This window comes from Rana temporaria, chromosome 4 (assembly GCF_905171775.1).
Source record: "Rana temporaria chromosome 4, aRanTem1.1, whole genome shotgun sequence".
NCBI classification, from domain to species: Eukaryota; Metazoa; Chordata; class Amphibia; order Anura; family Ranidae; genus Rana; species Rana temporaria.
Genome location: NC_053492.1, coordinates 104350747 through 104422835, shown reverse-complemented (window position 1 = coordinate 104422835; position 72089 = coordinate 104350747).

Sequence of the window (72089 nt, the reverse complement as noted above, 5' to 3'; positions counted from 1 at the left end):
TAGCAAAATACGCAAATTCCCGAACGTACGCGCGGTCGACGCAGTGAAGTTACGACGTTTACGTTAGATTTGCGATGCGTAAAGTTGCCCCTGCTATATGAGGGGCGACCAATGTTAAGTATGGCCGTCGTTCCCGCGTCGAAATTTAAAAATTTACGTTGTTTGCGTAAGTCGTCCGTGAATGGGGCTCGACGCCATTTACGTTCACGTCGAAACCAATGACGTCCTTGCGACGTCATTTAGCGCAATGCACGTCGGGAAATTTTTAGGGACGGCGCATGCGCATTGCGTTCGGCGCTTAATTTAAATGCTATACGCCCCCTACCCGCCTAATTTGAATTAGGCGGGCTTGCGCCGGGTGATTTACGCTACGCCGCCGCAACTTTACAGGCAAGTGCTTTGTGAATAAAGCACTTGCCTGTAAAACTTGCGGCGGCGTAACGTAAATGACATACGTTACGCCGCCGCAGTTTTACGCCCATCTACGGGAATCTGGGCCAAAGTTTGGAAAACATTAACTCATATTGTCCAGATTACTTACATCAATCTGATCTCTCCTACATGTGTATGTAAGGGCATATGTCAATGGGCTTTGGGCTTGTGTTGATGGCATCAGTTTTACGTGCATTTATTATGCTTCTGAGATTATTAAGAATTCATTGGCAGGTACATTTGACCCGTAGTTATCCTCCTCAAAACCTGTATTTTTCCTGCTTCAAGCAAGTTTTGCATTTCTGTAGACCTGTATGAGCATGCAATACCCACCAATATCTGAGGCAAACAAAGGCCTATCAACACAAGTCCTAAGAAATACTAAAAAGATAACATTAGGGGTAGTTAGAAATGAGTTAAGATTAGAAATAAAAATCACCCCCTTAACCAATTTGAAGGATACTTTGGGGTTCATGTTCCACTGGCTAACAATCTGCTTTTTGCACACCACAGATCCATGTTTTTATTTCAAGACATTGAATTTCAATGCTACTCAAAGGTGATCTCCAAACACTTATGCTGCCCTGTACACACGATCGGTTCATCCGATGAAAACGGTCTGATGGATTTTTTCATCAGATATCCGATGAAGCTGACTTTCATCAGTCTTGCCTACACACCATCAGTTAAAAAAAACGATTGTGTCAGAACGCGGTGACGTAAAACACAACGACGTGCTGAGAAAAATTAAGTTCAATGCTTCCGAGCATGCGTCGACTTGATTCTGAGCATGCGTTGATTTTTAACCACAGACAGATCGTTTTTCTTCTATCGTTTTTTTAACCATCAGATAATTGTAAAACAGGTTCTAAGTTTTTTCACCGATGGGAAAAAAAACGATGGGGCCCACACACGATCGGTTCGTCTGAAGAAAACGGTCCATCAGACCGTTTTCATTAGACAAACCGATCGTGTGTACGTACGCGGCATTAGAAAAAAAATAAAAAATCTGAACTGGGGATTGTTTTCTCTACTTTAAAAAACTTGTTATTGTTCATCTTTCAGAAAAATCTGCTTCCAGCTGAAAAAATTAAACTGGCTTGCTGCATCACTAAGTTTAGCTAGTAATGCAAGAATTATTTTCAATAAGATGGTTTAAAATTTAAATCACTGGGTCAATAAGCCAAGCCTCATTTACTCAAATCATCAAAAGCTCTTGGAAACCCATTTATTCCATTGTAGGCAGGTCATACCTTTCTCTTGACTCCCTGCTTTGACAGCTCTTAACATGCATATGGGTACGGCAGCCTGCATTAGTCAAGCAGATTAATGTGCTGTTATTGCACTAGTGTTGGCATATAATTGGGCAAGCAGACCTCTGACATACAAATCGGGTCTTTTTGTAATTGAGGGAGAATGATATCTAGAAACAAATACATTTTTAGAGCATGCTAATGCAAACACCATAATAAAGGTAAACCAAATAAGATCAACATTTTTAGATGTCATGTGTGATGTTTATAGATTGAAATGTGAATCACCACCCCCAATGGAGCCGCTGGGTAATTTTGGGTTCTCTGGGGGTAATCCACAAAGAAGAGGCGCAACGTAACTTTTCGGATTTAAGTTATACCGCCGCAAAATTTCCACGTTAGGTGCCGATCCACAAAGCACTTACCTGGAAATTTGCGGCGCTGTAACTTAAATCCGGCCGGCGCAAGGAGTTCCTATTCAAATGGGACTCGCCCCATTTAAATTAGGCGCGCTCCCGCGCCGGACGTACTGCGCATGCTCCGTCGGGTAACTTACCCGACGTGCATTGCGCTAACTGACGTCGCTTCGACGTCATTTGCTTAGACGTTAACGTAAATGGCGTCCAGCGCCATTCACGGACGTCTTACGCAAACGACGTAGAATTTAAAATTCGACGCGGGAACGACGGCCATACTTAACATGGCTTAAGACAACTAGGGCTCAGCCCTAGTTTTACGCGGCGGAACTCGACGTAAACAACGTCGATTTAGGGCGACGGGCCCGTCGGAGCGTTCGTGGATCGCCGTAACTGGTCATTTGCATATTCTAGGCCGGCCGCAATGGCCTCGCCACCTAGCGGCCGGCCTAAAATTGCATCCTTAAGATCCGACAGTGTAATTCAATTACACATGTCGGATCTTCGTCCTAACTATGGGAAACTGATTCTGTGGATCAGTTCCATAGTTAGGACCAGGGATACGACGGAGTAACAGCAGTTACTCCGTCGTATCTCTTTTGAGGATTTGGCCCTCTGTTCCTAAACTCCAAGAACAACCTCAGCCCCTCTGACACACTTGGTTGAATAAAAATTTACTGCACCACGTATAGAGACTCAAATATAAATACCTTTTACCTGGCTGTGATTTGCTACCAGAAATATAGACACCCCCCTGTTTAGTGATAAATGCACTTCATCTATTAATATGGGTTTAGAATGATTGGCAGTATAAAATAAATGAGCACACAGCGGGTAAACTTGAGCACAGTCTGTAGACAGAGCAGTGCCTACGTCAAAGTACCTAAGATCAGATTCTATAACACTAACTGAAATCAATACTTGAATTAGCAAATCAGTAATAACCAGTGTAAATAAACATTAAATGCGGTATGAGTGATACTGATACTACACTAGTTAGAGAATAGAGTGCACTCTAAGGGATTGGCTGGGGTATTGAGCAGCATCTCCAATGGTACCTCTTTAACCACTTCCATACTGGGCACTTACGCCCCTTCCTGCCCAAGCCAATTTTCAGCTTTCAGCACTGTCGCACTTTGAATGACAATTGCGCGGTCGTGCTACACTGTACCCAAACAATTTTTTTATCATTTTGTTCCCACAAATAGAGCTTTCTTTTGGTGGTATTTGATCACCTCTGCGGTTTTTATTTTTTGCGCTATAAACAAAAGAAGAGTGACAATTTTAAAAAAAAACACTATTTTTTACTTTTTTATTTAATAAATATCACATTTTTTTTTAAAAAAAAACGTTTTTTTTTCCTCAGTTTAGGCCGATATGTATTCTTCTACATATTTTTGGTAAAAAAAATCGCAATGATCATATATTGATTGGTTTGCGCAAAAGTTATAGCGTTTACAAAATAGCTGATAGATTTATGGCATTTTTATTTTATTAATTTTTTTACTAGTATTGGCGGCGATTTGCGATTTTTTTTACTGTCACCGTGACATTGCGGCGAACACATCGGACACTTTTGACACGTTTTTGGCGCCATTCACATTTATACAGCGATTAATGCGATAAATATGCACTAATTACTGTATAAATGTGACTGGCATTCAAGGGGTTAACACTAGGGGGTGAGGGAGGGGTTAATATGTATACCTAAATTGTGTTCTAACTGTGGGGAAAGGGGGGTGACTGGGGGAGGTGACCGATGCTGTGTCCCTATGTACAAGGGACACAGATCGGTCTCCTCTCTCCCCTGACAGGACGTGGAGCTCTGTGTTTACACACAGAGCTCCACGTCTTGTCCCTGTAGCCGCCGATCCCGAGTGCCTGGCGGACATCGCGACCGCCAGGCACGCGCATCGGCATCTCGGGGACGCGCCGGGCGCGCGCGCGCTGCCGCCGGCGCGCTCGCGCGCCCCCCAGTGGCCGCAAGAATACAGGATGTCAAATGACGTCCTGTTGAATTTTCAGAGTAACCGTGGAGCCGTCATTTGACGATGGCCCGGTACTCTAGTGGTTAAATCCGCTAAGGGGCAAAAGGTCTGGTCCTAGCTCTGGATAGCAACTGTTAATAGGCAGCCTTTAGTTCTGACTCTTCAGACAGCTAGAGGTTGGGGCCCAGTAACCGTTGGCATGCTTTGAGGCAGTCAACAAGGCCTGCAGGCAGTACTATAGCTATAAGGGAGCTGGTTACTTAGTTACTAATGACTCAGTATCTATTGGTGGTAGCAAGATGCAGCAACACAGCAGTAGTGGTCCCTCTTGTTAGGTGCCTCCTTGCTCTGGGTTGCCTGTAGCAATTCTGGTATGCAATGCAGCAGGGTTTGTATCCTGGCAGTCGGTTCTCTGCATTTAGGACACTGCTCTACACTGTCTGGCTTCCCCTCAGTAGTGAGTTTCTAATGGCAAAGTCGCAGTCTCTCTCTCCAGTATGCGAAAATAATATAAATAAATAAATGCATAAATGAATAAATGAATAAAGTGCTAGTGCAAAAAATAGCAAAAAAAAGGGATGATGCCCAAACAGTCATGGGAAAAACCTTTCGGGGTAATTACAACAATCTGCTATTTGGGACCAAACGCTTAAAAAACTTTGTTAGTCCATTAGAATTGCATACTAATCAATTGTTAGGCAGTCCAAAATGAGAGGGGAAATCAACAGCAGAACCCCAAAACATATGAATGTCCAAATAGATGGGCAAAAAACAGTTGCAGAGTAATAAAATGATCCAAATATTGAACAGCCTCTGGTCTCTGGTCAGAAGAAACATATATTCCCACCGAGAGGTAAGTAAGGGTGTGCTCTTACCAGATCCACGATCATAAAAAGCGTGTCGATCCACTCAGGTCATGGAGAAAACTCGGTCACAGCTGACAGGCAGAATATCCTCTCCAATGTGTTTAACGGCAGATCCAAAGATCCTAACAGGATCTGTATGCGTGTGTCTCCACAATGGGAAATCAGCTGTTGATGATCACTTGCTGGAACTCAGGCTGAACACCGACTCCTCCTTCTGCTGAAGAAATTCCAACAGGATCCTTGTGTGTTACACACAAGGATCCTGTTGGAATTTCTTCAGCAGAAGGAGGAGTCGGTGTTCAGCCTGAGTTCCAGCAAGTGATCATCAACAGCTGATTTCCCATTGTGGAGACACACGCATACAGATCCTGTTAGGATCTTTGGATCTGCCGTTAAACACATTGGAGAGGATATTCTGCCTGTCAGCTGTGACCGAGTTTTCTCCATGACCTGAGTGGATCGACACGCTTTTTATGATCGTGGATCTGGTAAGAGCACACCCTTACTTACCTCTCGGTGGGAATATATGTTTCTTCTGACCAGAGACCAGAGGCTGTTCAATATTTGGATCATTTTATTACTCTGCAACTGTTTTTTGCCCATCTATTTGGACATTCATATGTTTTGGGGTTCTGCTGTTGATTTCCCCTCTCATTTTGGACTGCCTAACAATTGATTAGTATGCAATTCTAATGGACTAACAAAGTTTTTTAAGCGTTTGGTCCCAAATAGCAGATTGTTGTAATTACCCCGAAAGGTTTTTCCCATGACTGTTTGGGCATCATCCCTTTTTTTTTGCTATTTTTTGCACTAGCACTTTATTCATTTATTCATTTATGCATTTATTTATTTATATTATTTTCGCATTAAGTTGCGACTCCTAGCGCAACTCATCTTTTTTCTTTTTACTTTTTGCGTGTATATCACATGTTTAGCGTTGCTGCTGGAATTACTCACTATTTATTTATTCACTTATCCATTTGAAATTCATTTATATTCATTCTCCTAGCGCGAGGAAAACCCCCCCTCTTTCCTTTTCTCTCTCCAGTATGGAACCCTACAGCATGTCCCTTTTGCCCGGGCAAATCTTGCTCTGTCCTCCTCTGTGGTGCTAGGAATCCTGGGTATTGTAGTTCTGCAGCCCATAACCCCATAGACTTGTATTATGCATTGCCCCTTTAAGGACTACATATCCCATGTTCCTTAGTGGCTGCTCCAAACCTGATTGGCTTGAATCCTGCTGCCAGAAGAGAGGGGGGAACAGAAGTCAGCGGGATAGACCAGACTGTCATAGTCCACAGCTGCAGCTCTCATATCTGCTCTGTTTCCACAGAGCCAATCTACATAGTGTACCAGTGAAGGAGGTAGGCGGGGGTGGAGGGACCACACACAGCAGTCCAGTTCACTCTCTCCTGGCCACAGTGGCTCTATCCTAGGCAGGGGCAGTGAGGAGAGGAGCCATCTCTAGTATAGTCAACATGGCGCTCCTCACACACAGCTCCACACTGACGGGGGGGGGGCATGCAGGAAATCCGCAAGCCGTGGTCATCCAGTTACACATCTATAGGACAAGAATGATACACAATTAGGTATGACTTCAGATACTTCAGTAAAATGTGATTGTTTTGTTTCAAATGGGGCTTCATGCATTGATATACCTCTTTAGACCCATATTGTCTGGACAGTATAGTTACCTGCGGACACCACCCACAGACAGCTTAAAGCCTAAGTACAGCCACCCCCATCAAATCATTCTCTGCAGCTATTACCTTTTGCACCACCCCCCCCCCCTCCCTTTAGGATGCAAGCTATATGAGCAGGGCCCGCCTGTACCTTCTGTATTGAACTTTACTGTAATCGTGCTGTCCCCCTTCTACAAAAAACTGTTGGCGCTATATAAATTGTGTATAATAATAATAATAAGTACAGTACACAAAAAATAAAAAGTCAGCACAGGAGACATAACTTACAGTCAGTATGATGTTTCTCTTGTGCTACTCCCTTTTCTGTTAGGTGCAATCTATATTAATTAAGACCCCTTATGGTTGGATTTTCGGCGGCAACCATATAATTGCTTGTATATTTAAAATTCTTTACTTTTTTTTTCTTCACAATAAAAATTACATCAACAAAAAACATAAACAAGTTTTTTTCACACATAAGTTTCCACCTTGGATACCCACTTGCTGAATGGACCCCACAGTTATTTGCTACCTGTCGATCGTGGGTAGGTGACAGGTAGACCGGGAACAGGTCTGCGCCGCTGACCCCTGCCTCCTACTGCTAGCTGCTGGTCCTCTCCGGTCCTCTCTCCACCTTCAGAGTCCTCCGCGGCACCTTTGGTCCTCCTTTCTCCCTCCCCTCCAGCCTCCTCCGCCGCTGTCATCAGTGAACAGCGGAGAGCGAGAGTCAGCACAGGTCAGGAAAGAGGGCGGGGGGAGGAGCTGGTCAAATTAATTTTTCTAGTTAACCTGCAGATGATTGGTTGCTAGGTCCTGAGGAACGAATCACCAGCTTGTTAATATGAAAAGTCACTTGGCCAGCTCCTGCTCCCTCCCCCTGTACAGAACTGTGCTGCCTCTCGGTCTCATGTGTTGTGTGTTCACAGGTGGGATGCTATGGGAGGAAAGGAGGGAGGACACTATTTTGTGTGTATGTGTGTGGGGGGTGATGTGAAGGGGGCAGTGGACACTGCTATGGGCAGGGCCACCCCAATAGCAGTGTCCTCTACCACCCTTCACATCACCCCACTCCTGATCCCTGCATTTCAAGCATAACACACTCCTGATCCCTGCATTCCGAGTGTAACGCACTCCTAATCCCTGCATTCTGAGCATAATACACTCCTGATCCCTGTGTTCTGAGCGTAATGCATTCCTGATTCCTGCATTCTGAGCGTAACACACTCCTTAACCCTGCATTCTGAGCGTAACACTCTACCAAACCCTGCATCCTCTTATAATACTTTTTTTTTTAATGTCCACTGCCTTTTACGATCTACATTTGGGGTTAACAATATATCATCACCCACAGTAGATCACAAATGCAGTGTGTTTTGAACACGGTGCAGGAAGCACACATGGAACATGCCTTTCTGGCACCACATTCTGACAGCAATGTTCTATGTTAAGAGAGTTTACCCTGAAGATCATATCCCTCTGTGCATGCTCTCCCTCTGTGCATCCTCTGGCAAAATTATTCATCTAAGATGGGGTAGCTAAATAAATGTACTTCATAAACACTATTCATAATGTTATCATTGAACAGGGATTCACAAATCATTGTGACCATTGTGACAACTAGTGAAATCCAATTTTTTTCTCATTGGACATGATTAGAGTTAGTGCACACATCGAGATCAGGTCAAACACTGCATGCTTTCAAGTGTTTTCTGAGAAAAGAGGCTTGCATTTGCAATATATTGTTACTATTTCAGATTTTTGAATTTACGGGTTTTCTCACTTTTAAATTTCAAGTTTACGAATTTTTGAATATTCGACTTTACGAATATCTGGAAACATTTGTTAAACAGGTTTTTGTTAATTCAGATATTTCCAAATTAACAAATTTGTCAAAATTCATTAAAAAAAATATTCGGAAAAAAAAAGGTATTGCATGTCTACTTGCTGCCATTTTGCAATTTGTTCACTGACTGGTCTGCTAGGCAACCATACACACACAGACTTCTGTGTCAGATCAGCTGGTTTACACACATACCTAATATGCATGCAATCCACACAAACACACTGCAATTATATGCAAATGAACAAGGAGCTTATAGAGCAGGGATAAGCAATTAGCGGACCTCCAGATGTTGCCAAACTACAAGTCCCATGAGGCATAGCGAGACTCTGACAGCATCAAGCATGACTCCCAGAGGCAGAGGCATGATGGGACTTGTAGTTTGGCAACAGCTGGAGGTCCGCTAATTGCTTATCCCTGTTATAGAGCATACAGGCGCTATACCACAATGCAAAGGTTGTTCATTTTAAACTGTAATAACCTGAGTTGGAAAGTGCATAAAATATGTAAAAAGAAGAAGGTTACAAAAATCTCCAAAAAACAAAAGATAAATGAGCTATTCACTATAAAATAAAATGGGAGAATATACAGAAATAAATGGTTACTGGTTTAGCAGTATGGTTTATTATGCTGTTGGGAGCACACCGAGGTTCCAGCAATCTGTTTTGTTCAGAACAGGTTTTGTACGAATTACAAAATAAATTTTTCAACTTCCTCAATATCTTCAGCTATGAATGAGGGCTTTAACCCTATCCAGTCTCAAGGGATATCATCTCCTGATGTGGTCATTGGTTGTAGGGACCTGTCAGTTCTGATACTGAAATCCATGCATCCATGGGATATGTAGTCCATACAAATTTAAAGCTCACAGCATGAAAGGAGCTTTTTTAAGCAAACTTATATTGGATTGTAAAATATGACTATTGTTTATATTCTTTTACAGTAAGATGAAAGTGTATACTGTGACCATTGAACTCCTTTCGGTGAAAGTTAAACTCAGCTTTGACAGTTGTCACCAGAACAGATTGCTGTATTGGAAAATTTCCCCTTTGACCATGTTTTCGTGACTATTGAAACATTTTCATTTCCCCTTCCTTCTTTAGCTGTGGCAATAGTCACTGAGACTGAAAGTAGGAGAGGATCTCCCTAATGTGCACTCAGGCAGAAATAAAAACACAACAGAAGTTCTATACTTCAAGATTAGAAGATGTTGTTCCACTTCAATGCATGGGAAAAAAGACAAAAATACTGAATAATATCATTTTATATTTTTTGAACCATGTAAAGTTATTTGTCAAACAAATATAACAAAGCAGATCAAATGGTATATTTAACAGACCAAAAGGAAGCAAATAAGATAAGCTAATTATTGGGGTTTACAAACACTTTGGCCCAGATTCACAAAGGAGATACGACAGCGTCGTATCTCTGAGTTGTGCCGTCGTATCTATGCGCCTGATTCTTATGCCGCGTACACACCATCACTTTATGTGATGAAAAAAAACGACACTTTCTGTGAAGTAAAAAATGACGTTTTTGAAACTTCAATTTTCAAAGACGAAGTTGCCTACACACCATCGTTTTTCTCACAATGTTCTTGCAAAGCGAGGTTACGTTCCACCACGTTTTACCATTGAAGTTTGCTTCATAAGTAGCTTCTGGGCATGCGTGGATGAAAAAACGTCTTAGAAAACGATGTTTTTTGCTACACACGGTCAATTTCTGTGAAGTAAAAAGTGCACTTTTGAAAAACGACACATAAAATTGAAGCATGCTTCAATTTTTTTTGGTCGTTTTTTACAAGACATAAAACGACGTTTTCCCCCACACACAGTCAATTAAAGTGACGTTTTTAAAAACGTCATTTTTTTTCATCACATAAAGTGATGGTGTGTACGCGGCATTAGAATCAGTTACGCATAGATTTCTATTTCTGATGTACAGGGGGAATTGTGATGTAAAGGGGGGCTTTGATGTGTTATAGACCAAACATGATATTCGGACCTCTGTCAGAATTTTATTTTACTGCCTGGACCACAATGAATTTTAATTCAAGACTCCTGGTGTAAATCATGTTTACAGCCATTTCCTTTTATGTAGAAGTACAAAACATACGTATAAGTATCCATTAGCGGCACAGGAATGAATGAATATTGGATGAGTCACTCAGTAAACAAAGCTGTTTTTGATAGCAACAGAAAACATTCTAAAATGTTCTCAGATATAAAATGTTGAACTATAAGGTCACGTTTGTAGAAATCCAAGGAAAAAAATATGGAGACAATATCCCCAGTCAAATGTTGTCTTTTATTGTTGCATTAGAAAAATGGTAAGTGGAAAGTGATTGGTTGCTATGGACACACCTCCGCTTCTGTTTCCTTTTTCAAGAGCACTTAGCCTCTTTCCTGCCATGGGTTGACTTTTCCATGGTCAAAATAAACCTGTAGTGGTAGAAATATGTGGGTTGCCATTCTTGATCTTGTCTTCTTCTAAAAATGCTAGTTGCCTGGATGTCTAAATCAGTGTTTCTCAACTCCAGTCCTCAAGGCGCCCCAACAGGTCATGTTTTCAGGATTTCCCTCAGATGAAATGGCTGTGGTAATTACTAAGGCAGTGAAACTGATTAAATCACCTGTGCAAAATAATGGAAAGCCTGAAAACATGACCTGTTGGGGCGCCTTGAGGACTGGAGTTGAGAAACACTGGTCTAAATGACCCAATGGTATCAATATTTTCACTGACCATAAACAAGTATACAGATTGAGAGTTCTGAGGGCACATACTGCAAGCTGGTTTTGTGTCAGTAATGTATTGAAGCTAGAGGATCAGCATTACAATCAGGAAGCTGGCATTTTCAGAAGGATAATACAAATAGATGTTTGTTTTCTCACTACTAGGGAAATCATACAGGGTGTCACAAGGACAGGGAGAGCTGGGAAATCTTCTTAATGGGGACACACAGAGAAAAAATAAACTTTCATTTAGAAGAGTGGATTAGCCCTGAGCCAAGATTCTCCCTCATTCAGACTTTGATCAGAGTAGGACTTGAAGTTGGCGGCAGTTGCTGAGTGAGAACTATAAAGATGCTTGCTTCCTGCTCAGACCAATGCTCCCAGCACCTAGCCGAGGGGAGTCTGACAATATTGACTTCATTAGCAGATTTTGGACGTCATGCAACCAAATGCAGAGATCTGCAACTGAAATTAATGAGGAAAAACTCCCCTCTGCCAGGTGTTGTGATCGCAAGTCTGAACATGAAACAGCTAGCTGTATGGTGCTTAGCATCTGTCACTGACTACATGTCCTGCTTTGATCAAGGTTTGAATGGGGAAGCATGAATAATCTTTCTCCAACACGCTTTGTAATTCCAAATAGGTCAAAGGATATACTGTATACCATATCTGACCACAATTCATTTTTGCTGACCTTCTTCACTACACCATGCAGCCATGTTGCCACCTGTCCCCTCTTCCACAGTCCAGTCTTACAGCCAGTCTTGTTATTATTATAAAAAATATAGTAATATCCGCGCTCACAACTTATATATTAAGACCATAACGAAAAAGTTGTCTCAGATAGACAAAAAACCTAAAACAGCAGCCAGCATAAACATTGTTCATCACAATATGAGTAATAGTAGAAAGTTCATATGCAGTGCTTAAATGGATGTTTGAAACCCAAAAGCACAAGTGGAAAAGAAGGAGTCCCCTGCACCGACTTCAGCGTGTGAGCCCACACACCACACCAATGCTCTTAACAGAAAGTTGATTAAAGTGGATGTAAACCTGATTCATGAAATTTGATCTGGGCACATATATCTGCAGTATTTTGTTATGTCTTTTTAATGAGCTAAGTCTTATAGCTCTCTTCTGAACGGTTCCTCTGTTATAAGCCTAAGAACTCCTGACATATTTTTTTACTTTTTGGACAAAAGCAGCCTGAATCTTTTGTCAGAGGAGGTTGCTAAAATAGAGTAGCAGAGAGAAGCTCTTATTACAAAACAGCTCTGAGAGTCTCTGCCTATGAGGAGAAGGGGTGTGTGCCTTTCCTCCAATCAGCAATGTTAACTATCTTGGCTGTATGCCCAGACATCACACTCTGTGTTAACCAGGAAGAGACAATCTCCTAACATGATCTCAACTTTCTAAACAGTATATAAATGTGAACACAGCAGATATACATATAAAATCTATGTAGGGAGATTTGGGTAATCTCCGTGTATCATCTGAGGCTGTTCACTTTACTGGGTGTATGGGGGGTTTACATCCACTTTAAGTCAGGCCTCACAGGGAGCTCAATCCTTCTCCAGTAATCCACCAGAATGATCTGACTACACAGCAAGGCATCAAGGTATCCCTCCAATGCAGAGCAGATTTCACAGCCACAGGATATACATCAGGATTCCTCCTCCTCTTTCCAGGATTTCACAGATCATAAAAAAACGTGAGATCTTGTAAATTTTTTGAGATATACTTTAAAAACGGTAAATGCAGGGATGGCTTTTCCTCCACAATGCCCTCCTCCTACTGTGCTGACCCACAAGGGCCTCTTCCCAACAACCCTGGGCTGTGATTGTTGGGGCCTGCGGGTGGGGGCTTATAGGTATCTGGAAGCCCCCTTTAACAAGGGGCCCCCCAGATCCCACCCCCCCCATGTAAATGGGTATCGAGTACATCGTACCCGTACCTATTCACCAAAAAAGTGTCAAAAAGTAAGGCCCAAAGGAAACAGTTTTTGACAAATCCTTTATTAAAGAAGTAAAAAGAAAAATTAGTGTCCCTCGATGTAAATCCATCGTCAATCATGACAACCGACGTGCCCGAAAAATAGAAAAAATGGAAGACGCTCCGCCTCCATAGGAGGCTACCCGCCGTATGCTCTCTCTTTACTTTGACAGCTTGTATATAGACAAGGGGTGGGGTCACCTGTTTACGTCACTGGGTGGCCCCGCCCCTCACCTATTTAAAAACTGTAAAATCGAAGAGAGACCATACGGCAGGTAGCCTCCCGTGGAGGCAGAGTGTTCTCCATTTTTTCTATTTTTGGGTCCGGCGGGCGGCGTGATTGATGGTGGATTTACATCGAGGGACACTATTTTTTATTTTTTAATAAAAGATTTGTCAAAAACTGTTTCCTGTGTCACAAAGGCCGCGTACACACGGTCGGACAAAACCGATGAGAATGGACCGAGGTTCAGTTTCATCGGTCCAAACCGACCGTCTGTATAGCCCATCGGTCTGTTTTCCTTCGGTCCAAAATTTTAAAACATGCTTTAAAATCGAACCGATGGACCGCTGCCCGATCGGTCCAAACCGATGGATAGTACAGAAAGCATCGGTTCAAAACCCGCGCATTCTCAGAATCAAGTCGACGCATGCTTGGAAGCATTGAACTTTGTTTTATTCAGCACGTCGTGTGTTTGATGTCACCGCGTTCTGACTCGATCGGTTTTTGGAACGATGGTGTGTACGCACATCAGACCATCAGGCCACTTCAGCGGTGAACCGATGGAAATGGCCCGTCGGACCATTCTCATCGGTTTGGAACGACCGTGTGTACGCGGCCATACACTTTGACCCTTTTTTTGGTTAAAGGGTAGGGAAATTATGCACCCGAAACCCATTCACATGGGAGGGGGGGGTTGTGGGGGCCCCCTTTGGGTTTAAGGCTGCTTTAATGTGCATTTGAAAACATATTTGCCCTCACAAAAGGAATAATGATCTTTATTTGAAGCCATGTGACTGTAATTGGGCGCATCTGAAAATGTCACTTCTAAAAAATATATAAAGATTCTTATCCTGGTGTGTTAGCTTTGTGAATTGAGCCCAACATGTTTTGGTTTGCATTATCATTCTTGGCATCTCATTGAGAGGGGGAAAACTTTTGAAAAAAATGTAAGTATCATAATATTTACCTACATAATAAATAATCTGTTAGTTTGCAATGATTGTCTCCCTTTGCCTTAAATTATTGTGCAAATACCCCGAGGCCGGTAAGCAAATACAGCATGCTCTTCATTTAAAACTCATCCTCAAACCTCTAGCTGCTCTTTATTATACACCAAAGTAGGAACAAAGTGGGTGGTGAAAAGAATCAATAGAGACCATTTTCATAGACAAAGTTCACATACAGGCAGCAGAACAGATAAAATAGGAGAATAAAAGCAAGCAGCAAAAGTAAATAGACTGTTATTTACAGGGGAGATGCAGTTACTGCTTTTGGGGAGAAGTAAGGGAACTAATCACAGGAATCAGCACAGCAGAAATGAACCTTCATCCGCAAGAAGTGACAGATAAAATGAGTTCTTCCCTCTTCAAAGAATACAAAATGATACAAACACTTTTATGTGCTTTAAAGCAACAAAAAGTTTAATAGTCTGATCACCACGTCTATGCAGCTGCTGATAGAAATCTGTGACAGTTAATGCTTTAACTCCTTCTACAATAGGAGATTGTTGTAAACTGTAGGTATTGGAGAAAGACATATTGAAACCACAACATAGAATGTGCAATGTAATCTAGGATTGGTTATATGGAGAGAGAGAGCATGCCAAGATTCCTCACACGGTATAATAAATACTAAACATATTGGGGTAGATTCAGATAGATTAGCGGATCTTTAGATCCGCGTAATCTATCTGATTTACGATCCACCGGCGCAAGTTTGAGAGGCTAGTGCTGTATTCAGAAAGCACTTACCTCGAAACTTGCGCCGGCGGATCGTAAATCCCCCGGCGGAATTCAAATTCCGCAGCTAGGGGGAGTGTAATATTTAAATCAGGCGCGTCCCCGCGCCGATTTAACTGCGAATGCGCCGCCGGCTAAATTTCCCAGCGTGCATTGCTCCAAATGACGTCGCCAGGACGTCATTGGTTTCGACGGGAACGTAAATTACGTCCATCCGTATTCGCGACCAACTTATGCAAACAACGTAAAACATTCAAAACTCTGCGCGGGAACGACGACCATACTTAACATAGGATACGCCGCATATAGCAGGGGTAACTATCCGCTGGAAAAAGCCGAACGCTTCACAGTCCTCACCAGTCAGCTGACCTCTAGTCTCTGCCCCCAGCCATGCTGTGAACTGAATGGGCGCCTGCAAAGAGGCTGAGTGGGCGACCGCGGGCTCCAGGAACAGCCCAGCTGGGCAGCCACGGGTTCCAGGGACAGCCCTGCTGGGTGGCCGCAAAAAGGCTGGGAGAGTGGTGCAGGCTTCAGGAATAGCCCAGGATTCGGTGACCCCTGGCAAATTATCATTTGACCCCCAAGGGGGTCACGACCCCCAGGTTGAGAACCACTGTGCTAGAGCATCTAACACTCCCTTCCCCCCAGATTAACAATGCTGTCTCTGTTACTCCATTCACAATAGAGACAGGTGACAGGAAGTGTTTTTCTGGCCAGATCAAGTGAAAATAACAAGTGAAAAACCATTAAAGATGGTTTAACTGTAATACATGTTTTGGGCTTTAATACCACTTTACTTAAGGCCCATCTCTGGGAAAATGTAAAGTGATCCCTTGCAGTGGGGCTACCCCCGGCACTGTAGGGGTTATTAGCAATTTTTTTCAATTGGGAAAGGTTTTATTACCTGATCCTCCGCTCCCTGGAAGATGGCACTTCCCCACACTCTGGTGGTTGACAGTCCGTCAGCGACATTGTATCCAATTCAGGACAATGGACCCTATCTAAATGATGTCAGGACCAGGGGCGGACTGACAACTCATAGGGCCCCCGGGCAATAGAAGATTATGGGGTCCCTGGGCTTACAGATGGTCACCACGTCAGGAGGCAGTGCAGAGGTGGGGCAGCTAAAATCTCGGGATTTTCACATCAAAAGCATGTCGGTTTCAGACATATCAGGGACAGGTGTAAAAAAATACAGATTTTTACATACTGTCCCTGGTTTTACTGAGCCTGGCAACCCTGATGGGGCCCCCTAGTGGCATGGGGCCCTCGGGCAGTGCCCGAGTGCCTCAATGGTCAGCCCGCCCCTGGTCAGGACCCTAGACTGTCGGAACATAGATGATAAGAAGTCACAGGGGCCTTCTTCTGCCCTGCCTGACAGGGCTAAATTGTGTAAAATGGCCATGAAGACCTCAAAACTGGATGGACAGAAATACAAATCCTTTGGCAGGTCTAACTGTATTTTATATGTGTATATATATCTGTTTGTCTGAAGTTGAACTGGTTATCAAAGAAGCAATGACCTATTGGAGTTCTCAGATTGCATTGATGATGATTAATAAACTGTCTCTTGGTCTTTGCTATATAGAAACAATTGCACCCACAAGTGAGCATATAAATTACTCCCTCAGACAGTTTTCAAAATGATGGTGTTCAAAATCTCTTCCTCCATTTAAAATATAACATGGGGAACAAGAATCACATTTGTCCCTTCTAGATGATCCACTGTGATGGCTAGAAATGAGTGTACCTTTAATAGGTTTAAGTCTACAAAATACCAGTTTTGGTTTACTTGATATATGATCCTTGACGCTAACATTCACCATCAATAAATGGCAATGACAGGAGAGAATAGACTGTAATATTGGTTGCTGACAGTTGTGTTCTGTGATAAATGGGACCAAATTCAAGGGTTGCGGCTGATTACAACCGATCTTCTGAATTACAGCATCTTGGGAAATAAATTTGGCTTGACGGTAAGCTCTGTTTAATACTTTTTTTCACTATGTCCCTCTGTAAGAGGCAATAACACAGTCTGGCAGTTTCCATTTCAAAGTTAGAATCATCATAACAATTCTTTATTATGAGAAACTACTGAGTAACCAGTGTCTACTGGACATGCAAAAAGTATAAATGTAATAGTATATAAAAAGCTATCAGTTACAGTATTTACATTACATAAATATTAAATGTAAGCCATAAGTTGTGGTCAATATGGTTAAAGCTTACAAGTAAATAGCTCAAATAACTGAATACCAATCATTTGCATGGGATAGCAGATGGGAATTAACCCTTAACACTTTAAATAAATAAATAAATAAAATACAGCAGACCACTGTTGGATGTTAAAGGCCGCGGTTGTTTAATATTGGTTTCAAAATAATGTGATAAATATTATTAACAAAATATAAATAAATAAGCATTAAATAAAGCATTAAAGCTAACCTAGCCACTACGGCTCAGGCTGCCAACACAATTACCCAGCTAGCACACTTGTACCAAACTTAACAAAAAGATATTTTTAACATAAATATATAATCAAATAAATATGAGCATAGCTAGTCCCCCTTTGCTGTTAAACACTTTAAAAACAAAAAAAAACAAAGGTGACACTACCACATAAGAAAACAACCGCGACAACATATATTCTGAAAAGAGGGGGGGGGGGGAGAACACCACAGCTCCAATGTCTTCTGAGGCGAATGAGCCTGGGCTGAATGGAACCTGCTTTAAATAGCCCAAAACGGGCTGAAAACCCACTGGTTCTAACTGGTTTGAACTGACCCTTCCCGGGCTTTCTGTCCAGAAGCCCAGGAAGGGTCACCCAAAGTACAAAGAGCCCGCCAAAAATCCCCCAGGAAAGGTCACCTGGGGGACAAATGAGCTTTCCCGGGCTTTATATTCAGGCCCAGGAAAGGTCACCCAAAGGCCAAATGCTCTAATTTCCTCACAGGGAGCCAAGAAAAAACCCCAGGGGAGACCTAACACTGTCCCCCGTCGCTCTCCCATGAGGAAAAGGGGGGCTAGAACTGCCCCTTTTCCTGTCATTTATTTATAGAAATAGATCAATCTGGATAAAGCTCATATTTTCATTCAGGTATAAGTTGGCATATCATGGAGGACAAGGGAGTGCTTATTGCAGTACTTAGCTTCTGAATTTAGGAGGGTCCTATGAATACAGATCTGGCTCTTTGGAAATAAAGTAACAATGCATGCAATGTAATTACTTGCACAGCTTACAACATCCGAACAGCCCACGGATGAAGCCTTCAAGCTCGATGACATCCATCAAAATGATGTCCTAATTCAGGCTGTGGGTGTCACATGCGCTGACCTACAAAACATGGTAGAATTTCCATTCTCTGCTCAATCTGGGTGGACCTGTGACAAGCCTCAGAACATGACCCACACCCTCATAAACTAAAAAAAAAAACATCGGACCAATGTTTTGAGCATCGAGTATGTGTATACAATGCAGAACTCCACCCTCTGTGTCAATCACAATAGAAATGTATTTCCTTCATTAATGTCACTTCTGACATGTTACTCTTACATTTAAGCGAAGAAGCTGAAAAGGACAAGAACTTTGGATGCAAAACTTGGACTCATTTTTTTTTTTTTCAGTTTAAAATACATTTATTGAAGAGCAGTACAGTACACGTTATTGCCGCCAGCACATTCTGGGACCAGTATTAAATACGTACAATGCATGTCAAAGTATTCATGTCAGATAAACAACCATCTTTAGAGGGGGAAAAAAAAAAAAACCCAGGTCACCCACCCACTTCGTATGCTAACAATTACATAAAAGCAGGTATCCCCTATAAGTGCACTTAATTCTATTGCCAGTCCCGACACCCCCTATGGGCACAAACTGTGTCGGGGACAGGCTAATTTGATAAATTCAGGAGATACATTCTTAAATACAGAACTCATCTCGCGGCTCCAGAATAACAGAAACCTCCAGAGTCGGTCGAGAGCTCTAGAGTGAGGAGATTAATACTAGGATCTAGTAGTTCTTTCCTCATCGGAGAATCCTAACGATACCTACCGAGGCATACAGAAGCTCCTGTGGTCCTAGAGCTGTATGAGCATCAAGTTCTAGCTAAAGCAGACCGAGGTACAGTGACTGCTATCAAACGTTGTATTAGTGAGAACAACAGAAATAAATAATATATAAAAAAAAAAAAAAAAAAAAGAAAAGATAGCCTAAAGATATAGGAGCAGAAAAAGAGAAAAGGAGAAGAAAGAAGGATATTGCCAGCTACAGACTGTAAACAACTGTAGAATTTGCCTAAGGTTTCAGCGTGAGGGATATACCAATATGTCTAGCCCAGGGCTCCCAAATCGCCTCAAATAGATTAGTAGTGTTTAGAATTGAGCTAATCATTTTCTCTTGGTTCATGATACAAGATATTTTCCTCTTGGCCGCCGAGACAGATACCGTAGGTTGTTTCCATGCCCCAGCTAAAGTCGTTTTTGCACCTAAGAGCATAAAATCAATCAGTTTTTGAGTAATTTTGGGGGCTTGTGGGATGCGGACACCAAGCAACGCTATCTGAGGAGACTTCCCCACCGGGAAGCCCGTTACTTTTCTGAGGAGGTGAAAGATTTTATTCCAAAATCCTCAAATTTTTGGACACTCCCACCAAATATGTAGCATGGAGCCCTGGGCTTGACATTCCCTAAAACATAGCGGTGAGGCGGTCGGGAACATCGCCGCCACCCTACTAGGTACCAGATACCATCGCATTATAACTTTCAGATTAGCTTCTATTAGAGAAATGTTAACAAGTCCTTTGAAAGCTCTCGTTCCTACCTTGTGCCATTCCTCCAGGTCCCAGGTCTCTTGTAGATCTCTTTCCCAAGCCTCCATGTACGAGAATTTGGACGTTGGTTCCGATAAGGATGTGTATTTTATAGATATGCCTCCCCTTTGCTCCGCCTTTTGGCTACACCATTGCTCGTAGCGAGTGAAGATCGGGGGAGAGGACTTGTTTTTCCAGAGCGATGATACAAAGTGATAAATTTGGGAATATCGTATTTTCTCAGAGTCCGGTAATTTCAACCTCTCCACACAGTGTTTCAACGAGAGTGGACCAGAGACAGAGAAAAAGTCCCCGATTCTGTAAATCCCCTTGTCTATCCACCATTGAAATTCTTTGGCATCCATTCCCGGGACAAACTGGGGGTTATGAAAGATTTGTGCCAGTGGGCGAACATTTGATATTAAGGAAGGAAGATGCCTCAAATCGTCTCATAGTCTAAAGGATTGTGACAGTGCAGGTGACATTATTGCAGGCCTGGACTTCTGGGAACACCACATCAGTTCCTCTATGGAGTGATTAGGAACTGCCTGCCTCTCTATCTCAATCCAATCAGGCTTCTCAAGTTTTCAGTACACCCTGGATAATTGTGCTAGTCTAGCTGCTTGGTAGTATTTGATCAGGTGCGGGAGACCAAGTCCTCCTTTTGTCTTTGGGCCGTATAGAACATTTTGTGCTAATCTATATCCCTTACCTCCCCATATAAATTTAAGTATTTTACCCTGAAAAGACCTGAGTTGATCTCTCTTAATCGCTATCGGAAGGGATCTAAACAAGTAAAGTAATCTAGGTAATAGTGTCATTTTTACAGAGTTGATTTTGCCCACCCAGGAAATTTTATGTTGTGCCCACGTCTGGAGGTCAGCTTCTAGTTTGCGAAACATGGGGGGAAAATCAACTTGGTAAAGGTGTTCAAATTTAGGAGTTAGGTTTACACCTAGGTATCGAATAGAAGTATCTGCCCAATTAAATTCATAAAGGGATTTCAACCGATCAACAATTGTACTTTGAATTGAGACGTTTAATGCTTGGGATTTGCCCATGTTAACCCTCAAACCAGATACATTTCCAAAGGAGTTAAGTATCTTGCAAATGTTTGGAAGCGAGGTTATTGGGGAGGTGACGAAAAAAAGGAGATCGTCTGCAAGTAAAGTGCATTTGTGCACTCGTTGCCCACATTGTACCCCCTTAATATTGTGATCCGTTCTGATGGCAATGGCAAGCGTCTCAATCGCATTGCAAATCAATGGGGATAGTGGGCAACCTTGCCTAGTGCCCCTGGCAATCTCAATCGGGTCTGAATAGTAACCCTGTAGTTTGATCCTCGCATTTGGTGCATAGTATAGTGAGCGCAGTAAACCTAAAAAATTTTCCCCGAACCCCCAGTACTTCAGGACAGAAAAAAGGTATGGCCAAGAAAGAGTGTCAAAGGCCTTCTGGAGATCCAATGACAGGAGAAACCCCTCCTGGGAGACGCCCCCATCCCAGCCCGACTGAAGGATCGAGATGATATCAACCGCTCGCCTGACTTGGTCCGGACCCTGCCTACCTGGTATAAAACCAACCTGGTCTTTATGAATGTAATGATTAATAAAAGAATTTATCCTATTAGCTAAAATATTGGTGAGTATTTTTAGATCATTTGTGATCAATGAAATGGGCCTATAGTTTTCCACCTGTTCAGGATCCTTATCTGGTTTGGGGATAATGGAAATAAAGGCCTCATTCAAATGAGGATGCATAGCTTCCCCCTTCCGTTTGGAATTAAAAAAAATTGTAAGCCGGGGGGCAAGGGTATCTGCAAAAGTTTTGTAGTATGGCGCCGAGAAACCATCCGGTCCCGGCGCTGAACCCCCCTTCAAGTTTTTAATTACCTCTATGGTTTCCTCCGTTGAGATCGGAGCCTCCATAAGATCCACATGGGTCTCATGGAGGTTAGGAAGTGGCAGCTGGTCTAGGAAGGACGTAATGTCAGACCCTTCGGCACCGTTGGTCGCCTGGTACAAAGTAGAGTAGAAGGTTTGGAATGCATGAAGTATACGTTTAGGATTAAGAGTTACAGACCCATCCTGAGTTCTTATCTTTGGGAGTGTAAATGTGCGGAATCTCGGTGAGAGCTTAGTGGCTAACATCATGCTCATTTTATCTTTATGCTGGTAGAATCTTGCGCCATTCCAGCCCATAGATTTTTCGGCCTTTACCGTGAGGGCTAGATTCAATGCCACCCGGGCCGCATGCAGCTGAGAAATAGTGACCTTTGTCTGATCTTTTTTATGTTTTTTACATAAGGCCGTAAACTCATTTTCAAGTTTTTCTACCTCTGCGGCTTTGTCTTTTTTAAATTTGGAAGCAACCTGAATAAGCTTTCCTCGGATCGTAACTTTTTTGTGCAGCCCATAGCATCTCAGCCGAAATTCCATCAACATCATTCAAACTGAAGTATTCATTCAAAGCCCTATCGATTTCTGTGACTATGTATATATATATTTTTTATCTTCTTAACATCTTTAATCTTAATTAGTAGGAAATTTGGAAAAGAGGAAGGGTCATTTTAACTGGAATTTGGCTCCAATTAAATTGCTGGGTTTATTTAAACTGCTGCCCCACAGAGAAACACAGCTTGCTCTAGCCTTTTTTGTCAAAGCTTAATTTAACAAGCTCAAATTAGAAGCTGATGGTAGCTGAGACTACCATGCACAGCTGCACAAGATTTTTTACTGTCCAGTTTTAGTAAATCAACCTCTATGAAACTTAAACTGCAGATCCTATAACATTTTCCCCAAAGATCTGGAACTATTCTTAAAATTCCATGAAAAAATAAAAAACTCACCCTTGCAGTGGGCCTCCCTCTGCACTACATGGCCAAAATGCTTGTTTAGTCTAAGGTGAGAGAATTAAGGAGTAAATATATATCGTATTCCTTGTTCCAGCATTCTCTCTCTAGCTGTTCTGTAAGCTGCGACAGCCTCGGGTGAAACTTCAACCTCCTCAGCATATCATACAAGGTTAATGTCCCTGTGATGTACATGATGATGCCCACAGACCAGAGCTTGGGGCAAAGGAGGAGAGCATTGGAGCCAGGCCAGACAAGGAATCAGGAAAAAGAAATCTCGCGCCAAATGAATTACACTAAATTATATACTTGATGAATCAAGTGACTAACTGAGTGAAGCTGCTCCCAAATAAAATCAGGTGACTGACTTGCATATATTGTATAGTGAGGTGAGGGGCGCTATATCAAAATAGTGGATGCGTGTCACAATGTGCGTTTGAGTAGTACACAGTGTAACTGTGTACCCAAATCTATGTGAAAAACCAAACAGATTATAGTCTAAACTCTATAAGTACAATAGTGCCAAATGTCGTAGAAAAAAAAAAAAAAAAAAAATTTAAAAGAATGTCCAGCAAATAAATAGTTAAGTGCAAAATGGATCCAGTGTTGTATCAAGTCCAGGTGCAAAATGCAAATAATCCAATCCCAAATCGCAGGGAAAAGTGCAAATGCTAAAGTGCTTGTGAATCTTCAAAATAGCCAAAGTGCGAGAAAGAAGTGATCCGCCTTCACCTATAGGTCACCAGAATAATAATGGATGGCTCCTTACCACACGGTGTTGACCAGATTACTTAAAATATGGTCGATCAGGCTTGTTTTAAATGAGGATCAGCAGGGTCTCATTGGATTCCAATGTCAGCGATTGCAGCAAATGGTGTACCAAGAAAGGAGAAGAGATACCACCATAGTGTAAAACCATTTAATATACGAAATTTAAAATTACAATGCCAAATGGCCTCTTACTGTTGCTGGTGCCCGTTCCCGGCACTGAGGCTGTAGGTGGTGGGGATAGTAAGACAAGATAAGAGATGGCCGCGTCCTGGTCCACTAGCGTGCGTTCCACCGCTAGTTGTCCATCAACCAGTGAGACCGGAAGTGCGTGGCTATGCGTGCGCGCTCGGATACCGCCTCGACGTCACGTTTCAGTTAAACCGTCTTCAGGAAGCGTATCTGAAGACGGTATCTCTTCTTTCTTGGTACACCATTTGCTGCAATCGCTGACATTGGAATCCAATGAGACCCTGCTGATCCTCATTTAAAACAAGCCTGATCGACCATATTTTAAGTAATCTGGTCAACACCGTGTGGTAAGGAGCCATCCATTATTATTCTGGTGACCTATAGGTGAAGGCGGATCACTTCTTTCTCGCACTTTGGCTATTTTGAAGATTCACAAGCACTTTAGCATTTGCACTTTTCCCTGCGATTTGGGATTGGATTATTTGCATTTTGCACCTGGACTTGATACAACACTGGATCCATTTTGCACTTAACTATTTATTTGCTGGACATTCTTTTAAATTTTTTTTTTTTTTTTTTTTATTTATTTTCCACGACATTTGGCACTATTGTACTTATAGAGTTTAGACTATAATCTGTTTGGTTTTTCACATAGATTTGGGTACACAGTTACACTGTGTACTACTCAAACGCACATTGTGACACGCATCCACTATTTTGATATAGCGCCCCTCACCTCACTATACAATACAGACAAGGAATCAGGTAAGAGATTGATCCTGTTGTGAAACCCCCTAGACACAACAAGCAATTAACCATTGCAGTGCGAGTAGACCCCTCAGCAAGGCAAGAATTTAAATTTTTCCTGGAGTTGTTCCTTAAACCAAAATCTCTATTATCTGAGGCCTCACCTATGACCTTCTTTTTAGAGTCTCCGACAATTTCAAATATGGACCTATATGGTGCAAATCTGGTCTAAACACTGTCAATTAAAAGAGGGGGGGACCTGATGTGCAGGGCCAGATTAACATAGGAGCTATTTGAGCTGCAGCTCCAGGTCCCTTCCTCAAGATAGGCCCTGCCCAAAAAGAAAAAAAAAAGATCGACTTTGAGGATTGTAGCTCGGCAACCAGGGGTCACAGAGAATCCATATTTGTCATAATTTCAATCCATGTATGTACCGCTTAACCACTATGCATTTCCTAAACATCCTTTCACAAACATTTACATTTTTCCTTCTCAGATTCCTTCATCCTCCTCACCTGTACATACTCTCCACACTTCTCTCCTGTACATACTGCTCACTGTCATACCCTCCACACTTCTGTCCTATACATAGTGCCCACTGTCATACCCTACACACTCCTCTCCTGTACATAGTGCCCGCTGTCATACACTTCTCTCCTATACATAGTGCCCACTGTCATACTCTCCACACTCCTCTCCTATACATACTGCTCACTGTCATACCCTCCACACTCCTCTCCTATACATAGTGCCCACTGTCATACCCTCCACACTCCTCTCCTGTACATACTGTTCACTGTCATGCCCTCCAAACTTCTCTCCTATACACAGTGCCCACTGTCATACCCTCTACACTTCCCTTCTATACATAGAGCCCACTGTCATACCCTCCACACGTCTCTCCTGTACATACTGCCCACTGTCATATTCTCCCCACTCTTCTTCTGTACATACTGCTCACTGTCTTACCCTCCACACTCATCTCATGTACATACTGCTCAGTATCATACCATCCACACTCCTCTCCTGTACATACTGCTCGCTCTTATACCCTCCACATTCCTCTCCTGTACATACTGCCTATTGTCATACCCTCCACACTCCTCTCCTGTACATACTGCCCACTGTCATGCCCTCCACACTATTCTCCTGTACATACTGCTCACTGTCTTACCCTCCACACTCATTTAATGTACATACTGCTCAGTATCATACCATCTACACTCCTCTCCTGTACATACTGCTCACTGTCATACCCTCCACACTCCTCTCCTGTACATACTGCCCCCATCATACCCTCCACACTCCTTTCCTGTACATACTGCCCACTATCATACCATCCACACTCCTCTCTAGTACATACCGCCCACTGTGATACCCTCCACACTCCTCTCCTGTACATACTGCTCACTGTCATACCATGCTGCACACTCCTCTCCTGTACATACTGTAACCCAACCCTACCCTCCACACTCCTCTCCTGTACATACTGTAACCCATCCTTACCCTTCACACTCTACATACTGCCAACTATCTTTCTCTTCACACTCCTCTCCTGTACATACTGCCCACTTTCATACACTCCACACTCCTCTCTGGTACATACCACCCTCTGTCATACCCTCCACACTACTCTGCTGTGCATACTGCCCACTGTCATACCCTCCACACTCCTCTCCTGTACATAGTGCACACTGTTAGACCCTCCACATTCCTCTCCATCACCTGCACATACTTCCCAGTTGTATATCGTCCATACTCCTCTCCTACGCCTCTTACCCACAAAAACTGTTCTTTAAAATTATACTGAATATTCTTAAAAGTTACCAGCTCTAGAATGGGCACACTTTTGTTAGTTCAACTAAAGGAAATATTCTCAGTCCTCATATTTGTTCTGCTATTAGTACTTATTTATTTTTGTGATTACTACTGTGATGTATAGAGGAACATAGGGGATCTCAGCTACTCTGAATATAGCACTTGTAAAAAAAAGTGTCCATTAAAAATATATTTGAAATGTTGGCAACTATGCACTTAGGCACTGCCCAAGGGCCACCGGGTCAGTAGGGGCCCCATAGGAGGCTCCTGGGATCCTGTGATAATAAAGCGGTAGTAAACTTTGCTAACATTACTACTTTTTAGAGACCATGTGGTAGGTTATGCCACAATGTACGAATATGCACAGCATATTAGCACATTAGGGTAAATTGTCAGACTGAGCCCCCCAGTGCTGCGCTGTGATCAGTCCGGCGGGTCCCGGGCACTTCCATCTTCACCTGGTCTTCCTTCTGGGCTCTGTGCCTTTGGTCTCTTGCCTTGGCTGGGCTGCGTTGATGTCATTCCCATGCATGCTCATGCGCATCCTTTCTCTCTCATCCTCCCTCTCTCTCTTTAATTTAAGTTGTTATAACAAAAAAATGTTTGTATATTTATTTATTTATTATTTATAAAAGGCCCACCAAAATCCTCAGCACCAGGCCCATGATGTTCTTAATCTGGCCCTGTTGATGTTGGACTAATCTAAAGGTTCCCCATCAGGCTCTGCCCTACCCAAAACAAAACGTCTCACCCGCTGTGCATTAATGAGCTGCACTGAGGGTGGAGTGTCAGGTAATTGACACTCTGGCCTCAGTGCTGGCCACATTCATGTGCCCATTTCCCACAGATAAATAAATATGGCAGAAGTACCAACATTTGTATTGGGGAGTTTCAATAGAATTCTAATTTATGAATTCCACTGTCTACCCAACACCAGGGATATAGTAAATCCCTATGACAGATACATTTATAATATTCCCCAATATAGTTGATATGGTGCTTCAAAAAACTGCCAAGTTTTTTATCTGTTACAGAATATGAAATTACTGTTAAGTCCAAAAAGAGAACATATTGTCATTTTACAATCTTCAGGGTGTCTATAAAGTTATAGCATACAAATTAGGTAAATATCAGCATATACAATACTGATAAAAAAAACGTTGTGTCATATCATAAGAAATTACAAATGTACACGTGATAACCCTACATAAACAGTCATTGTATAGCCAAGGTAAGTTTGTTCATCTCACCGATCAAAGGTGAGGTTGAGATATTATAAAGAGTATGGTATAACACTCGCACTTACTGTATGCAACTAAGAGCACCACATTATTATAAAAAAAAAAAAAAAAGAATGCAGTAAAGAAGCCCAAAGTAGAGAGAGGGGAAAAAAAGAAAAGAAAAACGGAAGAAAGAGAGGAAAAGAAGAATATTAAGAGAAGCCAGGAGGGTGTCTCTCAAATCTCACTGGTCCACCGGCAGATATTGTATCCATGGTTGCCATGTTTATCAAACCTAGTTTGGTTATCTTGGAGGGTATATACAAGTTTACCATTAATCATGACCCAATTCAATTTTAAACAGAGTCTGAGCTAACTACCAGCTCAGACACCCACTAAATTTAAACATAGTGCCTGGTAATCAGGAGCAGGGCGCTACACTGCAATATAATACATGTTTGTTGTTGGGTTTAATACAGCTTTAAGGAAACATGTTTTTGTAAAAAAAAATGTAATTTTTAATTTACCACTTGCCTACCAGACACTTTCACCCCTTCTTTACCAGACCAATTTTCAGCTTTTTGTGCCCTCGACAATTGTGCGGTCACGCAACACTGCATCCATATGGACTTTTTATAATTTTTTTGAGACAGATAGAGCTTTCTGTTGGTAGTATTCAATCATCACTGGGTTTTTTATTTTATGCTAAATAAACGGAAAAAAATGAAAATTAAAAAAACAAAATGTTTTCATCTTTTCTGTTTTTACAAATAAGTATAATTTTTCTTCACTGATATGCATTGATGAGGCTGCACTGATGGACACTGATAGGCTGCACTGATGGGGATGCACTGGTGGGCACTGATGAGGCTGCACTGATGAGCACTGATGAGGTGGCACAGATAAGCTGCACTAATGGGCACTGATGGACACTGTTAGGCAGTACTGATGGGCACGAATAGGGGGCACTGATATGCTGCACTGATGGGCACTGATATGCTGCACTGATGGACACTGAATGGCATGGATGGGGCTGCACTGATAATCAGGTCACTGATGGTCAGTGCCATGATTATCAGTGTAAATGGGTGCTGTCACAGGATAGCGAATTATTGGCTTTCCTTTGCTCACACAGTGACAGTGCCGAGGAAAAGAAATGCTGATAACCGACATTTGTTTACATTGGATCAACATGGTAACTGGCCTCTGTGATTGGCCCTCTACCTCGATCTGTGATCAGCTGTGCACAGACTGCGCCCGATGCACGCCCCAGGGCACAGGGTTCTGGGAGGACGTCAGAAGACGCCCTCCGAGAACTGGACGACCATGTTGTAGTCGTCTTTCGACTTTCGGCAAGTGGTTAAATAGTAAAAAAATATTAATTCAATGGTTATTAAATATCAACAAAAGAAAGCTCCATTTGGCAATCTAATATAAGCCTACTTACTTGCATACTTACTACTAATCTTCTTTCACCTTGTGAGTTCTGCCTGTCTCTTGGCTATCTCTTTACACAGCTTCCTACATTCCTAAATGCTTTACAGCTTCTCCTCTGCTATTTACTTTCAATTTCTAAGAACCAGAGGTGTAACTAGACTCTTCAGGGCCCCGGTGTAAGAAACCATGAAGGGCCCCCCTGACCCCTGGCCAGAGCCCTTCTCTCCGAGCCCAGTGGCGGAACGCCAGAGCATGGTCGCAAGTACGATTTTTGTGACCCTGGTAGTTCTGCCACTGGTGTCAGTAGTTTATTTTCTTTCTACTATGTATTTATTTTTTTACAATATTATTGGTTTTTTTTTAGGATCTCCGTTGGGTGGCTGTGGTGAGATATGAGAGGTCTAAACAGATCTCCATCTCTGCAGCCTCAACTGCACAACATGAATAGACAGTTAAAGCTCTGTTTACTATGTTTCAGTTATGAATGGACAGAGTCAGTGATCGGTACAGATCACTGACTCTCCATTCAGAAAGGGCTTCATACTGACAGATGAAGCAGCAGCTGGCAGGAGAAGGGAGGGGGGAACCCTGCAAAGCTGTGCGGGCAAGGGGAGGGGCCAGTAGAGACCACAAGGTACCTTTCTGCCTGCAAGCAGCGATTCCTGTAATGACTCCACCTCCTGAAACTCCTCCTCTGCAGTTCAGAAGGCAGGCTCTTTGAAATGTGTGACACAGCAATGCCTACACACAGGGTATAGTGACTACGTGTCACTCAAGAAAGTAAATGTGTGGGGATCTTCAGAAAGTAAGTTTACATACTTCAAGATCATTCAAATTAATAGGAGTAAGGTAGAAATAAATGAAATACAATGGTGAAATTAAAATATATTGCATTTTGAACATGGATACATTTTAAACCCATGCTGTTCTGCCCCATACTAAATACTGTGTTAGTATGTAGCACATGAATGCTAGCTTGGCGGAAAACCACGGTCTATGGAAAATAGAATCATCTGTTTCTCATGCTGAACGTCACCACTTCTAAAGGCAGACATTACCCAGATCTGCTTTCCATCCACTGTACAAGGAATCCCATAGAAGGAAAACAAACAGACCAGAGGGGTCCTGTATTGATAACCCGGCAGCGGAAACTGCTCCAGATGTTTCGCTACATGTCAGCGGATCGTATAAAAAACATAAATATGTTTAAAAAAGGATTTTAGTTTAAAATGTTAAACAAAACTGCAAGCAGATGTTGGCATTTCTTTATAGCATGTGTATATTTGGGGAACAAAAACTGAAGTTATTTTTAAACTCTTCTTTGTGTTCTAAATTGTAATCCTTATTACGCTCTGCACACCAGCTGAAATTCCAAATATACCAGAGAGTGGAAGTGACTGCACTGGCTGCAGGAAGGAAAAAAAAGAAAGAAGTGCAAGAGTTAATGACACAAAATGTTACCCACAATTTCCCTTCCCTGAAGATCTTCCAGCCCCATGCTTCATGCAGTTGGTGATGCGTATGGGCATCTCTCAATGTTCAGATAATTTATAACAATAACAAAAATACTTGCCTGCCCTGTGCAGTGGTTTTCCACAGAGCAGCCCCAATCCTCCTCTTCTCGGGTCCCCCGGCGACACCTTGCTAAGTGCCCCCGCAGCAAGCCCCTGTTCGTGCTGGTCCATGAGACACAGAGAGCGTGGCTCAGCCCCACCCCCCGCTCCCACCCCACTGGCTTTGATTGCCAGCAGCCGCCGGAGCCAATGGCTTTTGCTGCTGCATCTCAGCCAATCAGGAAGGAGAAATGCAGGAAAGCCTCAGGTCTCGTACACATCCCTGCATTGAGATCGGGTTAGGTAGGTATTGGGGGGGGGGGGCTGAGGGGGAAGCTGCACACTGGATTTTTACCTTCATGCATATGTAACACCCTCTACCATAGGTCTAATCAGGAGTATCAGGAGTATGTCAAGTTGCAAGCTGGAGATGGGAACTGTAAGTGAAATTGAAATTGTAGCAGAGAAATTTCCGGTGTTTAGCATGATTACAGTGATAAGACCAAGGGCTATCTTCACAGAAAACAGTAACTAGTGTTCTAGGTACACAGTGACCATTGTATGAGGCTGCAGCAGGCTGTTGCAGGGATAACCGCTGAATAGGTGCTGCACTGGCCTAAAATTGTTAGAAAATTAGCATTTACGAATTAGGTCTTTGTTATGTGCATATATATATATTTAACATTTCTAAACTAAAAGAGAATTTAATTATGTAAATTATCCAGTGCTATGGCATCCGAGTTAAAGGGGCAATGTGACATGAGATTTGTTCTGTAAACAGTCTCACTCCAGCTGAGCACTGAAATTAATGGAGATTACGTTCTCCGTGTCTTAAGAGCTTGGGAAAAGAGATCAACATACAGTACAAAATGCTAGACACAGCAGGAAGGAGGCATACCGTGCTTTTCTATTAGACGAGCCATTGCATTAAAAATTCCTTGTGACACTGGCCTTATGAGTGAAGTTACATGTGTATAATACATGATATAGAAGGATCTGCGTGCTGACAGCATAACGTATTTGGAGAATTTCCGTTTAGCATTTACATTTATTAGAGGAATACAATTGTTGCAGTCATATCACTGTCAGGATCATTTCTAAGCAAGCTGCAGGTGTGTTTTATGAAGAATCAAAGTTAATGCAAATGAAGAGCACCTTTAGCATATTCTTGGGGTTTACAGCAGTGCTGGGTCAAGGTCATCCAGCGCCCAGGGCAAAGATGCCAAACTGCACCCCTCCTTTCCCTTAGGAGTAGGGTCAGGGTGCCCCCCATTACTGCAATGAACCATTCCGCCAGAGGCAGCTGCCCGTCCTGCCCACCCCTTGTCCCGGCCCTGGTTTACAGTAAAGTATATTATTTCCTATTTGTATATATGTGTGTCCCATATTGAGCTGCTGCTGTTCTTTTTCTTATTTGTATTGCTCACTTAGCACGGTATTTTTTCCATTTTTTACAGTAAAGTGTACACCCAAGAACACACATTTTACAGATTGCAATGTACTCAGATGTTGTGGCTGCGTTAGATTTTATTTATTTTGACAGGGTGATCCTGCCAGTAACACACTCCTTGTCCTAGGGTGACCACACATTTAGGGCTGCTGTTAGGAACCACGGGGCCCGGTACAGCCCCCAGACTCGAGAAAATATCATAATTATATTTTCACAAATAAATACACTAAACTCATTATTATCAGACACAAACATAACCTAACTTATAAAATTCCTACTAAATCTAAAACATAAAACTGTACTGAGTAATAAATAAAGTTATGTGTGTAAAGGAGGTCTTGAGGCTCATTCACATAGGTGCTGTGGCCTGTACGGTGCAAATCAGTGTTTTTTTTTAACCACTTCCTTACTGGGCACTTAAACCCCTTCCTGACCAGAGGACTTTTTGCGATTCGGCACTGCGTCGCTTTAACTGACAATTGCGCGGTCGTGCGACGTGGCTCCCAAACAAAATTAACGTCCTTTTTTCCCCATAAATAGAGCTTTCTTTTGGTGGTATTTGATCACCTCTGCGGTTTTTATTTTTTGCGCTATAAACAAAAATAGAGCGACAATTGTGAAAAAAAAAACAATTTTTACTTGTTGCTATAATAAATAGCTCAATTTTTTTTTTACGTTTTTTTTTATCCTCAGTCTAGGCCGATACGTATTCTACATATTTTTAGTAAAAAAAAAAAAAATCGCAATAAGCGACTGGTTTGCGCAAAAGTTATAGCGCCTACAAAATAAGGGACAGAATTATTATTATTTTTTTTTTTTTTACTAGAAATGGCGGCGATCTGCGATTTTTATTGGGACTGCGACGTTATGGCGGACACATTTTTGGCGCCATTCACATTTATACTGCAATCAGTGCTATAAATATGCACTAATTACTGTATAAATGTGACTGGCAGGGAAGGGGTTAACACTAGAGGGGTGAGGAAGGGGTTAAATGTGTACCCTAATATTAGTGTTCTAACTGTGGGGGAAGGGGGGTGACCGATCTGTGTCTCTATGTACAAGAGACACAGATCCGTCTCCTCTCTCCCCTGACAGCACCGCTGTCTGCGAGAGCCGGGAATGAGAGATGATCTCATATGTAAACATATGAGATCATCTCTCATTGGCCGCACAGATCGCCTAGGAAACGGCCGCTCCCATTGGCCGTTCACGGCGATCTGTGACTGGCTGTGTCCAAGGGACATGGCCAGCACAGCAGTTCCCCGCTGCGCGCTCGGGAGCGCGCGCGGGGAACGTGCAAAGGGGCGGCCGTAAAAAGACGGCCTGTTAGAGAATGGGAGCCGCGCTGCGGCCGTACAAAGTCGTACGGCCGTCAGCAAGTGGCTAATGTAGTTATTGTTGTTTGCAGGCAGCCTATGTTATGTTACAGGGATGCACCAGTTGTGCAAACACAGCCAGAGGTCCTAGTTTTACAGACTTGCGGATGTATGTATATGGCCCCCAAACTCCGACAGTGTGTATTTTGGGGCCACTCACCCACACCTGCACACCTATCAAATTGAACTTCACCCCAAAACAAAATAAAGCTCCTCCACTGAGGAGTTGCAACTCTAAACAGCCGCCTGCAAAACTTTGCGGCCGAAAGAAGCTTCTGAAGATGCACTCACATCAACCTTGTAGAATTTAGTGAAAGTGTGAACGGACGCCTTACACACCTGGGAAACAGATGCTTGATGTCGGAAAGCCCAGGAGGCACCTATTGCCCTGGTCAAATGCGCCGTGAGAGGAAAGGGGGCGCCCGACCCTTTATGGCGTAAGCCTGAATCACTATCTGTCGGATCCACCTTGAAACAGTGGCTGACGAGACCGCTAGGCCCTTCTTGGGACCAGCCACTGAAACAAACAGTGAGTCTGACTTCCGGAACGGAGCAGTAGCAGATAAGTATACTATCAGAGCTCGGACAACGCCCAAGGAATGTAAGCCGCCTCTCAAGGGTGCGACAGATGAGGACACAAGGATGGAAGTACAATGTCTTCATTGAGATGGAAGGCCGAGACGACCTTAGGTATAAAAGAAAGCTGCGGGCGCAGCACCACCTTATCCTTGTTGGAAGATCAGATAAGGAGCATTACATGACAAGGCTGCCAGCTCAGAAACTCGTCTAACTGACGTAACAGCCACCAAAAAGACCACCTTCTGAGAAAGTGTCAACAAGGGAATCTCCCTAATCTCTTCGAACGGTGGTTTCTGAAGCACCGAGAGAACCAGGTTTAAGTCCCACACAGGTAGCAGAGGGCGGACTGGAGGGGCCACATGCCGAACCCCCTGTACAAATGTTCTCACTTGGGAGTGAGTCGCCAGGGGTCACTGAAAGAAAACAGCCAGGGCAGAAATCTGCCCATTAATCGTACTTAACGCAAGCCTTTGGTCCACTCCACGCTGTAAGAACAGCAGGACTCTGGACACCAAATAAGTTAGTGGATTCCACTTCATTTCCTTGCAAAGGGCTAAGTAAGCTTTCCAAGTGGGATGGTAAATCCTCCTAGAGCAGGGGTCTCCATACTTTTAAAGAAAATGGCCAGTTTAAGGTCTTTCCGACTTCAGGGGGGGCGGAATCTGACCAGTTGGGGTAGAAAATGCCCCAGGGCCGAGCATCAGTGAGGATAAACATGGCCCCAGTGTTGGTGGGCAGTAGGAGGAGGAATAGTGCTCCATCATTGCTATTAGTCTAAGAAATAGTGCCCCATTGTTGGTGCCATTGGGAGGAATAGTGCCTCATATCATTGGGAGCAATACTGCCCCAAGATCCGGATGAAGGCTAGCAAAGGGCCACATCCGGCCCTTGGGCCGCAGTTTGGAGACCCCTGTCCTAGAGGATAACTTCCTAGCCTTCCTTATGGTAGGAATCACAGAATCCGTTAGCACCCGTTCTCTTAGTACCTGGCTTTCAATAGTACAGCCGTTAAAGCCAGCGACTGTAAAGCAGGATGCAGTATGGGACCTTGTGACAGCAGGTCTTCTCTCAGCAGTAGACGCCAAGGGATGTCTGATACCAGACGCACTGGATCGGCGTACCAAGGACGCCAAGGCCAATCCGGAGCAATTAGGATCATTGTAATCCCCTTTGCCTCCACTCTGCGAAGCAGATGAGGAAGGAGCTTTAGAGGAGGGAGATTAGCCGGTACTGACTCCACGGCGCCACTAACGCATCTGTCGCGTCTGCCCATGGGTCTCTTGACCTGGCCACAAACCTCAATACCTTCCGATTGAGTCGAGACGCCAGGAGATCTACGTCTGGCGTGCCCCATCTTTGGCAAAGGAGCTGAAACACATGCGGGTGCAGAGACCATTCTCCTTGGTCCAGCATCTGGCGACTCAGGTAGTCTGCCTGCCAGTTTTCCACGCCCGGAATGTATATGGCCGACAGGGCCGGTACGCTCCTTTCTGCCCACCTTAGGATGTGAGCGACTTCTGACGCTGCAGCCGAGCCTCTTGTTCCTCCTTGATGGTTGACATATGCCACCGCCGTGGCGTTGTCCGACTGGATCCTGACTGGATGCCCTTGTAGCCTCTGAGACCATGTGGAGAGGCACAGCCTGATCGCCCGAAGTTCCAGGACATTGATCGGCAAGTGGGAAATCTCCGGAGACCAGCGACCCTGGGTCGACTGAACCCCCCAGACTTCCCCCCAACCGGTAAGGCTGGCGTCCGTCGTGATGACTATCCAGTGATAAAGAAGGAACGACGTCCCGGACAGAAAGGTCGGTGAGGTCAGCCACCAAACTAGGGAGGTCCTGACCTTCATTTGATAATCCAGGGATGATGGGCACTTGTACCATCTGGACAGAATTTCCTTCTGTAGCACTTGCGTGTGAGATTGCACATATGGTACTGCCTCGAAAGGGGCCACTATGAGGCCCAGGACTCGCATGCAAAAGCGGAGTGACGACCATTTTTCCACAGGGAAGAAAACAAAAAAAAATCCAAAAATAGATTTGAACTAAAAGCTGCCAGGCCTATGGGCCTGAAGGGAGCCATGTCTTCTCCTTAACTAGGCAGAAAAAAATGGATCTGCGAGATGCAGAGAGAGGGGTTATACCCAGAGGGCCCGCCCCCTGGGCGGGGGTGTAGGGTGTGTATGATAAGTTTAACATTTACTATAAGTTTCTGCCTAGTCACTCCTAAAGGAAGGACCCACTATGTCAAGATTAAGGCTGTGTTCGTCCAAGAACGAAAGTGAAATAAGGGCTTTATATGTTAATTTATGGATGTAATTTTGCAGTTTTAGCTTGCTTTTCATGGACCTCCTAACTCACGGTTCAATTGCATAATATTAATTGTAATGTTCCCCTTGTCTGCAGCGCTCTCCAGTTCCTTGGTATTATCTGCTTACGTGTGTGTAAGGTATATAAGAGAAAACATGGTTGATGGTAATGAGCTATGATTAAAGCCTCGCACACACGATCAGACTTCCAGTGGACTTTTCCGTGGATTTTGGTCCGAAGGGCGTTGGTCATGAACTTGTTCTGCATACACACAGCTCAATATTTTCAGCCGACATTCACCAAATCACGTGGTTTTTCAGCTCTTTAATGCCACCCTTTGGGCAACTTCTGCTATTGTTGTCTGATGTTTAGCATTGGTTCCGAGCATGCGTGTTTGTACTGGATTTTAGTTGGACGGACTTATGTGCACACGATCGGATAAACCGACACAACAGATTTATTGCCAGTGCCAGTGACAGTTGGTGAGCATGAACAGCCATTTGTTGTCGTTAATTCAGCCAACAATTGTCTGATGGAGCATACACACGGTCGGATTATCCGACACAACATGTCCATCAGACAATTATGGCCATAAAATTGGATCGTGTGTACGGGCCTTAAAGTGAGGATTGGCCAAAACACCTAAGCTTGCTGTTTTAATCCCCAATTTGTGACTCGGGAGTGCTGGCTGTTCCATTCTTGTTAATACTAAGAAGTGTAGCCATGCACCACCCCCTATCAGCCATTCCTATATTGCTGAGGAGGGTAAACAGCTATTCTGTTTGATGTTAAACATAAAAAGCACAGATTCATATATATACACGGCACATACATACATATATATATATATATATATATATATATATATATATATAGTATATATATATATATATATGTGTATATGTGTGTGTATTTCCATTACACATGCGATCAGAGTGTCTCAATAGCCTACTGTGCTTCCATATGTACAGAACACAGCGTTGACATCCTTGGTCTTATCCTCTCTGTGGCAGAGAAAAAATAACTGAATTTGATGCACAAGATGTTTTATGTTATTTAAATACATTTCTGTTATTGGATCTCTGCAGGTGTTCAATCAAGCTGAACAACCTGTAATGGAAATTGCAGTCTTCAAAGATATTCTCTGCCACAAGCATAGAGAATTCAGAATGTCTCTTAAATATATTTACTGTGCTGGAGGAGGGGTGGGCTGTGCGGCTCAGGAATGTTGGATCCACGCTAAGAAGGGAAATGACATGCTGGGTAAATTCAGGCTCAAGACATGCGTGTCGCGTGTGAGCTGTCTGCAAGAAACAACAAAGCTTATCATAGAAGAAAGGCAGCCTCAAAACTGAGCATAGCTAGCCTTTGACGGCTACATCAAATCTCGTATTATAATAATAATAATAATAAATAGATTGTACATTATCCATGGTACAATAAGCAAAATTCCATCCGTTTAGAAAATAATAAATTAAGTAAAAAAATACAATATATATAATTGAATATAAAAATCAATAAATAACATAGCAGTAATAGGTCATCATTTTGTCCACCAGAAAATCTAAATGCATTTTGTTCTGAAGGCTCTTCCAGTTTTGAAATGAAATTTTCATAGTGATAGTGAAATGCTGGTAAGATGTACTGTAAAGTAGAAAAGACAGGCAATCTTTTGGTCTTTAAGTGGGTTTATGATACATCCTGGATGTCCTGAGACATACTCTCCTTGTGTATGGTGGTTCCTCTTTCCCTATGGTAGATGTTTACATGCCCCTTTCTCTCTCACCAAAGCCATATGTCGCGTACACACGGTCGGAATTTCCAACACAAAAAGTTTCATGTGAGCTTTTGGTTTGGAAATTCCGACCATGTGTAGGCCCCATCTGACTTTTTCTGTCAGAATTTCCCCACAGCAAAAATTTGAGAGCTGCTTCTCAAATTTTCCGACGGGAAAAGTTCTTGGCAGAAATTCCGATCGTCTGTATGCAATTCCGTTGCACAAAAAAACACGCATGCTCGGAATCAATTTGACGCATGCTCGGAATTAATGAACTTCATTTTTCTCGGCTCGTTGTAGTGTTGTATGTCACTGCATTCTTGACGGTCGGAATTGTGTGTGACCGTGTGTGTATGCAACACAAGTTTGAGCCAAAAATCCATCTGAAAAAAATCCACTGTTTCTTGTCGGAATTTCCGATCATGTGTACGCGGCAATAGAGAACATTTCATTCTATACAGTTATATTTTTTTCATTTGGTTTACACTTTGAGTCCTGGACTTATATTGTTTCTTTATGTCCTGACCATATATCATTCAGCATTGTTACCATTTACCCAACATGTATGTCTCAGGCCGGGTACTCACGAGCAAACATGTACGGAGAAACCGGTCCGTCGGACCGTTTTCACCGTACATGCCTGCCAGAGGGCTTCTGTACGATGGTTGTTCTAACCATCGTACAGAAGTCCGCGCGTAAACACTTCGCGGGGCGTGTCCGCGTCGTCGCCGATCGGACAGGTTTCCAGCGGACAAATGTTTCTTAGCATGCTAAGAAACATGTCTGCTGGAAGCCTGTCCGTCGGACATGTTCGGTCGTCTGTACAGACTCACCGGACATGTCCGATTGGCCGCCATCCCTCGCATGCGTCAAAGTGATTCGACGCATGCGTGGAAGCATTGACCTTCCAGGGTCGCGCACGTCGCCGCGTCATCGTCGCGGCGACGGCGCAGCCACGTCACCGCGCTGTCTGTCCGCGCGGATTTCGGTTTGATGGTGTGTACAACCATCAGACTGAAATCTCCGAGCGGACAGTCCGCTCAGTGTTATCTTTACTAAAAGTTTGGGAAAGGAGAGGAGGAAAAGTGGATCAGATCAGAGGCAAGAGTGGATTCTTCCTTATCAATGGAACAATGGCAATAATAATTTTGATAACAACTACTTCTGCGATTCTGTGCGGAAATATAGATTTTATAATTGCCTGTAGCTTTAATAGGTGCTTTTATAATATCTCCTTTACTTTAATATTATTCAGCAACTACATTTTTTTAGTCTGATAAATATATAATATTGCAGATAAGCATGCCGTATTTACTACTTTCAGCCAGCAGGTGGTGATTATAAGTCTGGTATTCCAGGGATTCAAAAGGCTGTTTTATATTACTACGATGTTAATACAGACCTGAAAATCAGAATTCACGTTAGACACATATTGATTCAGAGAAGGACACATCCCCTCCTCCAGTCCCAACAAAGATGTTACTTATTTTAAATCTTAAGTCTAAAACAACAGTCAACAATTATAAAGCTTTAATTTGAAAGCCCAGCATTCACTACACACGGTAACATGGAAGCACCGCTTAGTAAATGTTAAGTATTTACATTACACAAGTAGTTACATAGTTACATACATAGTTACATAGTTAGTCAGGTTGAAAAAAGACACAAGTCCATCCAGTTCAACCATAAAAAAATATTGCACAATCCAATATACCCAATTCTATACCCACAGTTGATCCAGAGGAAGGCAAAAAAAAAAAAAAAAACAGCAGAGCATGATCCAATTTGCTACAGCAGGGGAAAAAAGTCCTTCCTGATCCCCCGAGAGGCAATCATATTTTACATGGATCAACTTTACCTATAAATGTCAGTACCCAGTTATATTAAGTACATTTAGGAAAGTATCCACACCTTTTTTAAAGCAATCTATTGAGCCGGCCAGAACCACCTCTGGAGGGAGTATATTTCTTACAAGTTAAGTAAAAAACTATATAAAATATTAATTAGATGGAATTTAGCCCAACAATACCCATTCTTAACCTTACCCCCTCCTCCTCCTACCTATCCTGCCTACCCTGTGTAAATAGGATCGGTATACTTACCTTTTTTTAGTCTGGTCCAGTCTGGTCACATGATCCTGTAGCTCCGGAACCCCTGTGTCATGGTGTGCTCAAGACAATGCTGGGAAATCTTGGAGACATGACATCTCTCAGGCCGCGTACACACGACCGAGGAACTCGACGGGCAAAACACATCGTTTTGTCCGTCGAGTTCCTTGTGAAGCCGCCGAGGACCTCGGCGAGCTGAAATTTCCCATTGAACAACGAGGAAATAGAGAACATGTTCTCTATTTCCTCGCTGAGGTCCTCGTCGGCTTCCTCGGCCGAAAGTGTACACACGGCTGGGTTTCTTGGCAGAATTCAGCTCTGAACCGAGTTTCTGGCTGAATTCTGCCGAGAAACTCGGTCGTGTGTACGGGGCCTCATAGGCTCCCATGGACCAGCCATTGTCAGAGCTCCTTACTCTCCCCTGCAGCAGCCACTCATTGACACAGAGAAAATGGAGCTACAGGATTACGTAACAAGACCAGATGTTTTTTACATAGTGTAGGCAGGATAGGTAGGCGGAGGAAGGAGGGAACAATTAACCACACAATCGCTGACAGTGTCCCGCGATCGGGTCACAGGAGCTGAAGAACGGGGAGAGGTGAGTGTAAACAAACCTTCCCTGTTCTTCTCTGTGGCAGTGTCAGTGATCGTCTGTTTCCTGTCATGTGGAACGATGATTTGTGACGTCACACGACCAGCCACGCCCCCCTACAGTAAGAAACACACATGAGGTCACACAACCCCTACAATGCCCCCTAATGGTTAACCCCATCACTGCCATTGTCATTTTCACAGTTATCAGTGCATTTTTATAGCACTTTTCGCTGTGAAAATGACAATGGTCCCAAAATTATTAATAAAAATGCCATAAAACTATCCCCTATTTTGTAAACGCTATAACTTTTGCGCAAACCAATCAATAAACGCTTATTGCGATTTTTTTACCAAAATAATGTAGAAGAATACGTATCGCCCTAAACTGAGGAAAAAAATAATTTTTTTATATATTTTGGGGGATATTTATTATAGCAAATATTTTAAAATATATTTTTTTTAATTGTCGCTCTATTTTTGTTTGTGCAAAACCGCAGGGGTGATCAAATACCACCAAAAGAAAGCTCTATTAGTGGGAAAAAGGACGCCAATTTTGTTTGGGAGCCACGTCGCATGACCACGCAATTGTCAGTTAAAGCGACGCAGTGCCGAATCGCATAATGGTCCGGGTCTTAACCGGTTAAGAATAGTTAAGAATAGTTCTTGTTAAGTTTCAATTCCACAGGAGAGATCAGCATAGTACAGAGTCGCAAGCAGAGGTCTCGCCAGGTGGCAGACAGAAAAACAAAATAAATCACAAGACAACTCAGGGTTATAACACCAATGCAATCAGTATTCATGGACTGAAAGCTCACAAGAACCTTCTTGTTTAGGTGTTGACCCAGTATCTGTACTTTGTGTCTAGTGTAAAACATAAAAGTCAGTCAGCTCTACCCCCCCCCCCCCCCCCCCTCCTTTCCGATCTGCTGTAGCCCAGTTCACCAATCTCTTGGTCTTCCTCAGTTTAGTGCTCTCCCATTGTACCAAGATCTCTCAGTGTACCCAGATTTCTTAGTGTGCCCTGTTTCTCTAATCTTCTAGTGTTTGTGTCCCCTGACTTTCTCCAGCCAGCAGTCTCTGGTGTTTTCATGATGATGTGTGCAATTTCTATGCATCTAGCAGAGCTCTAGCATGCAGTCATAAAAAGATGTACATGATGTTATAGTTTCTGACTTGGATTGCACAGAGAAGAGAATTTGCAATGTTACCCTCTCTGTAGTGTTTGGTGTGATGTTGGGTGTCCCAGCCTCTGTATATACTGTACACTATAATGTCCGTGTATAGTGATGTTGCAGGCTCAGAGATGTGTACAGATTCCCACGCAGCCCAGTGTTTTGAAGAGTGCAGTGGAGGCCTTTCAAATGTTCCGCAGTGCGCCCACCCCCCACGGTGGCAGAATGCCAGGGCAAAGTCGCAAGTGCGACCTTTGCAAGCTTGGTAGTTCCGCCACTGCCACACATATCACTTTCCATACAACGCCCCTTCCCCCTCGTTCACTCCTCACTGCACCGATTCTACGCCAACTTATTACACTGCACACACACCACACCTTCAATAGATTGTCTCTCCCCCTCCATCATTCCTCGCTTCACTGATCCCACATCAATGGCACAAATGCCATGGTTGCAAAGGTTGCACTTATGACCGGACCCTGGCATTCCACCACTGTGGGGGGGCCCCAAGACAGCAGGAAGGGGGTCCACTGCAGAACATGTGAAAGAGTCCTGCTGTTGGACCATAATAAGGGGACCTAAGCTCGGAGGGAAGGGCCCCGGGACCAATGGCTCAGGGGGACCCTTTATGGTTTCTTGCACTAGGACCCTGAAGGTTCAAATTACACCTCTGGGTATATCAGTGCCGGCCCAATACATTGTGCTACCTGGTACCTAGAATGAAATGCTGCCCCCTAAAAAAAATTACGCCCACCAAAATGCCCCCACATCCATTATTTTATATCATGATAACTAAAGTGGACCTATCATGGCTGTATACATGTATATAGGAGTATAAAGAGGACCTGTTATGGTTGTTTACATGTATAGGAGTATAAAAAGGACCTGTTATGGCTCTATTCATGCAATTAGCCCCACAGTGGAGCGGAGAGCGGAACGGTAGGAGCAGTGGGGTGGCAATTAGCCCCACAGTGGACTGGAGAGCAGAGCGGGATGGCGAGCGGGTGGCAATTTGCTGCCCCCCGGCAATTTGCCACCCCCGGATGGTACAATGGTACCATCGGGTCCCATGGTAGGGCCAGCCCTGGGGTATATGTAAGGGTTTACGACCACTTAAAAACCCTAACCTTAGCCCTGACACTTAAACTATCCCACAACTCCTGATTTTAACACTAACCTAACACCACACCTAACCTAACACCTAACACCACACCTAATTCCAAAGGAGCCAATTTTCTAACGAAGAACTGACTATGCTATCTGCTTTCCATGCTATGATGGGCACACAATAGTCCACATTTTCTAGCCCATTAAACAAATGCAGTGTATGGCAGGGACGTGCAGACAGGGGAGGCATTTAAGGCAAAGCAATGCGCATACAAAAAACAAAAAATATCACAAAAAACACCCCAAAAAATTATCAAGCATTGAGGGTCATAGCTCAGCAACCTGGGGTATCTAGCTGAAGTCCTATCTCACCGCTGGCCAAAATTTGGGGCTCCTGCCACCTATAGTCCCAGAGATATGGGTCTTCGTGTGCAGCATGTCAGAAGCTACATACAGCGCAGCCAGTTTAAATACAAGCTGGCACACTCTGTTTGCAGCAGACTGAGGGGATGAGCTCACAATAAAGTAAATGAGTAAATAGATACCTAACATGTCACACTTGCAAATTGCGCACACTTGTGGAATGGCGCCAAACTTTGGCACTTACAAAATCTCCATAGGCGTCGCTTTCATTTTTTTTACAAGTTACATGTGTTGCAGAGGAGGTCTAGTGCTAGAATTAACGTTCACGGCGTATGTATGTGTCTGGTTCTGATACTAGCCAGTGCTTTACCAGCCACTGACCTCACTGCACATCCCTGCTGTATGGTCTCCATTGCTCCACAGGGTTCTTTCTGCTTAATGCCATCATTGGAGATGAGCCAACTCACATGACATTGACATTTTTTTAGGCTGGGTTCACACCATTGCGAATTGGATGCGGCTTCCCCACATCTAAGTCGCAATAACAGGAGATTTTGACTGGCTCTCTATGGAGGCGGTTCACATATCTCCGCAGCAGGTCTGGTGTTTTGCACAAAAACGCTGTACGGATGAGGTAATGGTGTGAACCCAGCCATATTCTGCCCTCATTTGCTGATATTGCTCAGCTAGTTTTGGAGTCCTGAAGCCGGCAAAGCACAATACACATTTGTAAAGTGTAGCACTACCCCCTCAGGACCTGCTGGTTAGATTTGGGTTCGGCATAGTTGTGTTACCTCTGTGATGTGTCTAGGGGTAATGACGATGATGAGAGCAATGACGGAATGTCCAAACAATTAGTTGACGTTTTCTGTGCCTTTATTTTGGGTCAAACATGACCAACAGTCAACTTGAGGTAGATAGAATAGATTGGTGAAAAGGAGAGAACTTTGCAGATTCAGGCTATGGATAGAAGAAGGAGTCCTGCCTCCAATGATTAATCTTGTTCGTCGCCACTCCAGCCAGAGTGGGTGTAGTGCCCCTGGACAGGTCCCTCTCACAGGCCTGGCAGCCAGGGTGTCACTCGGAACCGCTGGGAAGGAACAAGTCTCTGCCACCGACTTGGCTCTAGTAAGATTTAGACTTTTTGTAGTGAGACCCCTGCCACAGGCCCAATACTTGTGAACATGGATGATAGAGCGAATCCTCCCAGTAAACACAGTTTTGCCTGAATCCTCCTCAGGTAGACTTGTTAGCTTGGGGCCACCGACTGACAGTTTGCAGCATACTGATATCGATTTGACCCCTGATCCAACCTCAGGGCTAACCCATTCTGCTGCTTGATCCAAATTATAAGGTGAAATATGCAGTCCAGACAAAGAATCTACATCTCTCACCTTTCAGCTTCTCAGTCCAACAGGATGTGACTGGGCCTGCCCAGTTCTTTTTATTGGTAAAATGACTTTACAAACATATGTATTCAGATTGGTTAACTTACACATTTTACTCCCAGTTACCCTCCCCCTGTGTGGTTTGTCCTTGGCATGAAGCTCTCATAGGTCAGTTCATATAGGGATGGTTTCTTCTTGGAAATACATTCTTGGGCATGCACACACACCCTTGTGAATCCACGTGTCATAAAGAGTCCATTGTCAGCTCTGCAAGTTTCCTTCCAAGAGTCACACAAGCTTTCAGGAACTCCGAGTGAGAAGGAGGGGCGGCTTCCTATAACAACCAAGTCCATATTTGTTCTTTGGAATGAGGAATTTAGGAGGGAGAGGTGGTTTGGGAGTGAGAGCGAAGAGTGGGGGGGGGGGGGGAATGACATCTGCTCTTAATAATAGTCCTTTGTATCTCCATTCCAAATGGTAACTTTTACAACATAATATCTGTTTCTTCATATTTTCAATGCTGAGTTCATAACTTTCTTTAAAACATAATATCTGCATTGCAACACATACCCATACATACAGTACATATGCATAATGCGTATAAAAACAAATAAACCGTATAAGGAATATGGGAAAGAGAAAACATTTCAGTGATTCTAATAATAAAAAGAATTAGCCTAACTTAAAAATAGGAATTTTACCCTAATCCATCACAATACAACATGTCAGTGTCCGGTCACCCAGATCTCTGATGGATGGTCTAAGTCCTATTGGATCACCTGCCTCCGGGTTCTCCTCAGACCGACTCCCCTCTGAACAGCACAACTTGCTTGGAATCTTCTTAATAAAGGTGGGGGTAAGTCACTGGGGCCCCTTGGCAGCATCAGTTGCTCCGGGCCATGAGGGCCCAGAGTCAGAAACTCCGCGTAGCACGTGCGCCACGTCCTGGTAGGCCATATCGCCCGGGGCCCTTGATGTGCGCACACCCTAAAGGTGGGTGCCGCACCTGGAACCAGGAACCCACAATGAACCCCCGGAAAATGGCGTCTGCCACAGAAATACCCTCCCCCAGCATGCCCCGCGAGAGAAACACTCCTCTAATTGGCTGCTGGAGAAAAGGCGCCTCCGCCTGGACCCCTCTGGCGCCACCTGCCATCCAGAGATGGAACTACATCTCTGGAGCACAGGACGACCCACAGGACAGTTCAGGGCTGGCAACAGCCAAATTTAGACAAATCAACATGGATGAGAGCAAATAACTCTCTCATCCCATTAAATTTGGCATAGCACCTGTACTGAAAAGTACACAGGCGCTACAAAAGCATACTGCTGTTCTTTATACTGTATATTATTAATATTATTATTATTATTATTATACAGGATTTATATAGCGCCAACAGTTTGCGTAGCGCTTTACAACATCAGGGAAGACAGTACAGTTACAATACAATTCAATACAGGAAGGATCAGAGGGCCCTGCTCGTTAGAGCTCACAGTCTACTCTAGAATATACTATACTGTAATATATATGTATACTTTTTTTAAGCAGTGGTGGAGGGCTGTGGTAGGTCCACACTGCTGCTTTATAAATTTCCCCCTGAATTAACTCTCGCAGCAGCAGTTTTTTTTACTAGCATTCTGATACACAAGGCTCTTTTCAACTTTGAGATATTTTTATACATAGACAGTGTGGAATTCATACAGTAAAATGACAAGTTGTTGAACAGTTGCTTGTATAGTTCACAGGGAAGTATAGGCTGTAAAATGGTGCCTGTTCAAACTTGTGTTGTATTCCCAGGTTACAGCATTAAGATGATGGCCAAGTCATGTTTAAACTGCAGACCTGACCTAGATTTACTCCCAGAACGTGCATGCTCTTTTTCCACTCTGCCTAAGCTCATCTTTCCTTTCTGCAAAATAGAAGACTTTTTTTTTTCTTTAATTATCATTACAAAAAACAGCCACATAATGACAAGCTGTTAAAAATTTCAGAGCAGTCGTGTCTGCTTTTATGAAACTCCCATCACTGCTCATCTGATTACATTTTTCTCAAAGTTTAGAAATTATACTTAATCACAATCTTGCATCACTAGCTCCTAAAAATATGTCCGTTTCATCTTAGATTAGGTTGCAGTTAGATAATAATTATGTTATAATTCAATCCTTTTATTAGGGTCATTTGCAAAAGAGTTACAAATGTATGTCATTTGAAAGTGAAAAAAAATACATCTATAACAGCAAGATTCAGCTTCAAGTAATAATTATGTTAGCAGGCAAAACGCCCACAGTAAAACCTAACCTTAAAGGAATTACAAATCAGTCTCAAACATATATATTAGACTATGTAGTCTTTTGAGTATACATACTGTATAAAGCAGCAAATGTGATATACACCAAAGATTCACTGCAGGTGAATTTACCTGATGCATGTGTTTTAGGAGGCTTCATGTCCTACCACAGGCCTAAAAAATAAAAATTTAGGCGTAAGAAAATAGGTTTTCATTTTTATTTATTTTTGTTACTTAATTTTATGTTTTTCAAAAAGTTTTCTTTTAACTTGGTATGTATTTCAGGTAGGGCATGTTGGTCTATTGCAGAAACAGATTGTAGCCTTGATTGAAGCCCACAAGGGACCATAGAAGGCCTTATTTATTATTCCCTTTTTCCCCTTTTGATACATGTGAATAAATACTTTTTTCACTTAAATTGCATCCTACTTGTCTAATTGAGCTGCCTAAAAACCCCATTCGGGAAACGTTCTCCGTCATAGAAGGCCTTATTTATTTGTCTGTCTTTTTGTGTCTCCTGCAGCAGTACATGCTATAGGATTTCTATATCTGTTGTTTTTCAATTTCTATATAATTGAGAAGAAGCAGCCTCAGTTAAAGAGTTGGAGGCTTCAAGGGGTCATACAACCCAACAAGTAAGAACAAGAAGGCAACCATAGAGCAACCACACAAGCTCCCATCACTATTTGTATAATAGAATCCCCTGGGTTTGAGGACTCCCTGGGTGCTCTGAAATGCACTGAAGATGTGAGCAAGAACCTAAAGGTACCTGTTGCTTTAAAGGAGCCTTTTAGTCGATACTTCTCATATAGATTATAGGAGTTCTGCATTTCTGTGACTTGTTTTCAGCCAACAGCGGGCTGTTAGCAGATATCACAGAGTCAGTTCAGGCTCTAAAAAAAAAACTACCATATGGCTGGGATCCACCCAGAAGCCTGGACCGACACCTGGCTGAGAGTCTGGGCGATTTGCTGAGAGTCTGAGCTAGCCCCTCATGCCCCCTCCACAGTCCAGCACTCCAATGAGCACTAGAGGGGAAGAGCAGAGAGCTTCTAAATCCAGCATGTTCAATTAAGCTTTGGCAATAAAACCTGGAAGCTGATTGGTTTCTACGCAGAGCTGCACCAGATTTTGCATGCTCTGGTTTTAGTAAACCAACCCCATAGTGTCTTGCAGTAGTGTCCTCTGCCCCTTCACATCACTCCCACCCCTACAGTAGTGTTCTATGCCACCCACCCCCTTTTTGTTTAAATATTAACAAGGAATCTTATGCATTTACTTATATGGGTTAGGCCGCGTACACACGATCGGTCAAAACCGATGAAAGCGGACTGAAGGTCCGTTTTCATCGGTCCAAACCGATCATGTGTGGGCCCCAACGGTCAGTTATCTTTCGGTCAAAAAAATGAGAACTTGCTTTAAAATTGAACAGATGGACGCCTAACCGATAGGTCAAAACCGATCGTTAGTATGCAAAAGCATCAGTTAACAACCCGCGCATGCTCAGAATCAAGTCGACGCATGCTTGGAAGCATTGAACTTCGTTTTTTTCAGCACGTCGTTGTGTTTTACGTCACCGCGTTCTGACACAATCGGTTCATTAACCGATGGTGTGTAGGCACATCAGACCATCAGTCAGCTTCATTGGTTAACCAATGACAACGGTTCTCATCGGATGGACTGATCGTGTGTGCGCGGCCTTAGGATCTTTTCAGCTATTTTTCATATGTTGGAACCTTTATTAAACTCAGATTTATTTGTGGCTCTCTAAACAAGCTTTCAATTGGGTTGTAGCTTTTTATTAGGTATACTACCAAAACCAGATTTTTTTTTCTTACAATTTTTATTTAAATTGTTCTGAATGACCATTAAAGTGGAACTTTAGTCAGAAAATGAATTTAATGATTAAAAAAAACAGTTACATTCCTGGCATGCCAGGAATGCTAAGACACCTTTCACACTGAAGGCATTTTTCAGGCGCTAAAGGGCAAAAAATAGCGCTTGTAAAGCGCCTGAAAAACGCCTCCCCTGCAGCCCCAGTGTGAAAGTTCGAGTGCTTTCACACTGGAGCGGTGTGCTTGCAGAGTAGTTTAGGCACTGTGTATACACTACTCCTCCACCGCCCCTGCCCATTGAAATCAATGGGCACCGCTGCCAAAGAGCCTGCAAAGCGATTCTGCGGCAGCGCTTTTCTGGTGCATTTAACCCTTTATTTGGCCGCTAGCGGGGGTTAAATGCACCCGAAAAGTACCGATATGACGACGGTAAAGCATCGCTAAAACTAGCAGCGCTTTACCGCTAACGTGCCTGCGCTGTGAGTGTGAAAAGGGTTTGTCACATTTGCTTGTGTTCTCAACTAAACTGTCAAACCATCATATGGCTGGAGTCGTAACTGATCACATGTGCAGCACTAGGGCCGTTGCAGATCAAACAGATGACAGCTTCCTTGGCTGAAAAGGATATGAGGGTATAGTTCTGCTTCAACTGCTGCTCAGGGCTCTGGGCTTCAGTAAAATGGCAGCCTCCAGCAGGAAGAAACAGGAGCAATGATGGAGGCAATTTACAGCACACAATAATTTTGGTTGCATAATTATTAATGAGGAATGTATGTTCCTTGCTAAAGAACATTATTTTTTATCAACTGCTATGAGTAAAGTTTCACTTTAACACAACAACATCTAATATAGAACACTATAGAATAGATCTAGCTCATTTGATTTTTCCTCTATGATGAATATTTCATTCTTGACGAACAGTTGTTTGTTGATTGAATTGTCCATTTAGTTAGATAGATTTAATTTTTTCATTAAATTGTTTTCTTTATTGCATGATTGTATTGTTACACAGATGGGCAAAATTAGCAGTTCATTGATTTAGGTCCCTTTCACACGGGCATTCAGTCTAAATCCGTTTGTCAGTATAATATGCAGTCAGTATGTCATCTGCTAACATCCGTTCCATTTATGTCCATTTTTAGGCAAAAAACTATTTTTATTTATACTACGAATGTAGACTACTGTAAACTGAACTGAACTGAAGACGGGTGAGCAAACTGATATAAACTGAATCAGTTTTTTGTCTGCAAAAAAAACGTGACTGAACAGATGATGCCCATGTGAAATAGGGCCTTACTTTACATTTATTTTTAAGTGCCCATTTGCATCTCCCTGTTTCGGTAATGTTTGGCACCCCAAAGCACTAATATAAATGCACCTGAGTTTCAGCACACCACAAAAAAAGGGGTCATGTCCAATTTTCAGCATGTCAACATGTGATGGTGGTGACCCATTTGTTTTAATGGACCGCCTTAATGCAGCCTGCGTTAATGTGTGTCATAATGCATGTTAACACCCTGCAAAAATGGTAATCAGCCCTTAGCAAAATAAGTGTTCCAGTTCAGTTTAGCTTAATAACGTCAGCCTATGACGAAACGCGTCTGGGACGTGCACTCAGTGACGCTACCACGCTCTATTCGAACGAGGAAGGGCTCTTGTTGCCGGCCAGCATTTGTTTTTATGCTTGAAATTTTTAGAACGATTGTAAGTACAACTTTTATATTTAAATAAACACCCTCAAACGGTATCACACTATAGTCTGTTTCTATTCTGGGGAACTACGTGATCTCTGAGTGGAAGGGCTGCCACTCTCTTTTTGTGGAGGATTGGATTCGCTGGATAGCTGGCTCTTCTCCCTTGGATGATTGTGATCAGGATTCCCCCGGATTTGTTATCCCCCGGATTTGTTATCAACACAGAGCGGTGTATCTTGCTCAAGGCTATTCCCTCTTAGCAATCTGGTAAGAGGCTATCTATGTGGTGGTGGCTTCACTGATTTGTAATACCGTTCACTGTGGTGTTATCAGAATCAAGCTGTAAAGATTCCTGCTGTATATCCTGTGTTTTATACTCATCAGGACATTTATTTTGGACTAATTCATTCATTATCCAACTTTTCAATATTTGATTTTTATGTTTTTATTTATATTGAACATTTTTTTTTCCAGTATCACAGCTGGCTTATAGAGTTGGCGCAGTTTTTTCTTTTCCCTATGTTAAAAAAAAAAAAACACAGAAGTTTTAAAGGCTCGTCCCTATCACATTTACTGCCATAAAATTGGGTATAATCACTGAAATTTCTCTGGAATTTAGCTTTAAAAATTTGAATGTGATAAGTGAGCTGGAAATTCGAGACTTCCTATGGTCCCATCTTTCATTTATATGCCACACACTACAATATTTTAAGACATCTAAATGAGTTTCAAAGAATTCAAAATGTGTGTGAAAAGAGAGCAAAGGACATCAAAGGAAAACCAGATTGTTCTACTCAAATCAATTTACTTTTCTATCATTTGTGATATAGTGAAGTCTAATCCTCTTACCCTTACAGGCGCTTTTTCCTTCCTGCCCTAGAGGAGGACTGAGTGCTGACTCGCATATTAACTATCTCTCTACACCAGCCGAGAAGAAATAGACTTGTGGAGATCTTTAATTCATTGAACTGTAGGAGTCATTGATAAAGGATTTGAACGTACTGGATGATCTTTGCACAACAGCAAAATCTGGAAAGCAAATTAAATAATTTTAGAAGATGCTTTTCCTATAGCAGGTATAGAGGGAGTCCAAGGTATATAAGGTCTTCAGAGTCTGTGAGGTCAGGGGGCAAATTATGACTGCTCCTCCTCTTAGGAGACAAGCTGAGAGGGTTGTGAAATGCAGCGCAAATTTTACACTGTGAGATATACTGTATATATATATATATATATATATATATATATATATATATCACAAAAAATTGTGACATGCTGTGCATTATATTCCACAAAAGCGAACAAAAAATATATAAACTTAAAACCACTATTAAGTATAAATTTACCAGCATTCTGGAAATTCTTTATACAACACAGTTTTCTTATTTAATCACTTTAATACAAGGTATATTCACCCCCTTCCTGCCAGGGCCAATTTTCAGCTCTCTCGCACTCGGAATGACAATTGCGCGGTCATGCAACACTGTACACAAAATTAATTTTATTTAATTTTTTTTAGACAGATGGAGCTTCCTTTTGGTGGTATTTAATCACTACTGGGTTTTTTATTTTTTATTAAACAAATGAAAAAAATAAAGTTTTTCTTAGTTTCTCTTACAAAATTTTGGAAATAAGCCATTTTTCTCCTTTAGAGTGCTTTCACACTCACAGCGCCTGGGTGTCAGCAGTAACACACCGCTATTTTTAGTGGCGCTTTACCATTTTGGTTTTGGCGGCGTTGCTCATTGATTTCAATGGGCAGCGGCGCTTTAGGAGCGGTGTATACACCGCTCCTAATGCGCTGCTAAGAAGCTGCTAGCAGGACTTTTTCTGACGCTCTGCCAGCACACCGCTCCAGTGTGAAAGCCCTTGGGCTTTCACAATGGAGTGAATGGAGCGGCTCTTTCAGGGCGCTTTGCAGGTGCTATTTACTCAGTGTCAAAGGGATCTTATTGATGTGCGCTGATGAGTCTGCACTCATGGGCACTTATATGCTGCACTGATGAGGCTGCACTGATGAGGCGGTACTGATGGGCACTGATGAGGCAGCACTGACGGGCAATGATGATACTGCACTGATAAAGCTGCACAGATATTCTGCACTGATGGAGACTGATATGCTGCACTGATGATCTGTGCACTGATTATCTGTGCAAATGTACCCTGTAACTGGAAAGCTGGTTATCGGCTTTCCTTTCCTCAGACACTGACACTGACAGTGATGAGAAAAGGAAATGCTGATAACTGGCATTTGTTTACATGTCATCGGCTGTGAATGGACACAGCCAATCACATGGTAAAGAGCCTACGTCATCGGCTCTTTACCCTGAATTGTGATGCGCTGTGTCTGCACACAGTGGATGAGGGACGCGCACAAGTGGTACATGTGAAGGATGTCATATCACATCTAGTAAGGATTTTAAAGCCACAGCTTTCCAGCATGCTTGTTAATTTCTACTCATTTCATTTTATGGTAATATTTTTTAAATATTTTTTGTTTGCATTTGTGGAATATTACATATTACAATTTTTTTGTGATGTACACCACTGTACAATCGTTTTAGGCAGGTGTGAAAAAATGCTGTCAGTTGAGAATGCTTTCTTAAATAGAAGTGTTAATAGTTTATCTTTATATTAATCTTTATCAATTAACAAAATGGACAGTAAATGAACAGAAAATAAATCCAAATCAAATCAATATTTGGTCTGACCAATTTATGCCTTCAAAACAGCATCAATCCCTTAATTCTTCTAGGTACACTTGCACATAGTTTTGAAAGAACTTACCAGGTAGGTTGTTCCAAACATCTTGTGCCCTGTACACACGATCGGTCCATCCGATGAAAACGGTCAGATGGATTTTTCCATCAGTTATCCGATGAAGCTGACTGATGATCAGTCGTGCCTACACACCATCAGTTAAAAAAACGATTGTGTCAGACCCCGGTTACGTAAAACACAACGACGTGCTGAAAAAAATGAAGTTCAATGCTTCCAAGCATGCGTCGACTTGACTCTGAGCATGCGTGAATTTTTAACCGATGGACGTGCCTACAGACGATCGTTTTTTTCTATAGGTTTTTTTATCCATCAGATAATTTTAAAACAAGTTCCTAATTTTTTAACCGATGGATAAAAAACCGATGGGGCCCACACACGATCGGTTTAGTCTGATGAAAATGGTCCATCAGACCGTTTTCATCAGACAAACGGATCGTGTGTACGCGGCATTGGAGAACTAACCACAGATCTTCTGTGGGTTTAGGCTGCCTCAAGTCTCTTCATGTAATCCCAGACTTGATGATATTGAGATCAGGGCTCTGTAGGGGCCAAACCATCACTTCCAGGACTCCTTGTTCTTTACACTGAAGATAGTTCTTAGTGACATTGTCTGTATATTTCTGTTTCAGTTAATGACTGTGTTTCAACCTGCTTTTACAACTTATGATCATTAGCTCCTGCTTGATATAATTGCTTAATCATACATCTGACTCTAATCCTACAAAATCCTTGACTTTGTGTAAAAATGTTAAGCCAAATAGTAGACACACTAAATAACACACTTAATTTAGAGGTTGATTTAATTTAGATTAACTTTGCATTTTGTAAATTGATAAAAAAAAATATTAAAATTATATATATGTGTATATATATATATATATATATATTTGAAAGTATTATAGCATTATAGCATTTCTTCACACCTGCCTAAAACTTTTACACAGTACTGGATATCTGGATATCACAGTGGAGAAGCTGCACTGCATTTCGTGAACAAATACATGTTGTGGTTGGTGTGTGGGAGCACATGACAGTGCGTGCAGAATAGGGAATTTTGTTTCACAGATTTATTTTAATTTACAATGTATTAGTGATTGTGCAAAGGGTTCTCTATTAATTTATTAAGGTGATAGGGTCCCTTTAAGTAAAAGCTAATGATGGCTCCACTGATGTCAGACCTCACAGCTGGAGAGACATATTGGTTTTAGATCTCATGACCACCAGAGTGCCATTGGATTCTTTTTTAAGATAAATTAACTTTTCATACTTTATCCTAACCCTGCCTTACTGATATGCAAAAAAAGGCACTGGATCATGTAAATTAACAATAATAATGGTCCATCAGTTTATAGAGTTAAGACCTTAAAAGTGCTCCACCCAAAATGTATGAATTCCAAACTTACCAGTTCCATTGACCTCAAACTGCATGGAAGAGGTCAGTCTGCACTTATCGTGATCTCACAAGTTCAAAAGCAATAATCTCTGAGCAATTCACTTTAATCCCATAATGTATTACATGGGTTTCCTGATCATGTGATCAGGGTGGGTGGCTGTCCCATCTTCCCAACTTCAGATTATTGTTATGTGACCAAAAGTTGATGGTAACAGCATGATCAGATTGCTAAGGGGGCACAATCGAGCATGCTTGCAGCACAAAACAGGTAAACATACTGTGTATGTGGCAGCATGGAATAAAGCCCACCTTTGTGCTGCCACGTATACACCATATGTACAGCCGGCAGTAAGAGTTAAACAACGGAATCAACTGACGGCAGATAAAGATGATATATGCATCCAACTCTCCGGGCTGTCTCCTGTCCACTGCATGTTAGTCTTTCAATCTTGTGAGGGAGATCAAGGAAAGACATTCTCTACCATCCTTGTAATTGGTTGTTCTCCTCGTATCCAAAAGGCTCTTCCATTAAGAGGTTTTTAAGAGAGGAATGCAAAAAGTGGATATAGTGTAAAAACATTTTAAACTTTTATTAAAACTACAAACAATAAATGCTTAAAAAAAAAATTGTATACGATGTCACCTGAGACTCCACTCTACATATTTTGCCGTATGGCAAACCTGTGTGCTCCGTGATGATGCCCTATAGTGGGTCAGTGACACCTAGCCGGTTTTTCCTGGCCAGTCTGATCTCCCACCTGACGATGGCCACATAGATTTGTCGCAAATGTCTCTTGCCTAAACCTGAGTCAGTGAAGCTGATCTATTTAGCTGAGGCTGTAAGTTTTTTTCCTTTCTATTGGCCACCAATAAGAGACATTTGTCTTCCCACTGACCACTAATATAACAGGAGATTTTTACAACAGTGGCCTTTATACTGACCACCAATATCATAGGAGCATTTAAACAGACAATAGAGTAAAAGGGCTTTGTTATTGCCACTGGCCAGCAATAAGCATGAGTATTAATTAGAGGGCTGAACACTAACCATCTGAATAGAAGCAGTAGTGGAGAAGTGCATAAGCCAACGCACAGTGGTAAAGAGACTTGAGTGAGTGAGTGAGTGAGTGAGAAACTTGTAAAGCGCAACACATGCGAACTGAATCGCCTCTGGTTGTTATTGGAATTGCAATACGCCAGTTGCCACAGAGACTTCACTGGAAGTTAAGGTGCTTAGTCAATGCGGGGGGCCCAATCAAAATTTTCCTATGGAACTTCCTAATTTGTGCTTATACTCCTGGTTTGTGATTAATATGCACTAGGGGCCACTCTGCTTGTAAGGCCAGTAGGGGCAGGATTTTGTATGAAGGTCAGATAAGTAAGGCTCGCCATTTTACTGGGGGCATACAGGGCACCATGTTGAAAATAACAGTAAGGCCGGGTACACACGGACAAACATGTATGGTGAAAGCGGTCCGTCGGACCGTTTCCACCATACATGTCTGCCAGAGGGCTTCTGTACGATGGTTGTACACACCATCGTACAGAAGTCCGCGCGTAAACAATACGCGGGGCGTGTCCGCGGTGTCGCCGCGTCGATGACGCGGTGTCGCCGCGACAATGACGCGGCGACGTGGGCGGCCCGCCTTTAAAATGCTTCCACGCATGCGTTGAAGTCATTCGACGCATGCGAGGGACGGCGGGCGCCTGGACATGTACGGTAGGTCTGTACTGACGACCGTACATGTCCGAGCGGGCTGAATTCCAGCGGACTGTTTTAAAACAAGTCCAGGAATATTTGTCTGCTGGGAAAAGGCCCGGCGGGCAAATGTTTGCTGGAATTCGGCCCGCTCGCGCCCACACACGACCAAACATGTCTGCTGAAACTGGCCTGCGGGCCAGTTTCAGCAGACATGTTTGCTCGTGAGTATGGGGCCTCACATTGCTTAAAATAATAAATATTATGGAAAATAATGAATGCACTATAGCTTAGTTAAGCTGTATGTCTGTATGTGGCAATAATGTTGATAGATCCATTAATATCAGATTGTTCTTCAGTGACAGGCTGCTTGTTAGTACCTATCAGTCGTTCTGTCTATGTCTATCCATTTATCTACCTGAATGTCAAAGTGGTAATCCAAGTGAAACAAGACAAAAACAAAATGATGGAGCAATATGCAGAGGGATAGACAGAATTCAAGGTAAAATCCAACTGCCATATTCGGAGTCAGGAAGAATCCCAGAAAAACACCAAAGGAAAAACGTACCTATAAAGGCTATCGATTTCAATACAAAATTGTATTTATTGGACATACATGTAAAAAGCAACCATGGCGAAAATGGGAAACCCCCACCCAACACAACCCACCCCACACTGAACTTCCATTCAACTCCCTCATACACCCAGACAAAGCCCCAACCAGTGGGGGGGGGGGCAAAGCGCATGGCGGAGAGGTACACATGCCCCCCCTCAAGGTCCACAGGTTGTTTCCATCCCAGCTATGTTGATCACCTACTGGCATCAGTGAATCCATGTGGGCATGCATCTCCGCTCTAGAGAAAGGTTCAAGCTATCCACACAGTGCTATACAACTATCTAAGGATCTGCAAGGGAGCAAAAGCTTTGGAAGAACTACAACTATCAGCGTTCAGCATCTAAAATCAGCCTTCTCTTATATTGTGGAGATTAATTTACAGCCACAAGTGATCGTAGGAAGTGGTGAGCGGACAATGGTTTATTTTTCAGTATGAACATTGTTTATTGTTGGACAGGAATCCATCCAATTTTTTGAGATTGACAATAGAGAGTGTTTGGACAAGTAGTCTTTCACTGTCAATTACAGATTGTAAATTTCTCCTATACCCTAAAATTTCTGGCCAACACTCTAACTATTTTAATCTGGGCTCATTCTTGGATGCAGTGCATTTACTAGGGAGACATACACATGCAGACAGCCATCCAAACTCGATCTTTCCTTAGCACCACCCCCTGATTGAGGTCAATCAGCTGTTCAGTGCTCAGCAAAAGCAGATACCGCATAACAAGCTGGACCAAATAGGAGGGAGGACAAGCACACATTGAGAGATACGAATTTGTTTGGAAGCATGGGCAAGCATGGTATGCTGTTACATTTTGGTTGCAACTTTGTAGTCATATATGTCAATCTGTTGTTTTCATTTGCAACAATCCACGTGTTCAAACTATTAGGAAGTCCATACACATGCAGATGGTTGGTCACAGATCTCTTATCAGCATCATCTCCCTGTGAAGGTCAGTCAGCTGCTGAGTTTTTTTTATCTGAGATCAGTGCCTAGCAGGCTGGACATATAAGAAGTATATCAACGGGATCACCAATCAGCATGATATGACATGGCATGTAGATAAATCTGGTTGGCAACTCTGTTTTCATACATGTCAATCTGTTGTCTTTCATTTCTAACAAATCCACATGTGCACACTATTGGGAAGTCCATAAACATGCAGATGGTTAGCTATAGATCTCTCATTAGCACCATCTCCCTGTGAAGGTGAATCAGCTGCTTAGTGTTATCTGACATCTGTGTTTAGCAGGCTGGACCGAAAGGGAGTAAATCGAAGCGTGTATGAGAACTATACTTATGGGATTACTAATCAGCAAGGTATGACAGAGCCCTATATTATGACAGGACACCAACCCATGTATGTACATGTTGGATGACAACCTAATACTATCTATTGTGATACACGCTCATCACCATAATCAACAAGTCTATAGTCCTGCCAATATTACCATTTATATATGCCGCTGCAGCCCATTGTAGTCCATTTACAACTGCGATTTGTCTGTGGTTTACATTGACATTGGTTTGAGTGGGTTGGACACGGGTTCACTTGCAGATGGTCGAACCAGGCGAATAAGCAAGCAGACTTACTTTCATTACAGACATCTAGCCATTCAGTTTATAGATCACTGATACAGATAACTGATACAACCGGAACTGTTACTATCAAAGGAGGGAGCATATTCAGTGGGAGATAGAGGGGGAGCAGTGATTTTGGGAGCTAGGATCTGGAGAGGTCAGGGTGGGGTGGGTTGTGTTGGGTGGAGGGGCCAGGGGGAGGGGTATATGTGGAGTAGGGGTTTCCCATCTATGCCATGGTTGCATTTAACATGCATGTCCAATAAATACAATTTTGTATTGAAATCGATAACCTTTGTAGGTGCATTTTTTCCTTTGGTGTTTTCTTGGCATGTAGGGTATAGGCACATTTTTAAAACACTCCCAGGATCCATACAATTGTGGGGTGTTTTCGTCGTGAAGAATCCCTCCTCCCTTTTGAGAAATAACTACCTGAAAAGTCTCTACGTTTTTTCATATTCTGATGGATCCAGAGAACAGTGACTTCTGTAACAGACCTCAGTGAGTCTCAGACATTGGCGAGTCAGCCACAGTTACTGGACTTCCATATTTATATTGTGCTAAATATGGCTAAATTAATAAAGATATCTGTTATCAAAATTACATATACAGTATGTAATCTAATCTGTTAGACTAGAATATACAAACTAGGAAAGTGGGGACTTTGTTTTGTAGGTATTCACATTCTTGAATGTTTTCATTGTAATCAGTCTATTTAAGCCCTTCTAAAACTAGAACTTCATGAGTGCTTCCTCATAAAGCCTCTTTAGGACCTTTTACAGCCTTTCTTCATGCTCTTCTAGGGTTCTGCCAAACACGATGACATCATCTAGGTATACCAGAACTTCTATCAGGTTCATGTCCCCCACTGTTCTCTCCATCAGTCTCTGGAAAGTGGCTGGGGCCCCTGACAGACCCTGAGGCATGCGGTTGAACTCGAAGAACCCCACTGGAGTAATAAAAGCTGTCTTTTCCCTGTCTTCAGGATGCATGGGAATTTGATAGTACCCACTCTTCAGATCCATCACACTGAACCACTTGGCCCCCGACAGACTCTGCGGAAGGACAAGAAGTAAACAGCAGGTGTCTATATCACAACTCGGCCACCAGAGGGAGCTGAGATCCTTCTTGATCAGCAGATGGTAGTCTCTCATATCACATAAAGGGTGATATCCCGCTACAGAGAGTTAGGGCCAGGACACCCTTGAGTAGTTGCAAGTTTAATTGGCAGACACAGAGACTTTAATAAGAGGACGGCCATGTAGGAAAATACCCCAGTAAGAAGCCACATCTGCACGTGCAGGAATGCTGTCTCCTATGGCAACAGTCTTTAACAGTTCCTAACTCAACATAACAATTCCTTCAGCTTCACTACAACTTCTCCTTGTAGTTCTTCACCACTGAGCTCCTGGTCTCTCACTAGACCCTCTGATTTGATAACTCTGAATCCCTTGAGCTCCTCCAAGCTCTATGGTGGTATCTTACTCAAGCGTCACCCCCGCTTCCCTGCTGGGTCTCTAGATTTGCACTCCAGATACTTCCCAAGCTTTACCCCTGCTGGCCCACTCGATCCCTGGCTTGACACACAAGGCTGCTCTGCAAACATCACCTACGCTGGCTGGGTCCCTGACTTGATCCCTGAGTTGACCGTCTGAAGTTTCCCGATTCTCCACCGTGCCCGTTCGGTGAGAATGTGTCTCCTGTACTTGCTTCAGTTACTCACTGTGGTCAGTCCAGTCCAGCCAGAAGAACCGTCACTTTTTCTTGTACTGCAAGCCGCAATACCAACCCTGCGATGATCTCTTGTTTTTGGATAGGCCCTCACAAGGCCTAGCAGCCAGACACCCCCAGGATAGGTCCAATCTCCGGTCTAGTAGCCTGGGGCAAATGACACATCCTCCCCCGACAGCCGGCCAGGTGGCACATAACATAGATCTGTTGTGAACAAGCAAGCTATCGCTTGTGAAACACGTCTACCGTTGCCTGTATCTGTCTGACCCTTTTGACAAAAAAGATGACATCAAGATAATTTGGAGTTCCAGTGTGTGACCAATTTCTTGTTTTATTTGTCTTCCATGGTGGTAAGCCAAGGTCTGCACCTGTGATCTACCTTACACCTGATTCTGCCTGGAGCGGTGTGCTTCTCCTTGTTCTTTACAGAACATAGATCACCTGACTCCACCGGAAAATATAGGCTCTTTAAGCAGGCCAAGGGATTCAAGAAAACGCCTGCACATTGACTGAGATACCCCACATACCCATAACCTGACCTTGAGTTTCCCTTCTCATATCTTGTGCCACCATGTACCCGGCCACCTAGTGGTAGAACAGTGTAACGGTCACCACCGTTTACGATATCCCATTCCAGCAGACACGATCTATAAGAATTCCCTCAGAAAGACGAGACATATGCTCTGTGTTCTGAGTCAAATGAATGAATGAATACTTTTAATGGTATCTTAGCTTTCTTATATACAGTACAAGCATGTTACAGTTAATCACAGGGACAAAGACACACTCCACCCACACATCACACAATGGGGCTTCAATCACAGTCTTTTAGATAATGACATTCAGGTGAGTTAATTATCCCCCAGACGTCCTGTCTCCGACAAGTTCCCCTCACCTGTTACACAAAACACATTCCTTTACTAAACATAATTGACATGCTAATTCCCTACCCCTGAAAGGAGACAAGTGACCTTTCAGACTTAATTAGTACAATGGACACAAACAGTATTAGCATTACACAATGGAATGTCAAGGAGCAGACGCAAATAACACCTCAAAAGCATGTGTCCCCCCATTGAATGAAAACACTCCATTTGGAGTCAGACTTTAACAACTTGTAATATTCCAAGATATCCTGCAAAACATGAATTATCAGTAATTTATAATTAATATTTCTCATTCACCCTATGCCCAAAAGGGGCACAGGATGACCCTAGACCCAAGAGTCATTAGTGACGCTGGCACAGGAGTACCCCCCATCCTTCAAAGGTCTCTGGGTGTCACGGGCCATTCTGTTACAAACAGAAAAGTGCAACAAGGCCAAACTTAGGGAGAAATCAATAGATCTCTATCAATAAACCAGGATGACTACTCCTGGCAAGTAAATTTGTGAGAAACTCCCTGCCTAAACTACAGGGTGCTACATCCCCCCCGCCCAAAAAGCTACATCTCAGAGTTTGCATAAAAGAAAAATAATTCTGACCTCAAGCCTGAGAGCGAATGTCCTGGCAAAAACTGGGATGGGTGTGAAAAAACAGGGAAGGAATAACAAATAACAGTATATGTGGCGTACCACATGAAATAAACATAGTATTAGACACATGAGAGAGTAAATCACATATGATAAGGAAATATCAAAATTAGTTATGTACAATTTAAAAGTAAGCAAGAGCAATGATAGTGCTTCCTAACTATCTATCTGTCAGAAACCATAAATCACACTTGTTTAATAATAAAAATAAAAAGGTAAACAGAGTAAGCGTAGTCAAAACATAGCCAGAGTTCTGTAAACGGATCGGGTAGTCGGCCAAGCCAATGTCCAAGAGCCAGCGATAAAGGTAGTAGTACAGCAAGCAGGATCTGTAGCCAGAGGGAATGTCAGTCAAGCAGGTCTTCAACAGGAATGCGGGAGAAAGTCTCTTGTGGTGTTAACACAGGCGAAGGCAAAGAGCAAGTGAACTGGAAGACTTTAAGAAGGCAGAGCTGGATCATCAACAGGTAGATCACTGTGGAGAGATGGGAGCTGGCAATTGGCTGACAGCTGAGCTGCCAGCACAGAGAAGGAATGGCTGAGCCAAGCCCTGACACTATTTAATATATACAGTAATAACAAGATATAAAATAAAAAAAAGTTAGGGTTGTGGTGCGGTTAGATCCCTGTCTCTTCTTAGCCAAGAAAGACGGGCTGACTCATTAACACCTGAAAGAGAGATCGCAAAACAATGCAAATGCATCCTATCCTATAGAGACATGTGCAATATGTACACAGTGACTTAAACTGATCCTCAGTCGAGGACAGCGTGGCAGTGCAAATACATCCTATAAATGTCTACATTATTTATATAATGAAAGCAGGCCCCATTCTCTTTGAAAATGCTAACTACTAATTAGTATAGAACTTCAGTAATGACTTTATCAAGTAACTCAAGTGACCATGATCAAAAGTTTACATACCCCAGGTCTTAATACCTTGTATTGCCCCTTTTAACAACAAAGACAGCTTGAAGTCTTTTGTGGTATTTGTGGATGAGACTCTTTATCTTCTCAGATGGTAAAGCTGCACATTCCTCTTGGCAAAAGCCACCAGTTTCTGTAAATTCTTGGGCTTTTTTATATTAACCGCACGTTTGAGATCTCCCCAGAGTGGCTCAATTATATTGAGGTCAGGAGACTGAGATGGCCACTCCAGAACCTTCACTTTATTCTGCTGTCGCCAAAGACAGGTCAACTTGGCCTTGTGTTTTGGATCATTGTCATGTTGGAATGTCCAAGTACGTTCCATATGCAGCTTTCTTGCTGATGAATGCAAATGTTCCTCCAGTATTTTTTGATAACATACTGCATTCATCATGCCAACAATTTTGACCAAATTTCCTGTGACTTTGTAGCTCACACATTTCATCATAGGCCTTGTTGACTCCTCTCCAAATGTAGCGTTTATGGTTGTGGCCAGAAAGCTAAATTTTGGTCTCATCACTCCAAATGACTTTGTGCCAGAAGGTTTGAGGCTTGTGCTGTTTGTGTTATTATAAGTGGGATACTTTGAGTCATTTGCGTAGTAATGGCTTATCTATTTATTTCATCATCTTTCATATTCTACCAAAAAGTTGGGTTATGTTTTCTGTTTTTATTTGCATTAAAAAAAAAAAAGGGTTTCTTTTTCAGAATAATTGCGTTTAAAAAACTGCTGCACAAATACCATGTGTTATAAAAAATTGCAAAACCCATCAATTTATTTTCTAGGGCCCCTGATTTAAAAAAATATATAATGTTTGGGGTTTCTAAAAAGAATTTCTAGCAAAAAATACTGATTGTTACATGTAAAAAGTGCCAGAAAAGGCCTTGTCTTCAAGTGGTTAAAGATCTTGTAAAAGAAAGCAAGGTACACTCATTAGATAGGAGCCCCCTCCCGCTTTCTAAATATATGTGTGATAATAGCACACAAATTTACCTATAAGGATAAAAGTAATGCCGCATACACACCATCACTTTATGTGATGGAAAAAAACGACATTTTCTGTGAAGTAAAAAACGACGTTTTTGAAACTTCAATTTTCAAAAACGACGTTGCCTACACACCATCGTTTTTTCACAATGCTCTAGCAAAGCGAGGTTACGTTCACCACTTTTTTCCATTGAAGCTCGCTTCATAACTAGTTTCTGGGCATGCGCGGGTGTGAAACAAAAAACGACGTTTTGAAAAACGACGTTTTGAAAAACGACACAAAAAATTTAAGCATGCTTCAATTTTTTTTTGTCGTTTTTCACAAGACATAAACAACGTTTTCCCCCACACATGGTCATTTAAATTGACGTTTTTAAAAACGTCGTTTTTTTTCATCACATAAAGTGATGGTGTGTACGCGGCATTGGAATTACCAAGGGGTTGACGCTACTATCCTTCAGACGAGATTCCTGTGGAATGATGTGTACCCACCAAATCTCACGAGATGGTGCTCCAGCACAGTACAGGGATGTCTTCCTATGAGATTTAAAATCCTCATCATTCCTAGGATCTAACAGTACGGATTATGATGACACCCAAGACATAACTTTTTTACACAGGGGACATTTTGTGCACTACTGTTATGTAGCAATTTAGAAAGAGGGAGGAGGCCCAGATATAATGTGCAGATCTTGCTTTCTAGTGCAGGGCCCGCTTTAAAGGACTTAGGGTTCAATTCACTAAGAGTTAAATAACGGCAAATAAAATGCAGTAAAATAGCTTTTGCGTTAAATCAGTTTTAGAAAGTGCAACTCACTAAGAATTGTGTGGTAAATAACTACTGTTTTAAAGTTTAGATAATGACCCCTCCGCAGACCCCCAAAACCACAGCCCAGGTTGTGGGGAAGAGGTCCTTGTCCCCATCAACATGCCCCATCTTGAGGGTATGTTGCCTGGTATGGTTCAGGAAGGGGGGGCACTCACTTGTCCCTTCCCTTTCCTGACCTGCTGGGCTACATGCTCGAATAAGGGACTGGTATGGATTTCAAGCCTTTTTTTTTTTTGGTAAGGGGTTCTCCTTAAAATCCATAGCAGACCCGAAGGGCCTGGTATGCATTGGGGGGGGACCCCACGCTGTTTTTTTTTTATAATTTTTAATTGCCGGCATGTTTTCTCTACATTCAGCTGTCGGCGCGGAACCTGTGGACAGCTGATGAGTCATCTGTTGTTAAGGACATGGCGCCCGGCTTCCCGGCCCGCTAATTAGCAACCAGCTATTGGGGGGGGGACCCCCACACTGTTTCTGACAGATATCGCATGCTATACCACCAGCAAAAGCCTGGTGATAAATATTGCATGTTTTTTTATTTTCTGTTCCATTTGTGAATTGGACTTAAGAGCTACCACATGGTATTTTGGCAATACTTACTAGCACATTTTTCATTTTGTGGTAAATACAAATGAGTCATGTGATCGTGTTATTGCATGCAGTCAACGTTAGTGAATTGACCCCAAATACATTTATAACAAAAAAAAGCCCTCAAAACTAATCTAGAATGTCCCCACACAGCTGCATTCTTCCCCAGACACTGAGTTCTAATAGACTTTATTTGGGCTGTCATTGAAGACTGGAGATACTCCAACACATTTTCCTGCATATGCATTGTTTGTGATCAGACTTTTAGGGCCAAATTCTCAAAAGAGATACGCAGGCGGAACTGCTGTTCAGCCTGCTTATCTCTGTGCCTAACTTTGGAAACGATCCTCAAAAGGCTTTTTCCAAAGTTAGGCAGAAGATCTGACATGTGTAAGACACTTACACAGTCAGATCTTAGGATGCAGTACCGCATCCGCCGCTGGGGGCATTTCTTATTGAAATGCCGCTTTGAGTATGCAAATGAGGACTTAAGCAGATCCACAAAGCATTTCAGCATTGTGATTTCTGCGTAAGTTCCGATTTGCTTGCGCAAAACTAGGGCTGGTTTTACAATGTGGAAAGTTAGTCACACCATGTAAAAGCCCATTCAAGCGACGGCATTTGGTATGCATTCCCGAGGGAGAACTCCACGGCAATTTGTAAAATTAAAACCGGCATGGGTTCCCCCCCCAGGAGCATACCAGGCCCTTAGGTCTGGTATGGGTTGTAAGGAGACCCCCCCTACACCGAAAATTCGACGTAGGGGGTCCCCCTACAATCCATACCAGACCCGTATCCAAAGCACGCTACCCGGCCGGTCAGGAAAGGGAGTGGGGACGAGCGAGCGCCCCCCCCTCCTGAGCCGTGCCAGGCCGCATGCCCTCAACATGGGGGGGTTGGGTGCTCTGGGGCAGGGGGGCGCACTGCGGGCCCCCCCACCCCAGAGCACCCTGTCACCATGTTGATGAGGACAGGACCTCTTCCCGACAACCCTTGCCGTTGGTTGTCGGGGTCTGTGGGCGGGGGCTTATCGGAATCTGGGAGTCCCCTCAAATAAGGGGGCCCCCAGATACCGGCCCCCCACCCTAAGTGAATGGATATGGGGTACATCGTACCCCTACCCATTCACCTGGAGGCAAAGTGATAGTTATTAAACACACAACACAAGGGTTTTTAAAATCATTTATTAGTCTGCTCCGGAGGCCCCCCCTGTCTTCTTTAGCTCTAATACCAGGGAGGGCTTCTTCTTCCGCTCTCCGGGGGTCTTCTCCGCTCTCCGGGGGGGGCTTCTTCTTCCACTCCCCGGGGGGGGTCTTCTCCGCTCTCCGGGGGTCTTCTTCTATCTTCGCCGCTCTCCGCTGTTGACTCGGCGCACCCCGGTTCTTCTGCAGCTGTCTGGTGCCTTCTTCTTCAGCGCTGGCTGCCTGCTATCTTCGTGTGTTAGCTCAATTATTAGCAGGTCTTCTGTGACGTCATGTTCTTCTCCCTCCCTTCTTCTCCCTTCTTCCGATGTTGACACGTCGCCTCTTCTGACTGCAATGATGGAAGCGCGCCTTGCATCCCATTTATATAGGCATCACCGTCCCATCATGCTCCGGTAGGTACCCACGTGGTGGGTGCACGTGGGTAGGCACCCACCACGTGGGTACCTACCGGAGCATGATGGGACAGTGATGCCTATATAAATGGGATGCAAGGCGCGCTTCCATCATTGCAGTCAGAAGAGGCGACGTGTCAACATCGGAAGAAGGGAGAAGAAGAACATGACGTCACAGAAGACCGCGCTGGCTGCCTGCTAGTAATTGAGCTAACACACGAAGATAGCAGGCAGCCAGCGCTGAAGAAGAAGGCACCGGACAGCTGCAGAAGAACTGGGGTGCGCCGAGTCAACAGCGGAGAGCGGCGAAGATAGAAGAAGACCCCCGGAGAGCGGAGAAGACCCCCCCGGAGAGCGGAGAAGACCCCCGGAGAGCGGAGAAGACCCCCGGAGAGTGGAAGAAGAAGCCCCCCCTGGTATTAGAGCTAAAGAAGACAGGGGGGGCCTCCGGAGCAGACTAATAAATGATTTTAAAAACCCTTGTGTTGTGTGTTTAATAACTATCACTTTGCCTCCAGGTGAATGGGTAGGGGTACGATGTACCCCATATCCATTCACTTAGGGTGGGGGGCCGGTATCTGGGGGCCCCCTTATTTGAGGGGACTCCCAGATTCCGATAAGCCCCCGCCCGCAGACCCCAACAAACAACGGCAAGGGTTGTCGGGAAGAGGTCCTGTCCTCATCAACATGGGGAAAGGGTGCTCTGGGGTGGGGGGGCCCGCAGTGCGCCCCCCTGCCCCAGAGCACCCAACCCCCCCATGTTGAGGGCATGCGGCCTGGCACGGCTCAGGAGGGGGGGGCGCTCGCTCGTCCCCACTCCCTTTCCTGACCGGCCGGGTAGCGTGCTTTGGATACGGGTCTGGTATGGATTGTAGGGGGACCCCCTACGTCGAATTTTCGGCGTAGGGGGGGTCTCCTTACAACCCATACCAGACCTAAAGGCCTGGTATGCTCCTGGGGGGGGAACCCATGCCGGTTTTTTCTTTGAAAATTGGCATGGAGTTCTCCCTCTCAGGAATGCATGCATGCCGAGCGACGCTGTCAATTTTTCTTTTTTTTTTTTTTTTTTTCCCGGCGCGTATTTTTTATTTCACCCGTCGCAACTTTATTGTCCCGTCGCAATCCACAAAGCCCGGCGTAAATTACGTTCGCGCGCTGCACGGCGGGAAAATTACGTCACACGCATGCGCAGTACGGCCAGGGCGGGAGCGCGCCTCATTTAAATAGTAATCGCCCCCCGGAGAGGAGGACCGCCTTGCGACGGAGGCACTTAAGTTACACGGCGTGTAATTTCTAGGTAAGTGCTTTGTGGATCGGGCACTTAGGTAGAAATTTTAAGGCCGTGTAACTTAACTGCTGAAATTTAAGTTAGGCTACGTTTTTGGGAATTTGGCCCTTTGATCTTAAAGATAAATATTTCTATGAGTACAGATCTTTATAAAATGGAGACACTGAAAAGTCTTATACCATGTATAAAAAGATACATTAAAAAATGATGTACATTTTTAGAGACTCTTTTTAGATCCACTGATTGCTCTGCATTTGGGCGTATATTCACAAGCAGACTTCATATGTGGTTGACAAATACAGAAGATCAGGCAAACTGACAATGATAAGCACAGTGTGAATTATAATTACACAAAGGATTTTGGAGCTGCAATTTTATCTGCGTAATTAATAATTCCCTGCCCTGCAGAACACGCTCCAAATAATTCTGTTCCTGCTCTGATTTCACAGCTAAATGTAATTTTCTGCTTCACTTCGGAAGCCACAGTGTTTTCTATGCCTGTCCAGCTGCATATGATACATGGAAATGTTCAGCTGTAATCACAAGCCTGTGAAATATTACTGGATGTTTGTATACAACAACAATATATTATGTCTCAGTCTGATAAATATAGCCAAAGTCTTTACAATACATATGGGATGCATTGATGGGCCTACAATACGTTTTGGAGGCAGAAGTGGCATTCATATTGGGCAGTGATTTAGAACCATTCACATTGGTTTCTTCCAACGAGAGGCTAAAGCTATGCTCTAGCATAAAATGTTGTTTTAGTAAATTATTGTCTTCAGGACAATCATTCCATTTTCTAATGGTTAGTACAGTCGAATGATCACTTTCAACAGTAGTTATGAAAAAACGTGTGGTCTTTGTTTAGGAAAAATCATCTATAGTGTAATGGGCATGTTGCGGTTTAATGTGTCTGGAATTCCATTCAAATAGCAGGTCTCAACAACATTTTTAGGTCTTTTCGAATAAAATTAATGATAACAACATCAAATGCTCTAACGAACAATTTTTCTGAGTTTCTGTACGACCATTCAAAAGAATTTCTACTGATGTATTTACAGTTAAATGTCCACAGCCATAAAAGCAAACACATGTACACCTTTTGGATTAATTTGGTAAAAAAAAAAAACAATATTGGATTATCAGTGTGTTTTAGAGTTCTAATTGAAAACTAAACAGACAGGTGGAAAAGAAAATTAGCTTATTGCAGATACAAAAATGTTCCTTGTGAAACTCAGCCTTGCACTTCATTGCTACATGGACACATTGCTATCCACAAAGTACCACTCTTTATATTATATACTATTAATATATTTTAGAAAAGTATTTTTAAGACCTCCTCCCACAGCAATAAAATCCTTTTGTATATATATTTTTTACTATGCAAGTTAAAGTTATCAGTTGTCTGTTAAGCCTGTTACACACGATTAGAAAATCATTAGTGTGCAGCATTCAAGACGGTCACGATAGTTCATCTGATATTATCTGAAGAGACACACAAAAAAAATTCTCATACAATACCAGATCGTACAATTTTCATTTAACCACTTGCTGTAAAATCACGTACCTGGACCCGTTTCATAGAGTTGACAGTCGGCCTCTTTGTAATAACAACCGATGTGCCTAAGCACCCCCTCCTGTCACCTTCTACCGCTCCGCCCGTGCCTCCCATCCCACCATGAGACCCGAGCCACCAGCCAGCATGTCCGCCGGCTGGCCAGAGATCCGAATAAAGCCAGAATCAGCTTTGATTGGGTCTCCGATGTAGTAACCCAGAAGCAACGTCACTACGTGGCAGCCAACGGGACCAGTTTTAAAAAATTTCACAGTATTCAAAAAATGATGATCTTGCATTTTAAATACTTTTAAGTGCAGACAAGGTTTTTTTTTTTTTTTAGACCCCAGATCCCTACATAAAGAGTACCTGCCACTGCCTATTACTGTCACAAGGGATGTTTACATTACTTGTGATAGCAATGAAAGTGATCAGAATTTTTTTAAAGCGCCCCATCCCTCCATGCTCGGGCACCAAAGCAAATGCATACGTAAGTCACACTTGCAAATGTAAACAGTGTTCAAACCACACATGTGAGGTATTGCCGTGATCGTTAGAGCAAGTGCAATAATTCTAAAGCAAGACCTCCTCTGTAACTCTAAACATGAAAAATTTAAAGCGTGGCCCATAGAGATTTTTAAGTACCGTAGTTTGTCACCATTCCACAAATATGCGCAGAATATGTCCGGTATCTATTTACTCGGTGTAACATCATCTTTCACATTATACCAAAAAATCGGGCTAAACTTTCTTTTTTTTTAAATCACTGAAGTGTATTTTTTCCAAACAAATTGCATTTGAAAGACCGCTGCACAAATACAGTGCAACATAAAAAAGGGTCTCTGCTAAAGATATATATATATATATATATATATATATATATATATATATATATATATATATATAATGTTTGGGGGTTCTAAGTCATTTTCTAGCACAAAATACTGATTTTAACCTGTAGACAACAAATCTCAGAATTAGGCCTGGTCTTAGGCCCCGTACAGACGACCGAACATGTCTGCTGAAACTGGTCCGCGGACCAGTTTCAGCAGACATGTTCGTCGTCTGTACAGCCGAGCGGACAGGATTCCAGCGTACATTTGCCCGCCGGGCCTTTTTCGAGCGTGGAAGCATTGAACTGCCTCGTCGCCGCGTATTGAGTATGCGCAGATTTCTGTATGATGGTGTGTACAGCCATCATACAGAAATCTCCGGGCAGACATGTACGCTGAAAACGGTCCGGCGGACCGTTTTCATCGTACATGTTTGCCCGTCTTTACGAGGCCTAAAAGTGGTAATCAGTACAGTTCTCATCCAAATAAAAATTGGAAGAGCATGACTATGCATGCTTGGAAACGAAAGAATACATTCCAAAACAATACCACACATTACATTACTTCCAAAGTTGTATTCTGTCATACGAGAATTTTCATAAATTGAGACTAGCATGCCAAAAGAACAGGCGATCATTCATCTGATATTCTCATCGTGTGTACAAGGCTTTACTGTCATGTTTGAGAAAAGGTGATGGGAAGAGAGAATGATCTACAAATAGATAAGGAGAAGCCAAGTGGCACATCCAGGTGACACTTTGGGTCTTCTATATGCAAAGTGTTTAAATGCAAAAATTACTGTATTTATTGGTGTATAACACTTACTTTTTTACCCTGAAAATATAGGGTAAACTGTGCCTGTGTGTTATACGCAGGGGGTTATGGATTTTTTTCCCTGAAAATTCCCTCTTAAAGTTGGGGTGCGTGTTATACGCCGATAAATACGGTAGTTAACCGTAGAAATCAATCAACTTCCGAAAATAAATTCTAAAGGGCAAAACTCAAAATAGAACAAGGATTCTGATTCAGTATGGGCATATAAAAATTGTCATTAATCTACTTTTCATACAAAATATAAGCCAAGGCACCTAATAGAGATGGCCTGGCGGTTCGCCGGGCGGTCGGTTCGCGGCAAACTTTTCTAGTTCGCCGAACAGGCAGACATCTGGTGATATTGGCGCCCATCCGCAATTTTACATTGAGAAGAACTTTGACCCATGACACATCCATGAGGTGGTACAGGACAGCCAATTGAGACATTTAAGCACATGGACATACCCCCTACCTTATAAATAGACCTGATCTGGTGGCCATTTTACATTCTGCTTTTTGTCAGTGTAGGGAGAGGTTTCTGTGTGGAGCAGGGACAGGCTGTATTGAAACAAATCGCTAGCTAAAAGGTCCACAAAGGTCATTTTAAGGACTGGTATAGGTGTACTATTGTTTGGTGTGCAGTATATAGAGGTGTAATACACTTATAATATACTATCTAATATAGAAAGCATATTATAGTGGATTTGTATTGTGCAGAATTGTGACTGGTG